Raw genomic sequence first — 72,089 nt, 5'->3', positions numbered from 1 at the left:
AAAAAAATTTATTTGTTTTAATTAGTTACACATGACAGTACAATGACCTTGACATATCATACTTTTGAATCAGATGGGATATGATTTATCATTTTTCTGAGTGTACAGGTTGCAGAATCACATTGGTCATGCAGTCACGTATATACACACAGCAATAATAATGTCTATTTCATTCTACTATTCTTCCTTTCCCCCATCCCCTCCCCTCCCCTCCTATCACTTCTCTCTACCCAATCTAAGGTGACATTTCTGCCCTCGTGTATTATGTGAAGAAAAGTGAAGAGAGAAGTAGATCAAGCAGGTCAAATGCTAAGTTTACTAGCTCCACACATGACTTCCATTGAAACCTAATCCCCCTGATAACTAATCCAAGGCTAAAACAGACAATGATCAAATGAATTTATTTAGATCTACCTGAGATCATTACCACTAGAGATAAACTTCTATTTTCTCTGGCATGTTGATAATTCTTGTTTTTTTAATGTCTTATGGATTTTACTCTGATACCTCCATGTTGTGTGTATGTGTGTATGTGTCTGTATGTGTGTATTTGTGTGCATATGTATTGAACACTTTGTAGGCTGTTTTCCATCAAGAAATAGAGTAGCATGTTGAAGTGATAAGCACACTTCATTTAATAGATGGAAAATATCATGATCATCTTGAATTCATTTTTACCTGGTTTCCATGTATGTGAGATTATAATATTCAATGTAGAACAGATTTACAACTGTTTCTGATAGAAAAGTATATATAACATGTCTTACACATAATTGTAGGAGGTTTTGCAGAAAAAAAATTTAATCCTCTAGATCACTCTAACCCGAAATAGGAGTCTCATGAAAAATATGCTGGCAGAGATAAGTCTTCTCTTTCTTCTCACAACTAGAAATAATTGATAATTACTAATAAGTATACTTAATATAAAGTTGCACTTAATCATAAGATGTAAAGTACTCAGAATCAGTATCTCAGAAGCCAGTTTAGTAACCATGAGCTTACACATCCGTAAGTCATGCGGTATTCAAATATAGCCAAAGGTCTAAGTAATTGACCATAATGTTCTATTGCCTATGGTGGGAAATATGCCAGGATTTAGAGTTATTCAAGATGGAAGAGCTGATATTTTACTTATTTAAAATAATTTATAAAAATGTTAAGAGGTGTATATCCATAAACATGATAATTATTTTACACATGCTAGTACTTGGCTATTTTAAACAGTGAAAATAATACTGATCACTTAAAACAGTAAATATAATGTTTAATTATTCTTAAATATATGGACAAATAAAATAATTGTCTATAATGTGGTTTTAAGAAATGGGTATAGAGTTCTTAAAAAGTTTGTTATATGTGGGAATAGGTTAAAGATATGTACTAATATTAGACTTTTAAAAATTAACATTATAACCCATACTGTCCAGGAATAAAACCAAACAAGAAGGTAATAAGATCTAACTTCTGATTAGAAGATAAATTAAAGTGTTTTAAGATTATTTAAACATTTTAGAGAAGGCAAAGAAAAAATAATTGAATACAGAGGTGAAAACTAGTGAATAACATAATTAAATTAAAATGTATCAATAATTTTATCACATGAAAAATGACTAATTTCCACCCTTAACACACAACTGTTTCAAGACTAGATAGAAAAAGCCTGATTATATGCTGCGTCAAATGTACAGGTAAAGATAAAAAAAAATCTTAGTTTTATAAAAAGTATTAAAAATGTTTGAACATCAATAAAAGTCCTAAAAAATATGCAGCACAATTTTTTTAAGAACTGGAAAATTAAACAGCCCATAAGCACAGTTGAAGAAAAAATTAGTAAACTGGAAGTTGTATTTGAAGAAATCACTCCATACACAGAATAAATGTTAAATAAATAGAAAATACAGAATGTTTAGAAATAAATGTATGTTCTTTCTAAATTTCCTAGTGTATGGTATTCTTTCATGGCAGCACAAATGGATTAAGACAGACTTGATGAGACTAAACAGATATTCAAGTCTTAAGAAACATAAATAAAAATGAATAAGCACTCATGAACATTAGAGTGAAACCAAAATATCAAAGAAGTATATACAAATAAGTATATATAATTCAGTATTCTGACTAATGTGAAGTTAAGGGCTTTAGAGTCTTGCTCACACTTGACAGCTTCTGGAGAGCAGATATCCAATATGGTTCCATCTTTAGTCTTTTGGTGTGTAGTAGTGTCTCACATTTAAGTACCATCTGACCTTGAAGAGCTTATGAGATAGAACAAAATTCATCCTGTGACAGGTGCACAAGGAAAGTGAGGTGAGAAGACAGAGGAAGAAAGAATTTTTGACTACATGATGAAGACATAATCAAGGAGATAGTATGTGAAACAAGAGTGAAGTATTAACTCAGGTGGCAATAACTATAAGAAAATGACATGAGCAAAATATGGAGATGAATACCACATTTGGGGAATATCGTATAACTATACTTAGCTAGATAAAAGAGAAAAGATACAGTGATACACATGAGGAACATGGACTTCCCTGCAGTAACATTGCAACACCGTGCATGGGATGAGATTGAGCAGCTATAGAGTTGAATTCTAATGTAATGGATTTTGGAATTTTCCTGAAAACAAAGAAGCTCCATCAAGTTGGTTTGTTTAAATAAGAATAGTACTTATCAGCCTATGATTTGTAAAGCTAGTCTTTCTAAAAATAGAATATATGGGATATATTTAAAGAAGAGGTTGCGGCAGGCATGGAGACTACTTAGAAGGTCAATTAAAGAGCTTGAATAAAGAAAACATAATCATTTGTTCTTTTGATGTTTTGATTAAATCTAACTCTGTGTGTGTGTGTGTGTGTGTGTGTGTAGAAAAGAGGAAAAGAAGTGGGAATGAGAAAAAGAATAATTCTAGTGTGAATAATTCTGTAAATTTAGCCAGTTGCATATATGTTTTCCTCTTTCCCAATTACACACACACATACACACACATGTTCAATTTGAAAAACCCTGTATTGACATTTTTGCCTATGTAATCAAAGGTGAGTTATTTTAAACATCAAATAACTAGATATCAACATTCTCATCTTACCTGATCAACTTTTAAAATGAATGCTGGGAGAATTAAATTAATCATTAAATAGAAGTGCATATATAAAAACTAATTGCTGTGCTTAGCACATGTGGACACTTAATAAGTGTTTCCTAATACAATGAAAGGCTACAATGACATACATATATTTCCATTTGATATAAACCTTCTCAGAGGACTTTTGCTGCTTGGTAATGGCAGTTTATCCTCTTAATCATGGTTCTAAGTTGAGCATGCTAAACATAATTTATATAAGTTATAGGCTTAATCTTCTGCATAGTGTTTTCTTTTTAATTATTTTCATCATGAGCTTTCAAAGATTTTCTATCTTCTAGTAGTACAGAGTTAATCATGCTATATACATTTTGCATGATATTGTTACCAAAGCTGCCATCAGTTTTAAAAACACTCTAACCTCTTAATTAATAATAAGCCTAATTTGAAAGAACAATGAATTTCAACCATCAAGCTGCATAAATAGAAGAAAAGCATCCAGAGCACAAGATCAGTGAATCCTACTTTAATTGAAAACTGGGAGTACCTTCGTGTTGAGCTTCAATGTCTTACATTTTCTGCACAGTGATCTTAAAGAAAATTAGATATTTTTAATATGGTTAAATGACTTGAACTAGGAGCACCAACTGAGTTGATAAAAGGAGACACTTTGATATTAACATTACATGGAATTTTCTAGTGACTAAAGCCATCAGACAATAGAATGGGCTTTGTTAGCATCTAATAATTTCTCTGCCAGTGGACTCAGTTCAAGCATAATTTGGCCTGCTCTTTAGAAGAGTACAGGAGTAAATATCAACAAACTCTAGGATCACTGCTTTTTTTAGACTGTGACATTCAACAATGCCCTCCTCATGTTTAGTTATATAGTTTTGAATATTTTAAACTGAAAATAATTTCATGCTGATTAGACTCTAATGGAATGAACATTATTTAGTTGATTATTACATACCTGTTGTCATTTCAGATTTTAAATTTATCTATATAATACTTCTAGCAATCCTGAAAGGTATTATTTTCAAATGTTCATAATTTTCCAATTATAATAGCATAACATGTTAGATAAAAAATGCAAAATATTATGTATAATGTGTTCCAATTGTTGAAAACAGTTGTTTTCTGCTTCTAGTCATCTGCATTGCACAACATGCATATTCAAATACACCACCCACACGTGAATGATCAGAACAAACCACATTAAATTGACTATTGTGGCTATCTCTAATTTTGGATCATGATAGCTTCTTAATTTTTTATTGGACTCTTTTGATTTTTAAAATTATATACAGATAAGCATTTCTCTCACTCAGAGAACAACTACTGTGTTAAGATTTATGTCGCTAATTAGAAAAATGCATACTCAGACTGACATGAAGAATAAATGGCAGAATCAGGCAATGTTACTTAATATAGAAGTTGAGGGAAGGGAGTTCACTTCTACCTAAGCTCAGGATTTTGAGTTATTCTTTGCCCATTTTTTTTCCAGTTAAGTTTTACTGCCATTGATTAGAGGGCAGGAGGAAAAAGAATGGCCCATTCGTTTAATGATGACAAATGGCAGCTTTGGTCCTCTCCTGGGAGGCTACAGTAACCTGGGCCTGCCTTTTGTGTATGCCCAGGGGTGGCAAGCAGCAATTCAGTGTAGTAGCTGGACCCTGGCAGGGCTCCAGTTTGGCGTGTGTCTAACATTGTCTGGGGAACACTTTGTACCCGCTGAGGCACACTCCTCTCCCAGGGACTAGAACTAAGAAAATAAAAGCGTCTGGTGCCAAGGCCATCAGCCTTATCTGCAAATCACTTCTTCTTTCTTGTGTCTTCAAGGGTAATTTGACCCTAGCTCAGAGCTTGAGCAGGCACAACTCATCAATTTTTCACTGACAACTTCAAAGATCAAATGGATTTGGCTTTTCTGATTGCTGAAACTGTGTCAGATTTTATAGATAAGCATCTTTTTAACCTGTGAATGACCAGTACCTCCAAGAACTTGTGAGTGTGTGTGTTTGTGGGGGGTGGGGGGTATTTTAGAGTGTGCATAGTGACATCTATTAATGTATTTTAGCTATATGTGCATGATCATTAATGTAAAATACATGAGAAATAATTTTACTTCTATTCATTTAGAAATTGTAATTTCAATATTATCTGATCTATACCTGTTTATTTATATATCTGCATAGTGGGGTAAAAATGTCAACATAAAGAGAAAGGGGGATAATAGCACTTGGTTTCTAATTTTTAGTGTTAGTGGAGAGAGCCGTTCATGATTCTCCATCTCTGCTGGTTTTTATGAAGTTTCAAATGAAGACTAAGGAATATGAGAATCTCTTGAGGGCAGAATGTTAGTTTACTGCAAAAAAAGCCTGAAATCTTAATCTCCTTATTTCATTTCAGTACTCTACACCAAATGCTTCAGGGTTGGTTATCTTGGTATACATTAAGTCCTTAGGATATGTTTTAAATAATTATTATTAGAGTAATAAAATTTACATAACTATAAATGTTAACAGGGGTTATCTATTGTGGTGGCATGACATCAATGTTGATATTATTATCTTTGCTATTATCTGAATTTTCTAAGATTTCTACTTAAGTATTTGTTACCATAACAACAATATGTATTTTAGCATGTATATTGGCCATCAATTACTGTGTGTTCTTCTAGTCACTTTACAGGAATCGGTTTTGTATTTAATTTTCATAGTTTCTGTCAATAATATGCTGCTAAATATGTGTTGAGTATAATAGAGTTCAAAGGTCACAGAGTTCAGTGAGGGGTTATTTTTAAAAGATCCCTTTTAACTTGTAGAATTTTTCTTGGGATATCTGCTTGACTTCAAGTGCAATATTATCTTAGTAACAGTGGACAATTCCAGATAGGGCTCAAATTTTAATGCTTCCTTAAAAAGCCATATAACAATTTGAAGAGGAAAGTGTCTACTCTGGCCAGGTGCAGTGGCACATGCCTGTAATCCCAGTGGCTCAGGAAGTTGAGGCAAGAGGACCACAAGATCAAAGCCAGCCTCAGCAACAGGGAGATGCTAAGCAACTCAGTGCAACCCTGTCTCTAAATAAAATATATATATATATATATATATATATATATATATATATATATATATATGGAATAGGGATGTGGCTCATTGGTTGAATGCCTCTGAGTTGAAACCCTGGTTACCCCACTCCCGCAAAAGTGTCTTTTCTGAATGAGTCTAGCCTGCGTCCAGATCACTAACCAAGAACATTCACCCTACAGGGCCAAGAGAGAGGAACCACAGTGGTAAACTTAAAAAATTTGTACAAATAAAGACTTAAAATGATCACTAATATAAATGATATTAAATGCTATACATAAAAGACAAAATGACTAGTTCAAGTACAGGAATTTTGTGGTATGATTCAGACCTCCTTTTATTTACTCAGATGTACCCCACCTGCCTTGGCTTGCAGTGTGACACAGGTCCCAAGGTTGTATTTTAAAAAACAGTAAAAATCTACTGTGCTTTGAGTACCCCACTCGTGCAGCCAGCTTTAATAACTAACTATGCAGACAGCATTGCTCATAAAGACGCTGATAAGTAACTGCCTCAGTTTTGTCTAGGACAGGAAAGGGCAGGGCTGTGGGGCCTTCCTGTGTGTGTCCTTCAGTGAGTCTGTCTGCCTTACTTGTTTTTCTTAAAATCCAAATACACCTTTTGAATGCCTTTCTGGAGCTAAATGAGATTTTAAAAAAAAAAGACTAGCAGAAATGAGGCTTCTTTTCCAGAATTTGCAGCTCTGGACTTCAGGATACTTTACACTGAATGATCATGTAAGTGATCAACTTGTCTCTTGGCCAGTTGATTGTCTCCCGTGGCCCTCAGGTCTAGAAACAGATACACATTTGGTCATTAAGAAATCAAAAGTGAGGCTACCCAAAGTCATAAGTTTCTAAGTGCTACACTCTCATCATATGTTTCCTTGAGTTGGGTCCATCTCAGTGAGTTTTGTCCTGGGTCCTCTGATAAAAAGGTCAGAGTTAGCCAGAGTCAGGAATTCTGCTGGTCATCACTAGAGTCTTTTCTGTGTCTGCTCCCTATGGAGGACAGGTTCCCTCCAGATCTTGAGTAGCTTTCCAAACTCAACAAGATTCCAACTAAGCCCCAAATAGGTAAAGGGCAATGTTAGAGTCAGCAGCCATTATTATGATCACTGGCTAGAAGTCAGAGCCTCTGAGAGCTCTTCCTGGTTCAGAATTAGACCGAGGGATCCAGGCTGTCAGGTGTAGCCTAGAGAAAGTTAAGAGAAGACTCCTCATCTCTGATAACTACCCCAAATAAATCCCCAGGCTTTTACTGAGGAGGGTAGCATGACTCTGGTATTTCTGCCTTGCAGTTAGGAGAGTCCCATTTTCTACCTGAGCACACCTCTGATCACTACTTCATCATCACCTGGGTTATCTCCTCTTTGACTAAAAAAAAAAAAAAAAAAAAAATTTCCACGACACTAAACCTGGCAGTACACAGTCTCTGGATCCTATTTGCAGAACCAATGTCTTCTCCAGTACATCTAGCTTGTTCATGATGTTGATATTCTATATCAGAAACATTTTTTGAAGTATAGATCAAGGAGAAAACACAAAACCATGATAGTAGCACTCAGTACTGTAGAAACAAAATGAAAGATATAGTTGGGGTTCAGTATATTGGGGTACCTGCTATCACTGTTATAGTAGGAGTAAATATTTTTGTTTCTGTGTGGTCAACAGTTTTATCATCACTGAAAGGAGACCATTAGACTCACAGTTCTCTAGAGCTTTTCTACACACAAGCTGTCTAAAAACTCTTCTTTAAAAAGACAAATTGCATTAACAGGTAACCTTAAATGAATGACAGGCATCAAAGCAACGTGTGTAATTGTAGCCTAGAGAATGGATAAAGAGCTGCCCTCAGTCCTATGAGTCTCATTTGTTTGATCATCAGGCAAGGACAGAAGATAAAACTGCATTGTCCGTATCTGTGGCCCCTCAAGTACACCATTCTGTGGTTAACTCATCTCATGCCAGGTTGGATAGGTTCTTCTGTGTGCTCAGCTCCTGTCGAGTGTGGAACTTAGAGGAATGAGAAGGTCATCCTTGGAATGGGGGATTGTGTGTTTTGCCCACAGGATCATAAGAAGATTTGTGAACAGTCCTTAAATTCAATTTTTCAACCCAACAAGACAAGATCATTGTAATGTCTGCCTGGAATGGTATCAGAGCACATATTTAATTGTGTCTGTCCTGAAAAGTGGCAATTTCAGTAGCTATCTGGGACTTCAAGTGTCACTTGTGTATCTTTAGTCTTTCACTGATATTTTGCACCCACTATCTCACTTTACTTTTAGGATGGCACCCTGAGGTATGTTGGAGAAACATTATCATTCAACCGAGGAGGAACCTGAGACTCACAAAAGCAAAGGCACATTCCCAGATTCTTACAATTAAAATCCAGATTTTCTGACCCTTGATGAGTCCTTTATATTCATAATTTCAAATATGAAGATATTTTATGCTATTCACACATTATGCATCAAAAGTATGCAATATTTATTGATCACATATCACAAGTCCACATATTCTATTCCATTATGTGATTCTAGTGGTGCCCTACAGTAAGGATGTAAATCTGGCCCCCTCTATAATACTAAGTCATGCAGGTCCATCTCTGGTAAAAGGGTGGCTTTTGATAGAGTTTTCTAATACCATTATGTCAGCAAAAGCCTATCTATAAACCATCATTCTGCGTCCACTGCTGCCATGTAAAAAAAAAAAAAAAAAAAGTCTTGACATTGTCTTCTGACTATGCCCACCTTGTAGAAGAGGAAACTGTAGATGCTGCCAATTTCAGTTTCTCCAAGAAAAAATAAAAATGAATGGAAATCTGACAATCTGGGTGGAGGAGTTTAACCACTGAAAGTAGCAAAAGCAAGATTCTTGTAACTTCTGAGATGTCTTTTTCTAAGAGCCATTTGAAATATCTCACCAAAAATATTTAAAGAGGAATCATCTGCATGATTGGCTGTGTATAACTGCTAGCAGCATTTACTAATCACCTTATTTCCAAACTAGCCGGTATGCAAAAAAGGAGGAAGACGAAGGTAAATACTAACTTATATGGAATATTTTGTATAAGTTTCTGAATAAATCTTGGAACAAGTAAACAAACATAATCTGTCTATGGCAAAGGCCAAACATCCTCCCTAGGAAACAAGCTTCAATCTTTTGGGCAATTCCACTGTCAATTTCAAGTATCACCAGCAGATGGTGCTGTGCATTAGCAAACATCCTTCTTGGGACAGCTCCGGACTCCAGGGAAAGTGTCACCAGGGAAAGTAAATGAGACAAGTAAATTATATAGGGGGAAAATGCTAAGCAACCAATGCAAGAAAAAGCACACAGTTGTACTTTAGAAAGTGGACACAAAATTGTAAATTTTCAAATAATACGTGTGAAATAATTCCTATTTAACTATTATTGCATAGTAGAGTTATCAGAAGAGAAATAAAATAGAAATTCTACTAAACCCCGTGGCCAGTGAGCACTAACAAAGGGAAATATTTTCACCATGTTGACATGAATCTAGGTATGAAAATGTCAGGTGATTGTTCAGTTGTTTTCCAGGCTTACATCTTCTTTCTCCTCTGTTCCCTATAGTCTATTCTCAGACTCTGTTCTTCATGATTAGAAGGCTGTCTTATAAAACTTGCACTTCTGCGAATTATAGGTATTATTGGAAAACCAAAATATGTCATAGTTTTTTTAAAATCCCTTTAGAGTGGGATCACAAAAAGGATGGTTTGCTCTATCTCAACATTTCTTGCACATGGCTACATGTTCAATAAGTGCTTATTGAATGCTAAATAATTGATTTGTGAATCACGCTATGGCCTAATGTTACTGAGTTTTATGTACACCCAATCAAAAAGTATTTGTTGAGAAAGTGTTCTGTGCTTGGACACAGAACTTATGATCTAGAAGAGGGAATAAAAGGTGATTAAATAATTTAAACACACTGCGTTAGGCATGTGAGGTTGAGGGATCAAGTGCCAGAAAGGACAGAAAACAGTTCCTGACTCCAGGTGGGCCTTAGGGTTAGAAGAGATTTCTTAAAAAGAGTGAAGTCTAGTTTTGTAATCAAATGGTGAGCAAGGGCTGGCTATCTACTAAGAATGCTCTAGGAAGAGAGGACAACTTTTGAAAACATCAGAAGAAAGAAAAAAAGCCCCACAGTATATGTGAATAACTTAAAGAAGATAAAGGGTGATGAGGGAGTGTCAGAAGACCAGATGGAGAATATATTTCCTATGGAGTTATGAAAAAAAATTCCTATGAAAAAGAGAAAGTCAATATAATGACTCACACATGGGAGTGATATGATCAGATTTGCAGTTTTCAAAGATCATTCCAACTAAATTGCAGAAATTGACTTGTGTTTGTAGTGGAGTTGGCCGGAGAAAACAGAAATGCTGGAAACCAGGTAGGAAGCTATTGCAAAACTCCAGGGCTGAAATGGTATGTCTGTAGCTACAATAGTGGAAGCACCTGGATGCAGAGGTGGGCCTGCAAGACAGATTTTGGGGGGATGCCAAACTACAGGTGTAAATAAAATATCACAAGAGTGATAAAACATTACAGGATACTTAAGAAGAGAATGGAGAGATCCACAATTATCAAAGCTCCTCCCTGGTAGAACACAGTTTATTTTTGAAAGAAATACTTTCACCAGCTTAGGGTGATGATAGAGATCCTAAGCAGCAATCTCAAGTTACCATGGATGGAAAGCAACATGCTGTTTTACGAGGATAAGTTTTGTTATTTTCAAGTTCAGAGACAAAAATGAAGTTTAAGAAAATAAAAATCAAAGGAGCACATTAGTTGCAGTGGTCATCCTTTTCCACCCTTCTCTTTTCAAAATAAACAATAACAAATATATAAAGAATGCACATTTTTATTTGTATGATAGTTTTATTTGTATGTGGGACAGTAGAGTGCATTTTGACATACCATACATAAATGGAGTTTAAGGTCTCATTCTTCTGGTTGTACAGGATGTAGAATCACACCTGTCCTGTAGTAATATATGCACATAGGGTAATAATGTCAGATTCATTCTCCTTCCTCTCCACCACTCCTACCTTCACTCCCTTCTGCCTAATCCAAAGTACCTCTATTCTTTCCTATTGCCCTTCTTTACTGTGAATTAGCTTTTGGTTTTGGGGGATTGGCTTATTTCACTTAGCCTAATATTCTCCAGCTCCATCAATTTACCAGCAAATGCATAATTCCATTCTTATTTAAGGCTGAGTAATATTCCATTGTGTATACATATCACATTTTCTTTATCCATTCATCTATTGAAGGACACCTAGTTTGTTTCCATAGTTTAGCTATTGTGAATTGAGCTGCTATAAACATTGATGTGGCTTTGTCACTGTGGTATGTTGATTTTAAGTCTTTTGGGTATAAACCAAGGAGTGGGATTGCTGGGTCAAATGGTGGTTCCATTCCAAGTTTTCTGAGAAACCTCCATAATGCTTTCCATAGTGGTTGCACCAATTTGCAGTCCTACCAGCAATGGCATCATCTAGTCTCCCAGGACTGAATGGTGGACATCATTATCATTGATTTTTGTTTCTCTATTATTCTTATATTCAAGTAATTTAAGACAACTGTCATTTTCTTCTATACACCTATACTGATGTCATCTTCTTCCATTTAATTCTTCTATCACTAATGAGTCTTAATTGAACACATTGAGAAGGCTATTTGGAATACTTTTTCCCCACAGCCTCACCAACATTTTTTGTTTGTTGCTTATATTTTTGATAATTGCCATTCTGACTGGGGTAAGGTGAAATCTTAGAGTAGTTTTGATTTGCATTTCTCTAATTGCTAGAGATGCTGAACATTTTTTTCATATATTTGTTGATTGATTGTATTTACGAAACTCAATTCAAAGTGCATCAAAGACTTAGGCACTAGAAGTAAAATCACAAATCAATAAATGGCATGGATTCAAACTAAAAAAGCTTTTTCTCAGCAAAGGAAACAATAAATCAAAGAGAGAGCCCACATAATGGGAGAAAATCTTTACCACATACACCTCAGACAGAGCATTAATCTCCAAGATATATAAAGAACTCAAAAAACTTAACACCAAAAAAACAAATAACCCAATCAATAAATGGGTTAAAGAGCTGAAGAGAAATACAGAAGAGAAATACAATTGATCAACAAACATAAGAATGCATATTTAAGGTATACCAAATAGCCTCCTCAAAGTGTTCAATTGAGACTCATTAGTGATACAGGGATTAAATGGAAGGAGATGACATCTGTATAGGTGTATAGGAAAAAAATGACAGTTGTCTTAAATTACTTGAATATAGGGATAATAGAGAAACAAGATAACAATGTCCACCATTTAGTCCTGGGGGACTGAATGATGCCATTCTCTATGAAAATGAAGAAAAAGAGCACTTTTAGGTGAAAATAGAAAAGAATAGAGGAGGATATAAGGTATGAATTTTTTAAACTTGAATCAGGTGTGGCATTCAAGTGGAGAGGTCAACTAAATAAATGAGTCCAAATATCAAGAAAGGGATGTGGGTTGAAGATACATATTTGATAACTAAAAATATGGGAGTGGATTATATTCTGAGGGAGAATGTCTAGAATGACACATAACAAAGGGTTTAGGGACAAGGACATAGAAAAATGCAATTGTAAACATTGAATTAGATTCATCATGTTTTACACCTTAAAACCATAGGATGTGTGTGGGAAGGGCTGTATAGTAGTCACAAGACACACTTTAAGACATTACATGTCGGGGATCAGATTCGCTCTCCTGTGAAATAAAACTGATTGAGGTGAGTTCAGAACTCTTGTCCTCAAAGTCCTCATGACCAAACACAACAACACTTCAAGATCTCAAAACTGAAACACTGGGAGAAATTGAGACCTTGAGATTTCTAGAATTTGAGTCAGTGAAACTTCAATCCTGTAATAAGACTATGAGACTACAGTCTGTGACATTTGAAAAAGTAGGAGAACACAGGACCGTGGGATCACCAGGCTTCAAGACCACAAAATTTTGCAACTGCAGGACTGAAAGATTGCAAAACCTCATTCCACTCTCTAGGATCAATGCTAGTTTTTACTGATTTGCCTGATATTGTACATAAGCTAATAGCTTGATAAAGAGGGTTCTATTTGATTTGGAGGTGATTTCTGATTTGATTCTGGCATGCCCAAGCAGAGGACAATCAAAAGCTGGGCTGATTTCTTGATCTGGAAAGACCTTGATTTTCTGACAGATTCTTGCCCAAACTGCTTGCTCTATTCCGATCTCAGGCACAAAACCAACTTTCATCTCCAGTGCTATCCTTTTTACCGTTGTTTTTATATTTTTAAAACATTATAGATCCATACAGTTTCCATGAGTTTAAAGGTAAGTTTCTTATTGATAGATCTGGAAGTTGCTCAGTGTTTCCATAAGCATGAGTGGTTCTCACGTACAGCAGGCTTACAGTTCTTGTAGTCTGGCACTCACCATAGTTTCATGAAGGTTTTGTAGCCTGCAGATCTTGTGATGGTGTAGTTTCATAGTTTCAAATAGAAAACACAAATGTGATTTATTTGACTCATGATTCTGGAGGCTAGGAAGTCTGAGGGCATGGTGTTGGCATCTGGCCAAGGACTTCTGGATGCTTCATGACATGGCAGATGGAAAAGTAAGCACATGCAAGACAAAAGAAACCAGGCTGATGTTCAGTTTTTTCATCAGGAACTCACTTCCTCAATAACCAACACTCTCTTGCAATAAAGGCATAAATCCATCACCAAATCACCTCTCAATGATCCCACTTCTTAATACTGGTACAACAGCAATTACATCCAACATGTGGTTTGGAAGGGTCATTCGAACTTTGGTATTCCACCTCTAAGCCCCCAAACTTATGGCCTTCTCACATACAAATATATTTATTCTATCTGAACAATTCCAAAGTGTTAACTTCTTCCAGAGTCAACTCAAAAGTTTAAAAGTCTAGAGTCTCATCTGAATCAGACACCGGTGAGTCTCAAGGCATAAATTCATACCATAGCAAATTATATCTGGCTCCAGCTTGTGAAATCAGAACAAGTTATATAATGTGCTTTCATAATATAATGGTAGGAGAGGCATAGGATAGACATTCCTGTTCCAAAAGGGGCAAATAATCTTTCACTTCATGTGCTATCTCCTGAACATACGGCAGATGTGAGTCCCCTATGCCTAGCCCCACTCTTACGGCAGAAAGAAGACCAGAAAGAAGTTCTCACAAGTTAGAGTCTGGTGCCTGTAGTTCTTCCAGGCTAGCATTGCACACTGGTAGCTCTACCATTTGGGAATCAAAGGTGTGACCCTGTCCCTGCAGCTCCATGAGGCATCTCCCTTGTGAAGGCTTTCTGTGAGGGCTCCATGCCTGCAATAAATTTCTGCCTGGGTTCTCACATTGTCTGCAATATCATTTGAATTGTAAGTGCAGATGGCCACACCCCCACAGATCTTGCATTCTGCGGGCTGCCGACAGCACCATATGAACCCTCAAGGTTTCCACCTGTACCTTCTGGAGCAACATGTGAAGCCAAACCTGGGCCTACTTGAATCGTGATTGAAGCAGCCAAGGAGTGCTGCCCTGGAATGTGAGGAGCAAAGTCTTAGGGCAGCCCTGGGTAGCAAGTCCAAGGAGGGTGTCCAGCACCCATCCACCAAAACCACTCTGCCTTCCTTGAGCTCTGGGTCTATGAGTGGCGGGGAAGCCTTGAAGAGCTCTGAAATGTCTTTAGGGTCTTCATTTCCTTGGCTTAATGATTAACACCTGGCTACCTCCTATTGGTACTAAACTCTTAAGCACATAATAGCTTGGCAATAATCTTTGTGTTCTCTTCCAAACGTGTTTTATCTAGCCAGTCTACAAAATGTCCAAATCTTTCCATTCTTCTTCTTTTAAAATTATAAATTTCATCTTTCTCTCTTTTTTCTTTCCATTTCACTGTTAATGGATAAAAGTAATAAAGAGTCACACAGCGGCTTGAACACTTTATGCTTATATATTTCTTCTGCCAAATATTAGAGGTCAACACTCTTATGTTCTGCATTCTTTAAAATCCTGGGATATGAACAGAAATTCATCAAGTTCATTGCAAATGTATATCAGGTATGGCCTTTATTCCTGTTTCTAATAGCTTGTTGCTCATTTCTTTCTAAGAACTCATCAGAATGGGCTTTCCTATCCATTTTTATTAACATTCTGGTTATGACCACTTACGCCATCTCTATGAACATTCAGATTTCCCCTATAGTTCTTTCTTCTTCACCCTCACCATAATCACCCTTAAAGTTTCATTCATAGAAATCTAGACTTTCCCTAGCCTACTCTTTCAAAGTCTTTCAGTTTCTACCAATTGCCCACTTCAAAAGCCACTTATAGGCATTTGTTGCTACAGCTCTAATTCTTAGTATTAGTTTTTATTTTTGTCCATATTCTGCTGCTACAACAGAATATAGCATTCTCAATAAGTAAAAATAATAGAAATTTATACGGCTCACTGTTCTGGAGCAAAAGCTTTTGTGCCATATCACAATTTGGTGGAAGGACAGGTGAGCATACACATGACTGAGAGGTAATCTGCTGGACAGATCCTTTTCTAACAAGAACCCATCCCTGCGATAACTCACTCACTTCAGCAATAATGGCAAAAATCCCAATCACCTCTTAAAGGTCCCATCTTTTAATAGTTACAATAGCAGTTGAATTTCAACATGAGTCTTGGAGAGGACATTTAATTCATAGCAAACTATTGCTGTCACAGGAGAGCAGGGAGCTGAAGCTTCAAACTTCAGTTCTTATGACAAAAGAAAATTTAAAATCAGACACTGAAAGTCATGCAAAAGGATTTTGTAATAAGTGAAGGTAAAGTGGAATCAAAGTGAGAATAAGGTAAGGCTCAAGCAGAGAGCACTCTCAGGGGAGAGAGTGGGTCGTCTATAATTAGAGAATGACAAAGGAAGCAGTGCTGCTTCCAGATTGATTGCTGTTTGATGGTTCCCTTGAGAACTGGGGACACCTGCATTCTTTACCAATCAGGTAATCAACTCCTCCTTCACGTTGGGCAGTAGAGTTTTTGACCCTAATTGATCTTTTCTGAAACTGCCACGGCAGCCATCCTATTGAGGGGGGGCTTCAGTTATAAGTCAATCCTATGTCAATGTGGATACTGGGTTCGGCAGCTATCAGAGGTTACCTTATTGCATCTGCATCACTGAAGAATTCCCCCCATTCTGAGATAGGAGACCATGGAGGCCATGACTCCTAGTTTTATCTTGACCTTTATGGGTACTGTCAAGAGTTAGTCTTATAAATCCTTCTTTCTTGAGGTATTGCCTCCCATTATCTCCGTTTACTCTCTACTCAAAGTTTGTGTATGGATATTTTTCCACAGATTATCTACTGCAAATTGTTTACTCATCTGTCTTGATAGTAACTTAAAGAAAAGTTTAAAAATAACTGAAAGTAAACCTGTAATCTTGCTAGGCACTCCACTGTTTGATGGTTCCCTTGGGAACTGGGGACACCTGCACTCTTTACCAATCAGGTAATCAACTCCTCCTTCACGTCAATTACTTACTGCTCATTACTTACTGCTAACATTACCAGAGGTAAGGAAGGACATTTTATGATAGTAAAGGGCTCAATTTATTAAGAGAACAGATGGGTAGAATTAAAGAGAAAAATAAAACAAATTAATAATCATAATTGAAGATTATGGACACACTTATTAGTAATTGAAAAATAGAAAAGCAAAAGAACAAACAAAACACTAGTAATCAATTTAGTTCCACCAAAATGTATACCACACTCTACCAAACAATAATACAATATACATTAATTTTATAATTGACTTGTTTAAAAAATCAATGTTTGTAAAGTTCAATAGACAGATTAGTGGTCCTAATGATGCATACATCCCAGTTATCCTTGAACCTGTGAATATGTTACCCAGTAAAGAGAAAGTGAAATTGCTGATCTCATAGTGGAGAGATTTTCCTGGATTTTAGGCTTGGTCCAACATAATCACAATGGTCTTTGCAAGTTAAAAAGGAAGCCAACCTATTAGCTTTGGAAAAGGACGTGTGACAGTGTAAGGAAGGTCAGATCTACACAGAATGAGGACTCCAACAGTTTCTAGCTTTGAAAATAAGGGGGAGATATGAACATCTCATGAGGCTGACAACAAGGTGTGGCTAGCCTGGGTGCTCACCCGAGGCCCGGGGACCTCTTCTAATTTGATGGAGGCCCTGATGTACTATGGATCTTCCAGTCATTTCTACCACATAATCATCTCTCTAACATGTAAGTTTTTATTTTTGAAATCAACAGGAGATTCTCTCCCTTCAGGAGGAGCCCAACCTTTCTTTTAAACACTGTTCCATAATACTCTCCCCTTTGATTACCTCCAAGGCAGCCACTTGACTACCTAACCTCAACAGTGAAACCCATACATATTCACACTTCTGACCCAGACTCAAGAAGAGGAGAGTGTACAGGCATGTGCAGTAAGGGAAGGAATCACAAAGGCTATTTTAGAATTTCATCTAGAATATTAAGCAAGAAAATTATCAAGTTCAAATGCTCCTATATGTTTTAAGTATGTTATATTGGTAATTTTAAGGAATTCCACCAAGGAAATTCCTAGTGGCTTCACTGGTTATCATACCCAACATTTAAGGAAGAATAAAATGCATAAGCTTTTTCAGAAAAAAAAGGAAGATGAAATATGTCCAGTCTCACTTTATAAAGACAGAAGAGTGTATTTTACAAGAACAAAAGTTAAAGGCTGATATTCCTCAGGAACATAAACACAGAAATCTTCAACAAATTAGTAGCAAAACCAAGTTAATATTATGTGAAAAAGACAACACATTATGACCAAGTAAATGTTATCCAAAAGGAAAGATTGATTTAACATTAAGTCTTCTGATAATATAACTCATCAAGAATAAAAAAGAAAATGAATATACTCATTCCAATAGATACAAAAAAGGCACTGACAAATTTCAACACTTGTTCTTAAGAATTTATAAGAAATAAGAAATAGAAACGAATTTTCTCAAACTAATGAATATGACAGAATAGATAACCCTGAAAAAGCAATAGTACTTATAAAAATACAACATATTAAAAAGGAACAACAAACCACTGAATAAATTCTGGATATCAGAAAAAACTTTCACATATCAACAGAGTAATATTTACTTTTTACATATTTGATTTGCATACAATATATTCAAATATACTATTAATTATTTTATATAAATAAGCCTATGATGTCTTTCTAGATAAAGTTGAGATTTCACATCTAGTAAATTTTAGAACATCTGGAATGGTGGTACTGTTGAGAAAAAAAATGAGCTTGATTATTTGGAAGAAACACAAAAATCACATTTTTAAGCTGTTTTCAAGAATGAGGTCTTCAAGTCCTCAATATTTGCAAGAAATTGCATATTTTATATGTAATACACTATACTCATAAAGAACTTTATATCTTTTACTATATGTAAATTTCTAAGTATTTTTCAATATCACGTTTTTGTTCATTCTGTGAACACTGGTGTGCAGTGACCTAGTTAAATATGCATGTAAATGACAGCTTTTTCAATGGAGTAGTTTTAAGATAAGCAGTAAATGTTTAGATTCATTTAAAGTATTGTTTCAAAAAAGGCAGCACTGATTCACAAAAACTGGAAGACCAAGTTAGAAGCTTTCCTTTATTACTCTGCATGGGAAATAATTATAATTTCACCTTCTAATTCATTTGAAATGCTACAGGGTTTATAGAAGACATCCAAGATACTATGAATATACTATAATTATACAATATAGTCATTTTTTTGTATCAAAAGTTAGGCTTCTTCGTCTAGGCACAATGATTTTAGAGTATGAAGTACATTGTTAGATTACCCAACAAGCAAGATATTAGTGGTTAGGTTAGTTATGCTGTCTAATAATTACTAGTCCTATGTTTGGGATAAATGTTAAAATATGTTTAATAGCTGCAAGTAATCTGAATTAGCTGACCATTTTGAAATTAAAAGTTATTTTACAATCAGGTATTAACTATCAGAAAAAAAATTCACTTTAATTATATGGTGCCAAAAGCCAATTGGTCACTTCTTATATATATTGTTTGTTAATCTAATTTGCTGAGCATATTCACAGATTTTTTTTCATTCAACTTCATTACAGATGCCTATTTAGATAGACTAAATTATTTAAAATTGTCAATATTATACTACATTTGTCCTATAGAAATGGAAATTTCAAATGATTCAAATTAGTAGATGGTCATCTTTATAGGAGCAATCTTAAGTCTTCCAGGCTCTGCATGCCTTTCATGAAAACACTTTCCTTTAATTGAATCAGTTAAAATAAAATTAAAGAGGTTTGAAATGTATTCTTCCCTTTCTTCACTTAATCAAATTATTGTTCCTACATTTTCAAGTGTCCTAATAAAATTATTATAAGAATGATACTTCCAACTAAAATATGCAATAAGAACATTTTAGAGGGAGAATTATAGGGAGAAAAGAATACCTATTTCCTCAACATATAGGGATGGATAAAGGTATAGAAGTTGGTGCCTCGTGTAATTATGTGTAATCAATACAACACCAACTGGTGAAAGACAATAACATTAAAGTATAGTATTTTGACCATTATTAATAGTAGCATGAACTCTTAACACTCTGATAGTAAAATAAATAAATAAATAAGCTTTGAATTTTTCAGAATAGATTACTGATGAGCAGTACCTGCTTTAGTATTTATATTTTTTTATATCAGGTCACAATTTACTTTCCTTATTTTATATTTAAAAATCATGTTGACATTGGCAATGTTTCTATCTCTGAAATAATCAGTTTTCTCCTATGACTTTATTATGGTGGTGCTCTAACTTGGACTAAGTATGTTAGGTCCCAAAGAGTTCTAGTTTTGGATTAGCAATTTATCTGTCTTCTTTCACTTACCTTATTTTTGTCAGAACTATTTCATCTTAACCCAAATTTGATATAATGGATAACAGTCATGAAATGAAATGTAAGTCAGTGGACCTGTGCTAGATAAGGTGATCCATGACCAGATTGTTCTGACCTTTCAGAGTACTGTCTGCAAACCTCCTTGACAAGTTGAATTCACTCTTCTCATTCAAGCATAACTGGGATCATTTAAACATTAAAGGACTAGAACTTCTCTCACTCTCATCCTTTGACCTAGTTTAAACCTGCTGCTACTCCCTGGTACAGCATGTGAGAGAGTGTGTAGGTAAATATTTTAATTTGAACTTATATGTGTATACATGTGCATACCCAAAGTTGGGTGCTCTGGAAGAGGTGATCTATTTTTGGAATGGTACCAGATTTTGTGTTTCATGTTTCACATGCAAATGAGTAACATCAAGTTAACCTATAATGCCAATAGATCCACATGTCTTAACAGATAGCTATCATTTATGAATCTTCTTCCTATGTCTTAAATTTCTTACCTCTTCTCTTAAAATTTGCATTGGGATGTTTTGAAAACACAGGGTGAAATGGATTGTAAAATATTGGGTCAAAGGATTGATAAAGATAAGTTATTCAAGCCTTTAAAATATCGTGAAAGTTGGTATTGATACACTGTTAAAATATCTGTTGAAAACTACAAACACATTCTGTATTACACCAAAAGGAACAGAAATACTAAGGCATAAGATACAGGGAGGATTATGGAAATAGCCAGACTTTAATGGATATATACTTGAAGAAAGAAAATGCAACAGCTGATTCCATTGTAAAACAGGACCCCACAACTCTGTTAACCAGAGTGATTATCAATATATTGAGGAGAGAAGAACCATCATGCTTGAACAGCACAGGGATAAACATCTTCTCTATTCCAGGATAGTTGGTAGGTGTATTAATTAGCTTTGTGTTGTTATGACAAAACACCTGAGATAATTTAGCAATAAGAAAGGTTTATTTTGGCTAGTAATTTTGGAAAGTTTAGTCCATCAATTGTTGACGTTATTTTTAGCCTGCAGTGTGATGGGAGCATGTGGCATAGAAAGCAGTTCAGATCATGGCAACTAGGAATTGAAGAGAGAAAGAGGAGGGACCAGGGTTCCAATATATCCTGCAGTGTTGGGCCCACATATGACTGGAAGACTTATAGCTAGACCCTACTTCTTGAAGGCTCCACAGCCTTCCAGTAGTAAGACAGGTTGGGGAAGCCTTTACCACACATTCCAACCAGAGCAGAACTAGATAGTTGATAGAGCTTACTGAGAACAATGGGAGCTTTAAAAATCCAAAAAGTAAAAGAGACCAGATAAAAGCAAATGCAGTCATTTGATAATAGCACTAATGCCTGTTTTTAGTTCAGGAACTAAATAAATGGTTCCAAGGACACAAAATTCCTTAGGAAAAGAGAGGATCCTCCAACAAGGATATGAGCAGCCATCTGAATAAAATACCCCAACCCTACACCCAGATTCTAGATCTGAACCAATTTTCAATCCCTATACTTATTGAAAAGTATTGAAGAGGTGGGGTCTTCACGTGGAATGACTTTATAACACCATAACATATAGTCAGTTATGATTCTCCCAGTCTCTCAAAGAACTTAGGACTGTTTAATAAGGTAAACAGGCACTGTCAAAATGTGAATACCCTGATATTTGGAGAACTGTTGAACATGGAGCTTAAATTGTTATCAATACCTGAGGGTCTCAATCATTGCCAGTCTTGCTATTAAAACAGATATACATAAGCTCCTGATAACAGACTAAGTTCTTTCCCAAACCAAGCTGAACTCAATTGCATTATATTATGAACATCTCAGAAGTTACTTCTCTGTTCCTTTGATTTATACCTAGAATGGGAATACTTGTCTTTGTAAGTAACCCATGTCAGAGTCTTGGACTATGGATTCAAAGCTATTGAAGTGGGGATAGTGGAGTAGAAACCTCTATCTTTATAATCAACTCATACTTCTTCAAGATGATAAATGAAAAATTCTCTGTGGGATTAGACATGAACTGTGAAGTACTTCTTATTCCAGGTTAACATCTGGCAGAGGACTCTACCATGGGAGACAATTGGCAGTGCAGTGGACCACAGTGGACTCAAAAATGGAGTAGCTTTAATGATGGAAATGGAAGTTATATTTGCATAGACCCACCAACATGGGCTTCAACTACCTAAATTTTTGAAGTTTGCCCAATATCCTCAGAGATTAAACAGAGAGTCCCTACCCAATCCTTCAAGGAGAAAAATCAGAGCAATCAATTTTATTTCAAGAAGTTACATTGAGCAGGGCACTGTCCCACACATCTGTAATCCCAGTGAATTGGGAGGCTGAGGTAGAACTATTGCAAGTTTCAGGCCAGCCTGGGCAACATAGTGAGACCCTGTCTCAAAAATTTAAAAGGACTGGTGGTATAGCTCAGTGATACAGTGTCCCTGGATTCAATCTTCAGCACCTGTTCTCAAAATACTAAAGGTTTCAGAAGGGAGAGTCATTAATTTTGACTGAGCTAGATCTTTATTTAAAGTATAGATCTTGGCTTAAGTGTTTATAGCATTTCATTGCCTAAAAAACTGTATAACACCTCAGAAAAAGGAAAATTCCCTTCAAAATGTATGAAAATAGGCTTCATGATCCATCATCATACACCGTCCCACCCAGAATATAACAACTTTAGAGCAGATGCATATTAGGCACCAACATGTAGATGCTAAATATTAAGCTATTCCCTAAATCAATGCATTGGGTTGTAGGCCCTAATATGATAGAATATTCTATTCCCAAATCAAAGATGGGAGATATCAGTGACCCCATTTACCCTTACCCTAAATTCTCACTTGGGGGAACTTGTGCTTTAGTCTCTAGTTGTCCTATTCCAGAGAAGATCCACCCCCACCAGAAAAATAGAAAGAGTCCTACAGAATTTTGAGCCATGGTTACCACAAATTCATTTAGGCTCCTTATGACAAGAGACCAGCAGATAAGGAAAATGTTCACTATGTGTGTGAATAGTTAATCCCCAGCAGCATGAGGAGAATGAGCTATTATTACACAACAGTGATAAGGAGGAAATGATCAGCATCTGTTTGATCTACTGATGTAATTCCTAGTACTCTCTTGCCTAGTTGAATGATAAATAGACATTAACCACAGCATGAAAAGACCATGGTGGCTGGGGTCTCAGTCTGCATCAGGGTTACTACCTGGGTCACTACTATGTCAGCTACCTACATAGCAGAGGTGCTTTAGAAGCACATCTGGAAAGAATGATAGAAAAGAGACAAACTTAGTATTGGTTGTAGGCTCAAGATGAAATGCAGTTGGAAAATCATAGTTTGTCACATTAAAATTTTTCTTGTACCAAAGGAATAAAGACCAAACATCAGCTAGAATTCTGTAGGAGCTCTCCAAGGATGGGATGGATATACTAGTGAAGCAAGTGAATCTAAGGATTGCAAGGAGTACATTGTTGGAGATATTTTGAGTCTTGCACCACTCAGAACCTCTTTCAGAATAAATTTCAAATATTAATTCTCTCTGATATGACTATTATAGGATGCTGAGTTTCTTTCAAGAAATTGAGTTCAGTTGAAGGAAAATATACCACTCAAGGTTAACCTCACTTTCAAGGCCAAGGTCTAAATACTGTTCAGTTGCCTCAGTTCCAAAGAGCTGTCTCAATTTCAAAGCTCCCCAGGTGAATGGGTCTTAAGGGCCTTATTTGGACCCTATCATCATTCAAATAAAAGTGCAGTGGTTGTTTCAAAGATCACAGAAGGAATGAAAATGCAGGTGAAAATACCAGAAGTTCACCCTGCCAAGTTACTCAGTTGTATACTGCTTCAGTCCTTTTACATATAGCACCGTGCTTACTTTTTAAAACTGCCCTTTGTCAGAGATTAAAAAGAATAAAGATGTTGTGTCCACCAAAAACTAACTAAAAAATAAATATTAAATATCTCTCTCTCTCTCTCTCTCTCTCTCTCTTTAAAAAAAAGAATTTGACAATCTTAGGGACCTTCTGAATTGAAGACACTTGTTGACAGGTTCCTCCATTGTCACAAAACCCATTAAATGTGAACTGTTCTTTGTTATTTATTTGACCATTGAAGAAGATAGACACATTTTTTGTAAAAAAAGCATGTATCTCCCTTTTGCTAATGTTTCAAAACTGTCCCACTAGTTTTTAAAATTTTTTTATCGACTACATACAATTCATGTTCCTTTTGGATCTGAAAAATCAAGAACTTATTGGTTCCTTTATGTATTAAGGACTGGGCAAAAGTGAAGTGTTTTTTTAAAAGACTTATTTGAAGATTTGGTGTGCTTTGCTGAAGAAAATGGGTTTCAGTCGAGTTCTCATAATGACAGATTTGGAATTAGGTATGAACAAGTCTTCTAAAAGAAAATTTCAAGGTGTTACCAATAAAATTTGTTTTTTCGATTCAGCTCAATGCACATGTGAGAATATTCAAATGAGTGTGTTGGTCATGAGATACAGCAAGGATGAAAACTTCCAGGATTTTCTAATGGATTGAAACCATATTTGCCTGAAGAGGCCAACAAAGTCACTGATTTGAAAATAATTATGTGCACGTAGGAAAAGAAGATAATGCAAGGATGGCTGGGTGCAGTGGTGCATGACTATAAATCCAGCTATTCCGGAGTCTGAGGCAAGAGGATAACAAGTTCAAGGCCTGCCTCTGCAATTTAGTGAGGCCCTGTCTCAAATTAAAACATAAAAAAGGCTGGGGCTGTAGCTCAGTGGTAGAGCAGCTGTGGGTTCAATCTCCAGTACTATAAAAGTGGGGAAAAAAGATATGCAATGATGTTGCCATTTTATCAGTATTTTTCTGCCAAACTTGTGGTCTATATATGAAGACATGCAAAATGGATTTCTATGCACCCAAAACAACATATAAGCATGATGCAGAAAATGGGATATTTTAATGCTTATTTTGCTCTATATTGAATCATAGAAAATTTTCAAAAAGAGAAGCATCACTAGAAAATGAGTGTGGATGTATTCTTCAAGGAGAACATGTCTTAAGAAAAAACAGCTATTTATCTCAATGCAAGGCTTCAAAACATTGTTAATGATCTTGGAAGTTGGTCAACACTTATAGACTACTGCTGTGTAATTGCCCATAATCTCTCCTTGTAATGTACTTTTTTGATGTTGAATGTTCAGGTTTTTACCACAATTTTTGTCAGCATTATTTCTTATAATTTGCTGTTATGTATTTCATCTTCATATTACTTTCCATACTGGAATTATAAATAGTGTAAATACTTCTAGGTGAATTATAATTTGTTTTATGCTTTTCTGCTCAAATTTGATTCTGCAAAAGTACATTATTACAATGTTGACTTAGTGTGGAAGTATTGTGACTTTACATTTAAAAAATTGAAAATTCTTTTGTAAATTAAGAAATGTCCTTTCTGTATCTACTTTGGTGACAGATAAAAATTTCTCAATCTCCAATCTTTGAGCAATTGGTTGTGTGATGTTGACCTATCATGTTTTTTGATGTCTCCTCAAAAAATGTAGGGTGTCTTTCACTGAATTTGATGATGGCATTTATTAAGCTAGGTGCACAACATTACTTCTCTTTGTGATTTTATATTTATCACTTTGTGACCTATTTTTGCCTTTTTTCTTTATTCTCTCTGGTACTGGGGCTGGAACCCAGGGGTGCTCTACCACTGAGCATCATTCCCAGCCCTTTTTATGCTTTATTTTGAGACAAGATTTCCCAGTTGCTGAGTCTGGCCTCAAACTTGTTATCATCCTACATAACCTCCCAAGTATCTGGGATTACAGGTGTGCTCCACTATACCTGGCTTGATCTATTTCTTTATGGATATGGTTTGTCTGCTCATAACTGTTATGCTTTTGCATCTGTTGTTAGAGTACCTCAGTGTGTGCTTGAAAAACAATATGTTGCATATTTTATTGTGAAAGGTAGTCAATGAAGCATTTTGTCATGTTTCTCAAATTTTCTTTTAAACATACAAAATATCTTTTAAAAAACATAAATGAACAACTGTTATGGTGACACACACCTGTAATACCAGAGACTTGGGAGGTTGAGGCAGTAGGATTGCAAGTTCAAGGCCAGCCTCAGCAATTTAGTGAGACCCTAAGTAACTTAGTAAGACCCCATCTCAAAATAAAAAATGAAAAGGGAAGGGGATATAGCTTAGTGGTAAAGTTTCCTGGATTCAACTGCCAGTGCCAAATACTACCACTATTACTATTAATAATAATAATAATAAATAAAGGAATTTCATTTTAAAACTTGGGTCCCATTCCCAGATATTTCACTTACTTATATGCATATATTCCTAAATTTAAAAATGAAATGTTAAATACTTCTGGTTTTAACCATTTTGGATAAGGACTATTAAACCTGTAATACAAAGAAAAATGTTAAAATTTAGATTTAACATTAAAATAATATTTCAGAAAGATGATAAAATAGTCACACCTCAGAAAAAAATTATATCCTAGGTAGGACTGTAGGACTTGATCATAGACACACTAGAAGAAAAAGAGAAAGCAGATGGTTATATATTTTTTATACTTTCTCTATTCTGGTTGAAATCTTGGAGAACAGAGCACATTAAAAAGATTAAGGTAAAAATCAATGACATAAAGAACAAAAAGATTACTTCCCAGCTTTCTCTGAGTTTCTGGAAAGAAATTGTGTATCAGGTTCTTTCTGATTTAGCAAAGTGAGCTTGGTGAATCCTTTCCAAAAGTTGAGTTTCATTTTACATTTTGCATCCACATAAAACTATAGAATGTTTATAAAACACAATGACTAAAACACGTGGGTTTTAGTCATTGTGTTTTATAAACATTGGCTGATTTTTGCTGTAAGTTTTATTGCATTTCCTATAACAATTTATAAAATTTATTTACATTTCTTGAAAACTTTTATCTACATTCCTGTATGTTTTCACTTTCGATTTTTGCCAACCCAGAAAGTAGTATTTAAATTTCATTAAATGAAAAATTGAAATTAATTTACTTGTGAAATATTTTAACAATTAGGAATCCATACTTGGGTATGGACTATTAGAATGACATAAGCAAATAAAGATCTGAAATTCTTATCACTAAAATCGTCATTCCATAAAGAAAGAAAATGTCTCAAGTATTTGTTGCTTAAATATCTAACTCAGTCACATAACTTTTTTCTTTTTCTTGTATGTATTTGATGATTCATTGATTTAGTAGGATGAAAATCCATCACTTGTTTGTGACCATGACTTCTGGTCATTACTTTTGTTTTTTATCTCTTTAGGTTTTCTGTGATTTTTTTTTTTTTGGTTTGGACAGTAACATAAATATACATGAAAATAAAATATCATGCAAAATTCTCCTCTCACTGCTCCCCACTTAAAACGTTTCTATTGTTTCTATAAGTTTTAGTTTTTTAGAAGTAATTTGTTTCATAAAATAAAGATGAGGTTAATTTTTTCATTTTATAACTTAATATTACTGATTTTCTTTTCCATGTGAAGAGTAAAATATGAAGTACATCAAATACACATACACACAATCACATACAATATGATATTAGGGACTCTCTTATAAAACTAATTTGTAGATGATTCATAGAACTTCCTTTCATAAGTTTCCTGTAAAATGTGGCCCATGAAAAAATGAGCATGGGCTGCATCTATAATGAGAAAATAATGTGGATTATTTATGAAATTAAACACTCAGAACTCAAAATTCAAGACTCTTATCAATTGACAGAATTAGCAAAAGAGTTAAGTGGTATCTGAGAATTTTTAGCAAAAGTAGTTAAATATGAGTTCTGTTGATTACAGTAATTATATTTGCTATTCTTCAATTAGAAAGTGAAATTTTCCATGTCCATCAAAATTTTCCTGAGTTTTTTTTTTTATTTCAGTGTATGAAAGACATGCCAAAAGCAAATTCACAGGTGTTTTAATATTTGATGCAAGATTTTGCATGATAAAGCAAAAAATTCATCAGGGGTTTCATTCTGAAACATTCTAATTCTTAAAAATTAGAAGTTAATTAAAATTTAGATGGAGAGTTTTCTGTTCACTGTTATTTCTACATACAATTTTTTTTTTATTTTTATGTAAATAGATCACTGAGAATTATAAGGCTTAGGGCATTTTTTCATTTTGCTATTTATGCACAAACTTTTAAAAGTTTAAATACTGTTTCACAAAGCAACTACAGTTCCAGGCATAAACTTTGGAAAATACATGTGTGTTTCCACAGTTTCATTATGTATAATAAGGAAAATTGAAAACAGCATTCATATATGAGAAATATTAGTTAAATATCTTACAGCATATTCACACAATTAACCAAACCACAACTAGTGAAAATCATATTGTGAAAAACAATTAACCTGAAAAAAGTTACAGAATTTCAAGAAAAAAAATTTTAAAAATATTTCATATCTATAACATTTTATTACTTATTTTCTAATATAAAATGTATAAATGCATATCAAATAGGTTAATTTGTGGCAATTTATTTCTTTTCTGACCATTAAGAGTGATACTTTAGTGATTCAAATTTGTTTTACTTATATTTTTATTACCAGCTGCAAATGAGCCTTGGTTCATCTCAAAAAGCCCACTCTAGTTCTCTCTTCAACTCATTTTTCACTCTCTACACCACTTGTCAGTGGTATATTGGCTTGACTAATTGTGATTTATATTATTTGGAATGAACTATCTATTTCTCCCTTTGTCTGAGTTCAACTTTACTGAATTACATTTCCACTTCAAGAGAAATATTAAGTCACTTTAGTCCATGAATCAGAGGCCAGGTAAGTTTTAAAATGCTAAGTGAAGTTAGCTAATCCCCAAAAGACAAATGCCAAATGTTTTCTCTGATATAAGGAGACTGATTCATAGTGCGATAGGAATAAGGAGCATGGGAGGAATAGACAAACTCTAGATAGGGGAGAGGGGTTGGAGGGGAAGGGAGGGGGCACGGGGTTATAAATGATGGTGGAATGTGATGATCATTATTATCCAAAGTACATGTATGAAGACACAAATTGTTGTGAATATACTTTGTATATAACCAGAGATATGAAAAAATGTGCTCTATATGAGTAAGAAGAATTGTAATGCATTCCAGTAAATAACATGGCTATTTATTTAATAAATAAATAAAATATAATATTTTAACTGATTAATTTGGTAATCTTATAACTTATTCCCCTCCCTCAGTGTGGGCTAAACTTGTGGTTCAAGGCACATTAGAATGGAGGAAGGTCCACTTTTGACAAATCTGCTTCCTTCTTTTAAGATGATGCACATCTACATAACCAGATGAAGTTTAATCTCTTCTTATTCACAGTTGTGGTCTCCCTAGGTGAAATGACTGGTTGCTGGTGTCCTTCCTCTCTGTAACAGGCATTCAGATGCTGTGTTTTCTTTATATTGTGGAAATATGTCCTGGTTAATTGCAGTAATTTATGATTTTATCTATTGTTCCAGCATTCCTTCCAGTTTACTATTTGTCATGTTTTGGGCAATAAATTAGATAATTATACTTTTGTGAGATGCCTTTATGACATCATTTTAGGACCCAAGAACTTCCACATAGCTTTGGCTTGACCACATCAATCTGCTCCTCTTCTCCCCACCTTCAGCTCACACTGCCAGATGTCGATTCTGGAGCTTCTTGTTACTTACGCCCATTACTTTAGAGATGGGTGAGACCAGGTACACTTGGGATGTTTTAAAACCCAGAAATGAGAAATTCTATAATGTTTGTTCTGCCCTAGGAATCCCTGTCTTAAAGAACTCAGAGGATCCAGGTTACTCTGCTGCCTCATCTTTGTTGCCCTGCATTGCATATTGTGCTTCTGCATCAGTGTCTAGTTAAGGAAAAAACCATTCATATACCCTTCCTTTCTTGCTGTCACTCCTACTCTTCACAGGATTCTCTTGAATGTCTTCACCTACATTCCCACCCTCCCTCCTGTAGTGAGAAAGGGATTTGGATAGGTACTCTTCCATTAATATTCCAAAAAGATGATGCCCCCTGCCATGTAATCTCCTTAGTCCTCATGCTGTATGTGCAGTACATATTAGATTTTCAAAAAAAGTACAACATCAGTTTGTTTTAAAAAGAACTTAGGGATTTGAAAACATCTCATAGTTTGTCTATGAAGGTTTCATTTTAGTCTGAAGAAATTCAGAGCACTGTTAAAGAAAATCTATAAAAGTTGAAGGTTTTTTTTCCCTTTTTATTAATTACTGTACTAGAACCAGTATAAATAATAAAATATGAAAGATTTATATGATATGAAGAGAAACCAGACTCTAATGGAAACTGTATAAATAAGCATGAGAGATGATGCTTTATTTCAAGGATAAAACTAACATGTGTAAGTTTTTGTTCTTGCCCTTTTGGGCTCAGTATATGTTACCTCCATTTGTATTTACAGAACATCCAAAGAAGCAGAAGTGTGTCTCATTATACAGAAACTTCTGCTGAATCCCCAGAATACATGCTTTATTTTATAAAACGCTACCCTGCAGCCACCTGGGCTAGTTTTCATTTCCCCAATAGGCCCTATACCTTTTCTTCTATTTTTCCTTTTACCTCTATCTGTATTTGTTGCCAGTATAATTTGATGAATGTCTCTAACATCACGCCATCAATGAATCCTTTCCTAGTTTCTCTCTACTTATCAGCCTTTAGACATGGACTACAGTCCCTAAAATATAAGATCACATTTTGAACACAAAAGGAAAACATTGAATATTCATTTAACTGAGTCAGTAGAAATAGCTGTAAATTATTTTGGAATGCTATATTTTATGAAGTATGAAGTTTTTCATTTGAGAATTTAAAATGTATATTTTACCCTGTATGAAGGATATATGACAGAATCTGAATTCATTCTGTATTGTTTCAAAAGAAGGAGTATGTTAATTAAAATGATTGTCTAAATTTGGAGTGAGGACGATAGGATGGATTTGGTGGGACTAGTGGTAGTCCTTAAAAGAAAAGGAAGAAAAGGCTAAGTCTCTGGCAATATGTGCTCTAATTCTCAATGGAGGCTAGGATGACTGAGCTATACTCCCAGCTCTGCCAGGTAGGTGGGGCCATGGGCGGTTCTGTACAGATGTCACTTTCAGATTGCATCTGGAATGATCTCCCCTGTGAGCCAGGGATGGAGGGAGGATGACATTGTGGCTTCTGTGAAGTGGCAAATCTCAGGAGACAAAAATGAAAGGAGGACATGTTTGGATCTTTTGCCTCATTGTGTCCAGGTGTTCTGGTTTCTCACAGCACATTCATTAAAGAGCTTCTCTTATTCTCAGATTCACTGCAACTGGAGGGCTCTGGGGGAACATTACCTTCAGAAAATTCCTGAGAGAGCTGGAACTTATCCCAGGGGGACTATCCTTTTGGTTTTAAAGACTCTTTTGAAATGAGAAATTACCTTGAAATACTTTCTCTGCCTTTTTATAAACCTTGAATAGAGATGAGAGGGAAAATCTGCTGTGTTCCTGAAAGTTACCATTTAACTCCTGATTTCCAAAAAGAGAAGATAGAATGTCCATGGTGTGTCTGAACCAGTGGGTTCAGCATTGTAAATATCATGATTTTACTTTCCCCTGGTGTTAAACCTAAAAGGATTGACTGGGAAGGGAATAATGCCATCACCTGAAGAAGTATATAAAGTCTATTTCCTATGACAAGAGGAAGAGAAGCTTCATAAGGATTGCTTATACATAGCTACTCTAGGCATGAATATTAGCAGTAGTAATTGGGAAAGAATTTCTCTTTTTGCCTTTAAGAAGCATATTAGTACTTTTGACCATGATGCCTTTTCATGCTTTGCCACTCCACTCTAGTCATACCAATTTTTGAAATGGGCTTCAAATTACACACTACTTTACTTCAAAATGATGGAAGGTGAATTAGGTCTCTTGTGAACAATGTCTGTTAGCAATGATGGAATTTTTAAGCTATGAAATAGACCTCCAATGACAGTAAAATAAAGATTTAAGAACCCCTCTATACTTGCGGGGCCTCTGTATCTGAAGCCTGTAATACACTGTAATAGCCAGTGGCCTATAAGTATGTTTATTGGTCCCCAAAATGATTATTATGTCTTATAGTAGAAAGAGCATTAGATCTAAAGTCAATGCCAGAGCATTTCTTAGGCTTCACCTATTTATTATTTTATTACCTGCACAACACTTCAGACCAGGTTTTTTATCTTTCAAATGAAATTCACACTATCTAATTCATCCTGATGATCTGTGTTTAATAATCTGTATTGACTACATTCATATTCAAAAGTTATTTAGAGCAAACAAGTGTTTAAGCACTATTCTCTAAGGAAAAAAAAATCAAACAGCCCTGTTTAAAAAAAAAAAAAAAAAACAACTAAATAAAATCAGTGTTATCCATCAATGATACCAAAAGAATGTCCAAATAGAAAGGGTTAATGGCCTGATATGCAAATCCCAAACATTTTCTCTTGATATTATTCTCCCCTTTACTGTTACATAGTCTAGATAATGGCCTTAAGGAAATCCTGCTCACAATTCTCACATGCAGATAATCCAGTATGTTCACAACTATCCATGGCATAAGTGAGACCAGTCTGGAACCTTTAACTCAAGTTTTACTCATTTAACAGGATTATAAATTGGAAGAATAAGGAGAATGTCCAAAAATAGAAAATATTTTATGAGATGTAGCTTCCTTTTCAAACTCACAGAGCTGGTTTCTTTATTACTTTTGTGTGCTTTTATTTTTATCACCATTCAAGAATCCATCCCCAAATACCACCTCCCTTGAAATCCCAAACCAGATTCTTGACAGTACGCTTTGGGTATATAGAATCAACCATAATTCCATACTTGCAATGTGGATGTTTTCATTATGAGAGCCTTTACACCCTTGCTTTAATCAATCATGTTGAAGTTATGTTTCTCTCATTTATACATAAGTTAATTTTAATACATATACCCTTTTATATAACATCATCTTTATATCTTCAGCAGAGCTTGACACCAGCTATATCTATTGAATAATTGCCTCAGTTATTAATCATACTACTATTTCACACATTTGTAAATTGAAATACATATTTTTATGACATAGGATTTATAGGAGAAACAAAACCTTTTTCTTAGTTCATTGCTCCATTCACTGAAAACATGTTTCCAAATTAAGGGCTGAACATAAAATTAAATGACTTGTCATTTATTTATTAGTCATAAGTTCATCACAAAATTGACTTCCATAATTTAAAAAAGTTCAAATCAAAAAGAAACATAGCATCTAAGTGCTTATTCTTAAGTGTTGAATTATATTTTACATTTGCAGAATATCCAATATAAGGATTAAAATTGAATGTTTATGTTCATGTAACAAAAAGATAGATAAAAATATGAAAAGATTGTTAAGAAATATAATCATACCATAAACTTCTAACATGAAAACCAAATATATGTGGTTTTATTTAAAAAAATTAAAATTAGGCATTTACTATTTAACAATATGTGAATCTTTTGGTAAATTGAAACAAATATCTAATTGCATACCTGAACTTTACAGGCAAAAAATTATACATTTAAAAAGTTATCAGTGGATGGCCAAGTGCCAGGTGCATACTTGTAATTCCAGTGGCACCCGAGGCTGAGGCAGTTTAAAGCCAGCATCAGCAAATTAGCCAGGCTCTAAGCAACTCAGCATGATCCTGTCTTTAAACAAAATATTTTAAAAAGGCTAAGGATGGGGCTTAGTGGACAAGCATGCCTGGATTCAATCCCTAGTACAAAATAAAAGTAGTTATCAGTAAATGTACTAACTATATTTTCTGCTATACCTGTGGTACTTCAATTTATTGTTGAATTCATTTGTCATATTTAAAAACATATTCTGCTTTCTTCAATTACATCAAGTACATTAAAGTCTTTTTATTTATTCACATTCTTTAATCTTTTCAAAATTATAGTTTAACATCACTGCAATTTTAAGTAACCCTACTTATTAAACATCACCTATAGAACTGAGACTTTCCAATTGTCCATATTTTCCAGATACTAGTAAGACACAGGATTGTTTTCAGAGTATCAGAGGACATTGGAAGTGTCATCAAATTTAAAAAAATTGAATTCTAATTTTTCTGTGAGATTAAGTAAGAGAGTGCTGTACTCCTAAGGCATTTTTCTCTTCAGGCCACCTAACATGGGAAAAATCATTAATGTATCCTAGAGGAGAGAAGGAACCATTAAATTCTGAGGATATTAATCTGGCCATATCATATGTCATACAAAAGAGAGTCAAATATACAGGATTGTGGTCACAAAAATCCAGGAGAAAAAAGTCCATTATTAAAAATGTTATGTACAATATAAAATTATTCATCATAATCACAAAGGTATTTAGTTTCATTTCCCACTTTATCTTAATAAAATATTAACTGGTTTACTGGAAATGCATGATAAAACTATAAAAGTTAGAACATATACTTGAGTGAAACGAATTTCCAATTTCTCAAACATTAACAAAATAATTTTGTATACATTATTCAAATGAATATCAAATGTTTATAAATATAATTGCAAACATATGTGGTAATTTTCTTCCATACTATCATTCATGATATGAGTTAGAAGAAGATATCATAATTTGCCACATAAATGTCCTATAGTTTCTTTAACCAGGCTGAAACCAAGTTTCATTTAAAAGCTTTCAAAAGCTTTGATATTTTTGGTGACTTTTTTATGCACCAAATGCACTGTGAGAAGCCTGGGTGTTTCCTCATGGTAATTAACATATAACATGGCACATGGATATTGCAAAATAAATATGTGTTAACTGGTAAATTTTGTTTTACAGCTTGATTATAAGAGTTTTTAAATAGTTCCATTGCTTACTCAATTCCTTGTGTAGTAAAGTATAATCAATTCTAATTATAAATTTATTATTCTAGAGATAAATTTCACCCACAAGAGGCATAGATACCAGAATGTAAAAGGTACTTTTTGTGTTTTGGGGGGTTTGGGGGGGGGAGTAGAACATATGCTATCTCTTCCTTAGTTTTAAAATATTCCCGAGAATAATATTAATTACTAATTTGTATTCACCTTCATGAATTATAAAGAAAACTAATGGGTAACAAAGCTTTATAAAATAGATATTTGCTCACACAACATAAATAAAGCAATGATCAAACACAAAAGAAATGTCTTGGTTACAAAGAATTCCAAATGGCACACACAAAGAAGTTGATTGTGCATAGTGAAGTATTGAGAGGAGAATAGAAAGAGAAAGATGGAGATGGCTTTCAACCTGGTGAATTTAATCATGTTGTCCAAAAAAGCATAGGTGCCCGACATTGATGCATAGTTTATTCTGGGAACAATAGGGAGCTTGAAGGATGGAAAGGAAGGAAACAGTCAAGAGCACCAAAAATATTCTTAAAAAATTTAGGAAAGAAGAGATCTTTGATATCATGCTTGCATTCGCTCTATTCACATTTACTTACAAATTAAAATGTATCTTTTTTTAGATAGAGGTTACTCTCACACAGACTGAATCAACCTGCAAAGTGGGCTCATACTGGAAAAAAGAATCCTGTGATCAGAGAAATGATTTCTAATGCTGATTACAAATGACTCATATTTATTTTTCTATTTTTTCCATTGCAGATAAAGTTCACCCTACCTAGTATATGCAGTACCTTTCTAAGAGAAAAATGGCCTTGAATGACCAAATAGAAATAAATCTGATGGGATCCAGACTTCATTCATAGAATGTTAGAAGTTATCTAATCAAGTTCTGTATTCCACAGCTGGGAAAATTGAATTTTCATACCAGGAAATAGCTTTCTCAGGGATGACAGCAGATGAATGGCTCTAGGTCTCATGAGTGTGGGCACAGGGCCCAAACTGCTCACATTTTATCACCATCCTGAATTACAATGCCTGTTACACAGTGAGCATGAGGTATTCTATAGATATTTTAGGTGAATTGCATGAATACATGACTGACAGAAGAAATGAGTGTGACATTGTCAGAGCTGGGCTAGTGATGAGTTTGCCAGCATCTGTGCAGTTTAAGATGATGATTTGTTGTGTAACAGTTCCTCAAAAATATCATTTTTGAGCCATGTCAGTTAAAGAAACAATGGCCAGGTGCCAATGGAAGCAGGTATTGGGACATTTTGAAGTAACTTTAATTCTTTTTAACTTTTGTCATTTTTCAGTGGTATTGCTTATCAGTGGAGTCACAGCCGTCTTAGAGATGTTTTGCCAAAGCCACCCTGCAACACTTGACTCTTTGAGCTGCCCTGGACATACTGTTACTCATATCCACAATACTTCTTCAGCAGTGGTGATGGGCAGACACTTGCTTTTACCCTACCTCTAACAATTTAAACAACCAGGAGGAAGTACTTGAAACAAAAATAGGGCTCATTCTAAAGGCAGTTTTCAGAAATAAAGAAATGTAGAAGAGGGAGAGAAATAAAGACCATACATATTTAAACTACTTGACAAGAGAACAAAAGGTGTTAAACAGGTCATGATAAGCAAAGTATATCTAGGTCTTGAAGAAATCTACAGAAGATTGGAAAACACCTTTTCAAGTACAGGGCAAAGAGAAGAAGTTGATAGCAGACCTTGATGTGCAAACTAGTCAAGTTCAGGTGGAGGAAGAGCATATGCCTCTCATATGGATTCTTGGAAGCTATTCCCTACAAATTTAAGTGGTAGTTGAGAGTAACATTTAAAGTGGCTAAAGATTGTCTGGGCAATAGCTTCTGTGCTCCACATAGTCAGGTTGCAGTGTAAGAGAGGTCTTTGTAAACAGAGTTCCTGGCAGTGCTCTGTGATACAAGAGGGGTCACTAAGGCTGTTTAGGGACCCAGGCAAACTTCCAGCCTCCTTCTTCATCTCTACACACAAAGGCTTGTCCCTGGTGGAAGGAATGAGTTTTGACATTACAGTGAGGACTCAGGGATGTGGAAAATGCCATCTCTGTCTTGTTGGGTGACACATCAGCTGGATGATAAGGAAGTGTTTGCACCTCTGTTGGGGGATTTGAAAGTTGAGAAAAGTAGTGGAAGTCTTCCCCATGGCTGGCAGTGCTGTGCAAGGGGGTTGTTCTTTCACCTCCATAGTTGATTGGCACATCCTCTCTGGGGACATTTTCATAATCAATGGCATCACTCGGAAAATGAGAGTATGTGCTAGTCACTCTTCTGGGATGAGAGGAGAGGGCACTGTAGTTAGCTGATGAGGTGTCATCAATGGTGTTGAGGTCTTTCAATCCAAGTGTTTGAAGCACCCAGGGATCAACATGGGGCCCAGGTGGTTTTTCACAGTTAGCAAACTCACTAGAGAGGTTTCTCTTGACATTTTTGGAATGGGGGATCTCAGCAGGAGAGTATCCCTGCTCTTTGTGTTTCCTCTTCCCCTTTCTGAATTTTCCACACACTTTGGAGAACTCATCTGATGACAACAATTTCTGAAGAAGTGACATTTGAAAATTATACTTCCTTTAAGTATCTACTAGTTACCCTCATTCTTTAGAAAAATGGTTAAATTTCTAATATTTTTTCACATACAAGTAAAATGGATTAGATTAGTGTCTGTTACTAAAGTAAAATCCATGATAACATCTTATTTTTTAGGAACCTGAATTCATTTCTTACTCTTAGTTTGAAACTTGAAAAAAGCAGATAATGTCTTGAAGATTTCAAATCAGGGAAGTAATATTTTTTTCAATGATGACAATAAAAGCAATTGTTTATTGAATTATCACTGATAAAGTAAACAAATTATCATCTGTTATAATTTATGAATAATTGATCACATGCTCTATTTCTTTGGATATAGATACTCTTAAAATCTCCATTAATGAGGAAACTAAGGCACAGACATATTTGTGACTTGCTAAGTATCCCTTAGCCTAGAATTAAACCTAAGTTATCTGAATATAGACAGAACTCTTGTTTAAACACTATACAACATTCCTTATGTTATTTCATTAACTTTCAAAGCAATCCCTTGAAAAAAGTTATTATATTAAACCTTGGAGAACTGAGGTCAAGAAAGGTAAAGCTAATTAATGTCATTTAATAATTTAATAAAGTCTTTTTCAAGGAATGGTGGCTAGAGTTAGAAGCCAAGGCTAGTCCTTTTTTTATGAAAGCTTACTATACAGTAAAGTAGTCAAATCGAATATCTTTTCTTCTCTGAACTGTTAGATTCAGTAAAAGCAGCAGACACATAATCAATTTAGATTACATAATATCAAATAATAGTTTGTCTAAGAGTAAAGTAAAAATTGGTCATAGAAGCAAACACATACTACGAAAAACACAAAACTAAAGAAAAAAGGAACACACAGAGACTATAGGCAAGCTATCTTTGAGTTAGAAATAGCTCATTTAAAAGTGTAAGAAAAATGTGAATAAAAGATAATGTAACTGTATATACTGAATTGCTGCTCAAGATACTAGGCTCCAGTTATCATCACAGCATCTTAGATTGAGAGAGATTTTTCACGGATTTTTAGTTCTTGTAGCTACAGGTAACCAAATTCCTAATTGAGAATGATTTTCCTAAAGCCAGAAGATAATTAAAACAACTGAGTTTTTAAATCTATGATTTCCACCTAACTCTCCTTTTGATCAACCTGTTTCCTCAGCAATCCCTAGCTTTTGATATATAAGAAACTCCTTTTGTAATAATGTCTGGATAGAATCTGCAATCTAGATACTTCTAATAAATGATACATAAAAGTTCTAGTGAAAGTCATGTACTTCCTTAAGAAATGTTATCCATTCTATTCACATATCCTATGACATGTTGTTGAGTACACTTCTTGCTTTTAATTAAGAAATTTTACATTAATGGTTTCCTTTCTTAAATCACTGCCCTGATCTTATAAAAAAGATTATTACACACCTTGGCCTTTTCTTCAAGACATTTAACCAAAGTAGAATTCAGGTATTGTCTGAGGTGATTATTCTCTTCATGTAGCCTAGCAAGTTCTTCTTCCTTCTGAACCAGAGTATCTTGGAGCTGCAAAAAGCAGACAATGGTGAAGGTTGCTCCACGGTATTGACTTTGTAACATTATAATAATGCCACTGTGCCTCAGCCTTCTTAAACTTGATTATTCTTCTGTTTGTTTTATGAACACAATTTCAGGGAGTTCTCGTCCTCCGAGACTGAAATCAACAACCCCCAACCACCTGATTGTTCAGTTTTGTGCTCTGAATTTTTCATTCATTACAAAGTATTTGAGGGTATTATATGACTTTTAAAATTTTAACCACAAGGGAGTCAGGTAGGTGTAAAGGAAAATGAGCAGCATTCAACTGTTTAAATATAGAAAAAGGTGTTTAGAAAGGTTTACCATTTCTCCTTCCTTACACATTAAAAGAAAGAAAGAAAGAAAGAAAGAAAGAAAGAAAGAAAGAAAGAAAGAAAGAAAAGATGGTTGACTTGTGCCACACTCAGATTGATCTGCCTGTATGTTCAGTAGATCATATTACTTTGGGGGAACAAATAAGAACAAAATATGGAAAATGAAACAATATCTGGAAAAAAAAAAAAAAACCTTTGTCATCATCATTAATTCTCCAGGCAATTATCCATGTTTATCATTTTAAAATACTGACATGATTCCATTTGGTCTTTCCATTAGCCCTCTGAGATATGCCGCATAAATATTCCAATTTCACAGATGAAGAAAAGGTGGACGTGATAGGTCACACAGCTAAAATGTGATATAGTCAGAGCCTGACTGCATGTCTTCCTCAAGTGTTATTTGTGTATATGAGTGTGTCTGTGTGTATTGGGGGGGTTGAGACAGAAAGAGAGAGAGAGAGAGAGAGAGAGAGAGAGAGAGAGAGAGAGAGAGAGAGAGGAAAATAAAGAAGGAGGGAGGGAAGAGAGATTGTTCATCTAACTCCTCTCTCTCTCTCTCTCTCTCTCTCTCTCTCTCTCTCAACACATGCTCATTTTAGTTCTAAAGTGAGTTAATGTGAATTTTAAAAGGAAAAAGGAGCAGCATGAACTTAAGGGAGGATGCAAGTGGAGAATGGACTGCAGGATGCATGGCCAGTCTCAATGTTCTGACTATCCACACATACCTGTTTATTTCTGTAGAGCTGTGAGGAAAGCTGAGCTTCTTCCCAGGAACATGAGTCCAGAATAGGAAAACTCGAATTAGAAGATGACTCTATGAGAAAATACAAAATGGGTAGCATAGAAAACACACTTTTGACTTATGTGCAATGAACTCACTAAACCATCCCCAAAGTGCAATAGGTTCAATTACCTTTCTAAAAATAGCTGTTGCTTCCTCACAATAGAACAAAATATTTAAAGCTTTCAGAAGAAGGAAGCAAGCTGTGACAGACAAATATTTATACAATCTATGCCAAAGTGGTTAAAGAGGTGGGATTTTTTTTTTCTTTTTGGAACTAAGTGGTCACATTCTTCCCTTTATATGTATATTCTTGTTGGTTAAATTAATAAAGACTCTCTCAGCTGCATCATTAATTCATTCAAATGTTTATTAACCATTCCCTCCCACTAGGCATAATATTGCAATCCCACTATCTTTTTATAATTTTTGTTTTATTTTCTAAGCTTCAGCACTTAATAATATAGTGTTTGGCTTGATAATCTAATAACATTTTAATGCTATTATTTCCCTTTCTGTCACCTACCTGTTAAATCTAATGGATAGAATTCAGAATTTGATGTAGTAGCAATTTCTACTTTTAAATAATTTGTACCTTGTTTCTCTGAAGACCATGATAAAAATTGCAAAATTCTACCTTCTATGTTTCAACTGTTTTCATCTGTATATTTTTTTATGCTTTTACAAAATGTTTTTTCATATTTGACAGCAAGCTATGCCTGTTAATCAAAAGCATTTGGGCATGCTTAATTGGTTTTTTACTTTATTCCCCCTCATTAATACCATTCTCTTTCCCTGTTCTACTTAAACTGCTGTTACTGAAGTATTTTTTATTAAAATAGAGTAATGAGTAAGAAAACAGTAATCCAATTTTATAAACAGTTTGGGTTCAGATTTTGGGCATTTTTGTCTTTGCTGTTGCTTATAATGAAAAAGTAAAATTGAAAAACTTTATCCATAATATGTAAGTGTGCTTCAACATTTTTAGGTTTTCATTTTTTGTGTGCCTTTCCTTAACCCCTGTGTCCACCAAAGGAGCATATGGCAAACAATAGTATAGGTATTTAATTCTAAGATATCTAAAACTTTTTAGAAAAACTTGACTATTTATACAGAAATTCATTTAATTTTATAAAAATGCTCACTAACCTTCAAGTCAAGATTAATACCATCCATAATTTTCCATCAATGTTATACTTCCCTCCCACTTTGAAATCCTGTGTGTGTGTGTGTGTGTGTGTGTGTGTGTGAAACAGAATAATTGTTTCTACTTATAAGGCATTGTCTATAGAATCTCCTCTATGAAATAAAAGAGGAAGTTATTCATTCTTGTTTCTTTATCATACTTGGGAAACTTTCCTGAGTTTCAAAAGAAATGTTGTAACTAGTATCTTGACTCCAAAAACATTCTACTAGGATGTTGTTTATAAAATATGACCCAGAAAGGTTCTTTTAGTGAGTTGGGAATCTCCAAGTACTATAAAGTAGAGGGAGAAACACGTGTTGTCCAGCAAGAAAGAGGAAGAATCTCATTTTCACTATTTGGCAAGTACAAAATAGCAGAAGTTAAGGTTGTAAAATTCAAGACTCTTTGGAATAACTTAAATTTTTTATAACATCCCGTTTTCCAGAGTCCCAGACCATGATGCTTTGCAGCCACATTGCTTGAAAAGGGCCCCAGGTCTACCACTAAAGCAGAAGAGCAGAACTTACCCTGTGCCTGTGGTGCTTGTTGGGGCTCACTGTTGTCCAGGAGACCAGCAGCCCAGAAAGAGACCCAAGTCTCCGTGGAAACGTCAACACTAGTTTCTGACGGTGTAGTGGAATACGGGCAATTATAACTCTGGTCTCCTGCAAAATACTGGTCTTGGCAAGGCAGAATGGTGTTCTGTGAAATTCAGTATAAGGAGTTGGGGTGGAGGGGGGTGTCCCAGGAGATTGGGCGATGGAGATGTGGAGGGAGAGAAGGGTGGGAGAAACACACAGAAATTACATGCAGTTAATCAAGAAACAGTGAAGGTGTTAAATTTAGATCCAGATTAAATTTTGAGTGGTTTAATTATAATAACTAAAAAGGAATCGGCTCCTATGACTTTCCTAACATTTCCACAGGTCTCTTGAACAAAGAATAGACTACTATTGGATGAATCATATTTATATTTTCCTTTGTAATGCCTAGCTCACCTAATAAGCCAGTCAGAACTATCTTAATTATATTTCTATTTCTAATCACCTTGGAAGACAAAGAACCAATTAAAAATGATGAAAAAGTAGAATGTGGCATCTTATAGACTAACTTCTGAATCAATAATTGTCTTATGCTTCCCTTCCTCTTCTCCTCCAAACTAACCTTCTGTTGGATTTTTTGGGAATCTGAATAGAGATACATACAAACACATGCTGTGTATAAAGTATATGCATATATATATATATATATATATATAATGTATATATGTGCATATGCATATATATATATATACATACACATACATACAGTTATGTACATACATATACATACTTGTATAATATACATACATATAGACATATGCATATATAGACATAAGTGCATATGTATATATATGTTCTATCTCTGTTCTATAGATAATTAAATAAACTTTGTTCCTTGTAGGTACTTAAATAAACTTTGCCCCAGCTCCAGTCAGAGGAGCGTAACATCACTCCAAGTAAACATCTAAAAGCTGAAAGAAATAAGCAAAGACTGCAAGCTCTAGATCTCTCCATCACTAGGGCTCAATGTCCTTGCAAAGTTATCCTGCCACCACTAACTGCCTGGCGTGTGTTCTCACTGTGTTCTGATTCAGGGAGTACCTTCCTGCCTGCCACTTCTCAAACCTCAAACATACACTCTTTCCAAATCTCCAAACAAGGACAAGTATGCAGCCTTCCTGGGTTAATTTGTACAACAGTCCATTCCTAATTATTTGTCAATGTTTAATCAGGTAAAAGCCATTTATTCCAGCAGAGCCTAGGTTTAGATAAACTCTGTTTGACTGCTACGAATCTTTTGTTGGCTTGAGTACTTTCTTGGTCATAACATAAACAGAAGGGGGGAAAATGAGTCAATTAAGTCACACTTTGTTAATGTTCCCAGTGAGTTAAGTCTTGGAAAAGAAAAAAAAAAACAGTTCAGAAGCAAGTGCAGCTTGGGGAGTGCAGACCAAAGAAGTTAAGCCAAAAGTTTATCAAGAGCTATTTTTCTTGTTTTCATTTTAAAAGCATGTTTGCAGACTCCTTCCTTGAGATTATTATTGGAATCCGAGCTAAACTATTAAGCAATTGACACCTGAGAAGAAAACAAACCCCAAATACTCTTACAGTAGTTCAACTCCAAGTGTTTGCAAATATGTGCATAATCTGGAAGAAGAGGAGGAATGAATAGTAAGTGCAGGTGAATAGGTGAAATTTTGGGGAAATATGAAGAATAAAAATAACAGGGAGAAAGGCAGTGGGAAAGGAAGGGAGAAAGAGAGAGAAGACAGATGATAATAAAAAGGAGACAGGAGAGGATCTATTTTAATTGGTAGATAGCAAAGAAAGCTTGCTCCAAAAATGGAATAAATTCTCAGTGCAAAGTTTATTCGCTTTCAGAGCCCCAGGTTTTGCCAGAGGACTAGCAAACGCCGGTTCCTCACTTACCATATTGCAGTGGAAGAAAGCGCTGAAGAAACTGAGCTCACACTTAACTTTTTCTTAAAGCCAGTGGGAGCTTTAAATGGAATGAAGGGAGGAACTATGAGAGGCGAGTTCTAATCTGCGGGAGCCGGTGACGCTAGGGGCTCCTGGCGAGCGCTGCCCTCTGATTTGGTGGGAGGCTGTCAAACAGGTGACGTGAGCTTGCAGACACCAGCTGAAGCCAGAGTCACTCGCACTCCCGGCGACCACGACAGCAGGATCTGGGACCTGCGGGTTGAGCTCCCGGCCTGCTCTTGGCTACCGGGTATGCTGCGCCTCTTCAAAACCCGCGCGCCTATGCGCGCTGGCTGCGCACCTGGCGCGGACGTCAGAGGCTGGTGGTGGCAGCGCAGCCCTGAGGGACCCTAAGGCCAGCGCTTCCTCCTGTGCCACACGCGCAGCCGGGCAGGGCAGGGCGGGGCGGAAAGTCTGCCTGGGCTATGGTGAGGGATGGCAGGTCTCAAACCTGTATTTCAGGGATGGGGCGGCACTTGTGGAAGCCAGTCCTACAGCCCCAGAGCTAGTATTATGCCTATCTATCTTTTGACCACATGATAACAATTTAATGCCAACTTGTATTATGTTGTAAATTTATTTTAATTAATTTATTTTCCCTATTTGATGGACCTTATTTTGCCCAATTCCGGAAGTGGAGGTGACATATTTCAATTCTAGAATATAAATTCCCCAAGAATAGCCATTTCTGCTCACTGCTGTCTCCAAAATGCCTGGCACAATTTCTGACACATAATAAATGCTCAGTAAAGATTTGTTTAAAAGAATGAATTAAGCTACACATTTCTGAAATCTAAAGCATCTTTCTCTGTGTAGGTCTAGCCTCACAACTATATTTATATAAAATAAATTCATTAAGAAAAAATAGTGTAAGCATTTAATTTCCTCTGTCTTTTCTCTTACATTTGATTCTCACAATTCCTAAAATACTATGCCTACCATAGAAAGAAGAGTAACAACATCTTTGAAACTATTTATCTACAACTAATAGTAGCTTCTCATTTCAATTTACCTTCTAATTAGATATAAAATACTTGATGATAGCCATAGGAGAAAGGATACTTATTGTCCTTGTTACATCCACTAAGGAAGGAAGCACTAAGGTTAAGAAAACTCACCAATGTTAACACAATTGGGAAGTGGCAGGCTTTGGATTTGAACCTCTGACTAACTACTATGCCTATGGCATTTGACTTTAACTTCTCTCTATTGCATGTTATTGCTGTTGATCAATGGGCATTGTTATGGACTAGGTTGTGTTCCCCATAAGTCATATGTTGAAGCCCTATACCCAATGTTACTGTATTTCAAGACAGGTGTAGGAACTGAAAATAACGTCGGATTCTGGCTTGCACATCTACTCGGGCTTTGACCTTTCTTCATTGTTCTTTGTACTCTACTCATGACCCTTAGCACTCAGCAAAATGACTAGGACAGAATGGATGTTAATTAAGTACTATATATCCAAAATTAAGAAAGGAAAGGAGGAGGAAGCTGCTTCTCTTGGTGCAGTCCTTTTTTCCTGCTTCAATGACATTTGTTTGAAAAACACTTTCAGATTAATAGTAGTAGGTTTGGGGATCCCTGCCTGGAATGTGGATGAACTGGATCAGTCAACACTGACTCATTTCAGTTTGTGACATGAAGGACTGGTCCATCTCTGCTCTAACTATAACAAGAAAAAAAGATGTAATGGCTGTAAGGCCCTGAGATGATGGGTAAGGAGAACATATCAAAATGCATTTAATTTGTAAGAATCAGTGATCTTTTTCAATGCAAAGAACTGTTCATGCTTTTAGTCCTGCCAACAACACAATCTGTTTGGCAAAACCCTCATTCATTTTGTGATGAGCAGCAGGGACAGAAAAAGGAGGATGGAGTTGTGTTTTTGGAAACATTGACAAATGACACAGGAGCCTCTGCAAGATAGATTTTCTTTTGGCTCCAAAAATGATACAAAGTAGGTAATTGACTAAACATGGTATGCAAAAAAGGACTATAAGCTTTGCATCAAAATATACCCAGATTTCAGCTTCGGGTATGCTATGATTGAGTCACTTGGGGTTATCTTAAGCCTCTTATCTTATTTGGGAAATTAGCATAGCAATACATATATTAGAAGTTACTTGAAAAACCAGCCATTTTTATTAATGCTTAATTATTTCCTAATTTGTTGACTAAATAATGGAGAGTATCTCTTTTTACTATTAGGGGTGAGGGACTCTGCCTTTGAACACACATATGCTCCTGGTCTTGTTTATTAAAGTAACTGAAAAAGAATGCTACATTTATAAAACAGGGTTTTTCTTTTCTGAGGGTAAGACATAATTTTAAGAGGTTTTTGATTGGTTTTAAGCACAACAATATTTGGCAAATCATTAATACTTTAGCTTGGTAGGTTGGGAGTATACATGATGGTGGAGAACCCCTAAACAGCAAAGAGTTATTGACAATTAAACATAAATCAGATCATAAATCTATTCTCAAATCAAAAACTAAGGGAAAAAAACCTAATTATTAAGATTTGATTTATGCATGACATCTTACTTAACATCCACTACTAAGGTATAAACTTAATTATTACTATTATGATGATGACTAGTATTTTGAAACCTGCATCCCGTAAACCATAATGGGAAACCCTTTGGCACTTATTTTCCACATTTATGAAAGAAGGAGGTTCACATTTCTTAGTGATGTCAATGTAACCCACATAGATGGTTTTTCTTCTGCGAATAATAAGATTAGTTAAAACTGCCTTTTGTGTTGTCCCTAAAGCAATGGCGTTAAAGGGAATGTGGCTCCAAACAGCCCAATTGTTGAATCAGGGTACCACCTCCTGTCTGGGCAAAGATATAACAAAATAAGAGGTAATTTGACCTCTTATTTTGCACAAAAAAAAACAAGTCTGCAGACAGAGAAGGTTAGAGCGTGACCAGAGTTTGGTCAGGAGATAAATAGGTTGGCATATGGAATATTCTTTTGTTTAACTCCATGATTATCCCATTAGTGGATTCGATAGTAAATGTAATAAACAATTTCTAATTTTTTTCTATAAATACAGCTTTTCCCATTGATTCAATGGCTGAATCTCCAGGTAATAATAAAGATAATATTTCTTATTTCACCTGTTTGTAAAGAAAATTATTACATTTAGATAAAGTATATTTAGAGAAGATGTTTTACATTGGAAAATTTAACATTTGAATTTTTAGCATGTCTGAAGAACCTGACATATTTCATTTGTTGAAGCATAGTTTTGAATTTCACCCCTCCAGAATAATATGCAGAAATCAATAATTTTAATATAGATAGAGACTTACTACTTGCCATGTCTGCATAGGAGCCAGTATATATGCAGTAACCTATTCAGTGATAAAAACTATTTCTACATGAACAAAAGGCATGAAAAATAGAGTCAATTGTTAATCCTGGTAACAAAAATGTAAAAAATAATAAATTTGAAAAAACTTCTAGCAGTTTACTAGATAGAAAAGAGAAAGGCCTTGGATGCATTCAGGAATGAAATATTCAGTTTGGAACTGAGTCAGATCAGCTCTGTATGGAAACGTGTATGCACATGTGCATGTGTGTGTGTGTGTGTGTGATTTGTGATATTGTTTTATTGGAAGTTTCAGTCAGAATTTACTTTAATATCTTTATAACTACCTTTAGCTCTTTATTTATTTTTTCAAGGCAAATCACATACTATAGTAATCCTCACAAGTTTAAAATATTTTCAGCCTAAGGGCATATCTTTCAAATGGCAACTATTCACTTCATCTTTGAGAGATAACTAGGAAATACATGCCAATCTGTATTCATTGCAAAGTGAGACAAACCTATTCTGTACTTGCTAGTTTTGCTTTCTGGCTTTTCTCATAATATAGCACTTCAAAATAACATTTGTGGCAAATTAGAATAAATTGTTAAGGCTTCTCCTGGCTGTTGATAGTTATGGGAGTTCTCATTTCCCCCAGGCCTCACCAGGGCACCCTGAGAACAGAGGATATCATTATCTCACAGGCCTATGACCTATTATGCATGGGTACAACAGTTGGGAAGGTCTGCTCCATGTAACCTTTCTGGCTCAAATGGAATGAAATAATATCAATACCACTATGAAAATATGTTCAAAACATTGAAATGAAAACCTTGTATTGTGACCAAGGTTAGAGATGTGGAACTTCAAACAAAACAAGACAGATACATCTCAACCCCAACACTTTACTCAACCGTAGTAGAAAACGATTAAAACAGGTATTAGGATTAATATACATCAGAGTTATACTAGTGCAGCTGTTACTTAAAATACAATAAATCTCTGCTTCATGAGCACCAGTATCTTCACAAACTGAGCTTCTGTGCCTTCATTGCTCAAGTGATTCCTCCCAAGGATTTCTGACGCAGAGGTTTTTGGATAGCTTGCTGATCAGGCAGTAAAGGCCCGAAAGGTGAATCGGCAGTGACTGTGACATCTAAGTGTGTCTAGAAGATGCTGAAAAAGGAAATCAGGTCTGCTTTTTTTCAAAAAGCTTAAGACTTCAATACCAAAATAGGACAACTGGGACCTGGTTCCTTCTAGCCTTGGAATTATTAGCGAACCTGAAATAAGTTGACTTCTTTCATGAAAATAAGACAAATAAATGTATTTAAATACAAATGTTCAGCTATAAGAAAGGTATAATTCTGTATTTTTGTAATCTATAAAATCTGTGAAGTTACTTCTCAATGACCTATTAATTTTTGACAAATTCATCTTATTTACAATCAAATCAAAGAAACTTACTTGATATTGGTATTAATACAATTTGGATGTTTCTAGTCAACTTCTGTTTGCCATATTTCTTTTTTAGAAAATGAAAGCATAATGTCAATCTATAGCTGGTGGAATCATTTATATATTCTAAAGCAATTTTTGAAAAATATAGAGAATTTTTATTGTTATGAAACTAATACTGCTTACTATAATTAGAATGAATTAAAGTATTATAAGATGAAGAAAGTACCCTATCAACAATAAAGTAAAATTCCAATATCCTCTATGACATTAGATAAATGATGTTTTGGTGACAGTAGTACATATAATTTTTATTTTTTCTTTATCTAACCAGAAGCCTCCCAGCTGCCACTTCTGGGTAGTATCAGCATTGCATGACTGAATCACAGCTGATGATTTTACACAAACCAATACATTTTAATAGCTTCCTTTGGGGGAAGGAAGCACTGAAAGACAAGCAAAGAAAAAAAAAGTGTTTTTTGTTCATGAGTACAACTGAGAAGAACTCAAATTGCATAATGTGCATCTTTTAAAAACTTTTATTTATAATTGCTTTTATGAATTATTTGGCATTTATTAATATATCTTGATTGTATGTGCCTACTTATGTTTTTACATATATACAAATTTCAGGCATCTGGAGCCATCAGTGATACCCAAGGCTTTAAAACACTTACACCTGGAAATGTTCAGATGTTGACAAATAAAGAGTTATTCTCCAATCTTATATTTTTTTATAAAGCTACAATAATTCACATAAATGCAAATTTCTTTGATTGGTGAAGGAAAGGAACATTTGGTCCCACACTAATGTCAGTGTCTATGTGACAGGCTGTCTGCTTCTCTTGTGGAAGGTTTCAAGTAGCTCTGTGCCAGTTGGAGTTGTGTCGTACCCCCAGCATCACTCACAATAAATTAAATCTATATTAATAAGAAATACATATTAGGAAGCCTATTTAAAAGTATACATGCAAGTAAAGCTTCACCATAAAGTTTTGTGTTTTAATGCTAAAGGTAACATATTTATATACAAAACAATCAAATACTTTGTCATAAAAAAGTAAAAGTAACCAAGAGAAAAATGGTAATATATTTGACATTCAGTTTTATGCAAACATATGTATTGACCCAGGGGTACTGGGTATTGACCCAGGGGCACTTAACCACTGAGCTACATCCCCAGCCCTTTTTATATTTTATTTAGAGACAGGGTATTGCTAAGTTGCTGAGGCTGGCTTTGAACCTTACCTCAGCCTCCTGAGCCACTGGGATTACAGATATTTTAAGAACTTTAAAACATCCATCCTTTTAAGCCAGCAAGCACAAAAGAAATTAATTCATGAAGTGAACAAATTTAAGCACGATATACAACTGAGGACATCACATCAATATAAGGGACATTTGTAAACATTAAGAAAATGTTCAAGAATATTTTTATTTTGCTGCATATGGATTTCCAGTTCTCCCAGCACCATTTGTTGAAGAGGTTATCTTTTTTCCACTGTTTATTTTTGGTGCCTTTGTCTAGTATGAAATAACTATATTTATCTGGGTTTGTCTCTGTGTTTTCTATTCTGTACCATTGGTCTACATGTTTATTTTTGGTGCCAATACCATGCCATTTTCATTACTATAGCTTTGTATTACAGTTTAGGTCTGGTATGGTGATGTCTCCTGCCTCACTCTTCTTGCTAAGGATTGCTTTAGCTATTCTGGGTCTCATATTTTTTCAAATGAATTTCATGATTGCTTTTTTTTTATTTCTATATGGAATGACGTTGGAATTTTAACTGGAATCGAATAAAATCTGTATAGTGCTTTGGGTAGTATGGCCAATAAGAGATTGTTTTGACAATAAGAGATTGTTTCAGTAAATTAGAGCATGTCTATAGTATGGATTGTGTATTCATTGAAAATATTTTTAAACTAAAACCTAGAAAAATACCATGATGTTAACTATATTGAAATGTATATCAGTGTATTAAAACAAATTTTTAAAATAGGCATAAACATAATGACAATTAAATAATGTTTCTTGTTTCATAAGAGAAGTGTGATTATGATTCTATTCTTCACAATCCTGTACATTGCTGAAACTTTATATGAATGATGTTTTGCTTTTAAAGTCATAAAAAAATGAAATACATATATGAAATCACAGAATTGATTAGAAGTAATATATTTTTGTGGAGTAAAAACATGGTTAAAGCTGAGTGCCTTGAAGAGTAATGACAGATTATGTTTTGTATGTTCCTCTTGTTGTTGGATTTGCATGGTGAGGGGTGATTGTGGTAGAAGGTAAATGTTCTATTTCATTCTTACCCAAAAGCTCAAAAATGTTTTTAAAAATTATGCAAATCTGTATAAAAGTGGAAAAGAACATTATATATAAGATTTTGTGGGGCTTTGACATCAAGGTGCAAAAAAAAATATAAGAAGGATTTGCTTAGATGTAGAAGAAGAAAATTAGAGTGTGATTATAATCTTCAAATTAATAAAAAATTGTTGAAGAGAGTAAATAGACCTAATCCTATTAGTTAGCACTAACCAACTGTAAAATTTTAGTGTAAAATAAATAAGAGTATTTATAATGCTCAGTAATGTGTAAAGATAGAATGTGCTATCCCATAAGAAGTGAACTCTTGGTTTCTAGACAAGTTCACAGAGTGGATGGATTACTGAGACTACCAAGATGTTTTATTGCTTGTTCATACACTGCTACTACCAGTAAAACACAGTCCTTAAAATTATTTATATATATATGTACAGCATTCAAGTTAATTACAAAGACTTCTAATCTCATAATTACATTGAATTGTGATAGTTTTGTGTGTGTGTGTGTGTGTGTGTGTGTATATATATATATATATATATATTTATATATGATAGTTTTGCTGAAATTTAGTAGAATAACAGTGATCAAGTAAACAGGACAAGGCAGCCGTGTGTGAGGAGGCTAGTGGCAGGGCTAAGTGACTGTCAATCCTCATTCCTATGGAGTCTTTTTTCATTTTCTGAGTCACTGGAACCATAGCACTATTCATGAAAAGATGGGAGCAGCATAATAAAAGAGACAATATATAGCATCCACCCCAGATATTAAGGGCTCAAACTTTAGAGGCAAACAATGAAGATTTGGGAGTGCAAGACCTTCATAGATCATGTTACACTGGGTGGTAACTCTTTAGAATCCAAGAAAAAGTTAAAAGTCACCAAGTTCAGCCTTATTTCTATACTGGTGCTCTGTTTATGCCTGTGGGGATTGCAGAGTGTGAGCACAGCCATATTTCCAGAAAATCAAAAAATAACATAATGAATAGTGGATGTCAATATCTCAGTCATATGTTAAATGCCATAAATACGTAAAATCCAAATATACAAGGAGAAGATGGGCTAAAAGGTAAGCAGTCAGAAGAGAAGGAAAATGTGAAGGCTACTTCAATGAAGTCTTTCTTTTATTGAGACTAAGGAACCACAATGAAATAGTTTACTTTTACTCTGTGTGAAACGCCTCTGCCTTAATCCTTTCCTCCCACTTATCTAGCTCTTTAGCTTTTTCTTTGCAAGCATCAGCATATAATATCCCTCTTGTCACTGTGGAAAGTGACTCTGATCTTTCGAAAATGAATGTATTCAACAAGAAAAGTCTCATATGATCCTCAAGACCCTCAAGAATCACTTATTTGTTATGTAAAATTGGAAACCAAAGAACCAAAATTAGAAGGACACAGATTTATGGCCAAAAATTGAAGGCATTTTTAATGGAATTGTTAAAAAAAAATGACTTTCCTTCAGGAATAGTAGGATGTCCACCCCTGGAAGTGTTCCATCAAAAGTGATAAAGTGACCAAAAAATAGAAAAACACATTTATTCCAAGAGCAACAGACTCTCCTCTTCCATTTTATACTATGCTATATAAGTACTGGAGATAAAGCACTGAACAAAACAAACGTGATTCCTGCCTTAATGGTGTTTATATATTTTGGAGGAAATATTGCACACTTAATTGTGTCAATGGAGACTTTGATAAGTGAAATGGAAGGAGAATTTAGAACACTGTGGGCTTCTGCATCTATATTGCTACCCTCTTTGACCTGTGTTTAAACTGTTAAGGCTATATTGCTTGAGGAAATGACATTTTAGCCAAGACTTGAAGAAAGAGAGTTCTATAGGTGAAGAGTAAAGGGAAGTATGCATCAGGAATGAAAAAGAGCACATGCATAGGCCCTGGTACACATGTGAGAAACAGATAACATGATAAGGCTGGAGAGACAGACTGAGTTGAGATCATTTAGGCATTTATGCTAAGAGGAATTCAAAGGCATGAAAGGGTCTTAATGAGGTAAGTGAAGTCAGATTTATTTTCAAATCATCAATTACTGAATGACATAATGACTTTCCAAATGCTCTAGTTTACAAAGTTGAGTAAGGTAATTTCTCTAATAAATTGTACCTTGGGCAATAATACAGGTCCCCATGACTTTGTGCAGAACTACACTATTTTATTTTTCATTGATCCTGTATTATTTCCAAGGGTTTTAGATCTATTGATTCATCTGATTCCCCTTACCTCCTGAATCCTCCCAAGACAGTTTTGTGTTTGGGTTTTTGTTTTTTTTTTTTTTTTTTTTTGCCTCTGAGCTTATGTTTGAATTGTTATTTGTTACCCTGTAGTCAATTTTACTGATCATTTCTTCTTTGGTTTGAAATATTCTATGATTCTATGAAATCTATTCTTTGACATTTTCAATTCAGATCTTATATATTTTTTTCCTTCCTCTCTCCCCCGCCCCCTCCACCTCTTCCTCCTCCTGCTTCTTTTTTTTCCCCACTTATTTTTGGTACTTGTAACTGAATCCAGGGTCTTCCTTATGCTAACTGTATGCTCTACCACTGAGCAACATCTGTAGCCCCACAATCTCATATTTTTCCTCTTTCAGAATTTCCATCTGGATTTCCTTGATATTTTTCCACCAATATTTCTCATCTCTTTACTCATCACACCCACCTTTAAGTCATTAAGCATCTGTATCTTGTCTGTGTAACAGTGTTTTTAAATTCTCTCCAATTTTAACATTTCCAACACTTCTGTATTTGTCTTTTCCCACATTTTTTTGTTGGTGTATTACAGTTGTATATAATGATGGGATTTGTTGTTACATATTTATACATGAACACAGTATAACAATGTAAGTTGGCCAAAATCACTCCCCAGCACTTCCTCCCTCCCTCCCTCCTCCCACACCTTAGTCACTTTCCTCCATTGATTTCCCTTTGACTTTTAGGAGATCCACACCAAGGCTGTTAATTGTTTAGCAAAAAGCTAGAACTATTAACTGGAACATTGAACTCCTGTCCAAACTTGTTATTAATCAATGTTATTCTTTAATGGATGATTAGAAATTTTAATAACTCTAGTAAACACTATTAGTCTCATTTTAAATAGGAAGTCAGTTTTTTCAAAACTGGCTACAGCAAGTAGAATAAAGCAAGTGGTTCAGTGGAAGGAGTGGGTGGGGAACTGGAAGGTACTGATGAATGAGATGGATCAAATAAATATGTGTATATATGAATGTAACATAATTAATCCCACAATCATATGTGGTTATAATATGCCAGTAAGAAATTTTAAAAAGACATACAAAATGGCTATAGCAGTATTTCTGTTCTCACATTTCCACAATCTTGCTATGCCCATTGACAGGTGGGGTCTATTTCCCTTCCTCTTGAACTACACAAAGCTTTGTGACTAACCCAATCAAGAAGAATCTGGTAGACCCATGTGAATTTCTGCAGCTCATTCTTAAAGGTCACATGGCTTGTCTCTTTTTCTCTTTTGAAATCTCAACCTTGGAGTCTAGCTACATCCTTAAGACAAAAATAAGACCACAAGGAGAAGGTAGCTGTGGATTGTTCCAGTTGACAGGCCCAGGTCTCATTTGCAACTAGTATTAAACTCCAACAGAGAGGCCTCACATGATTTCAGGTAAGCCCTCTATCCTGACACTGAGTAGAGGAGAGTGGGGCTCTCTTACCCAACCCTGTCCTGCCCAAATTTTAGCTCTGTATTTTATTTAATAAACACTGTCATTTCTTTAAGAGTTTCTTCACATTGCCCTAGTGACATTTTGAACAGGACAATTCTTTGTTGTAAAAGGTTAGTCTTACATTGTAGGATGCTTAACAATACCCTAGATCTAGAGTGTGGGTACTTGATACTCCTCATCAACCACCACTCTAAACTGGATACATCTCAGAAATTGGAGAGAAAATATTTACTTTTTTCATCTCACTAAGAATTGAAACAGAGTTCCCTAAAGAAGTGTGCCATCCCTTGTAGACCCATCCAATGTTCCTTTAATTAAGGCAACAAGACCCCTCTCCAGGCCCTGTTCCATTCAAACCCTTTTTATATTAGAATAGATGACAAATGATCAAAATATAGTTTTTATTGTCTCAGACCAAGTCTTTAATGAGGAAGACTATTGGTATATAGGTGGAGAAAGAGAAAGAGGAAGTAGCAAATTTTAGCCCTTTACTAAAAAATCTGTTGACTTGTGGGCTATAGATGGCAGTCTTCTTAAGTCTTGATTTATTATGGAGCTCAGTTACCATATTGTTGTCATGTTCCGTCTCAATCCTCATTGTGTATTTTATTGACTTGACAAGTACTGTATGGACAAGACAAGCAGAATGTCTGGGTTGTGGTACTAATTTGATATACTAACTTGTGTCAGACATATACTTTGATAATCAAAAATTTTCCTCAAGAAGCAAATTCATTCATATAAGAACCATTTCTTTAAGCCACCAGGTTTTGATGTCAGTTGTGATGCAGCACATGATAATTTGTTCCTCTCTTTCCTGTAGGACTTTTTTATAACAACATTTTACAAAGGAATAGAAAGGTACTCTATAAATTGTCTATGTAGTTTTTAGATTGTTCAAATTTTAAAAAGAAGCATATTAAAAGTTCTCATTGTAAATATATTTTCATCAAATTTCCAAGGTACTAATAAGAAAACTGGAACAACTTCAAAGCATTCTATTTTTGTTGATTGTAACACAACACATTGTCTAAAATATTATATTGATTACATATATTACATACTATAGTCAACAATTCATCTCCTAATGAATGCTTAGATTATTTACATAGTTTTTATTTCCATAAATATTATATAGCAAAATATTTCTTCGTATATATCCATAATGGTTATTTATTTAGTATAAGATTTTCAGGAGAATACTGAGTTAATTAAAGGTTTTATAATATTAACAGATGTTGACAGACTTTATTTAAATTGGCTGCAATTTTAACCAGCACTATACAACTTCTTTCATTTATTTAGAACATTTTTATGGCCTTATAAGATTTTTCACATATACTTTATATAATGTATTATACAAATGATTATTTACATTGGTATATTTATATATGCATATTTTTTATTTATATAATCAATTTCACTTTCCTAGTTTCTAAGTATTTTCTCTTGTGTGTTTACACCCTATGAATGAGGGTCTAAAGTTTTTTTCATTTAAAGGTGACTGCGAGATAAAGAGAAAAATACTGATTTTTGAATGTGTGTCTTGTATCTAGATTTTTTTCCCATATTAACTTTGATAGATTTTTCTAGAATCTCCTCAGTTGTACAAAATTATATTAAGAGAAGAAAGAAATGAAATTCTGTCTTCCAATACGAACGCTAATTTGATCTTTACCCTACTGCTTTCAGGGCACCTCCAGCCAATCTTGAAATCTAATCTTAAAAGCAGTCTTTCCTGTCCAATTTTTGACCTTAAAATGACATGGCTTTCAGCCTTTGCTATTTATCATTAATTATTTAAACATTTGCTATTTATAGCAATAATACTTATTGCGTGATTTGAAAATACCCAAGTATTAAATTTAAGTAGTTTCTTTTCAGTCTGGTTTTTATTTAGTGTTATTGTTAGGAATGCTTATTTGATATCTCTATAGGTTTTTTTGGTAGTGAATACTACTTTCTTGCCTTAATGCAGCTGAAGTATCTTTTTTTAGATATTGGATACCTGTGAATCTGTTTCTTCAAATTTTTCAAAGTGTTCATTTAAAAATTTCCAATTGTTTATTTTTACTCTTTTGTGGTATTTATTATTTCTCTTCCTTCCCCCAGAAAACATACATTTCTTTTGATTTACAAATGTGTTCTATAAAATTTTGTACCACAACATTTATTTTTCTATTAATATCCTCTGTGGTTAAGTTTTATCTACTCTAATCTTGTGTATTTTACTCCCTTTCTTTTGACTTATGAGGAAATCATCATTTCCAATGGAACTTCTAAAACAAAAATCTGTTATTTATTTATCATTTGTTCTTTTCCTCAGTTGCAAACACATCTTATAATCATGTCCACTTTACAGGGTTATTAGGGTGAAGATTGAGTTAATTTTCATGAAGTACTTAGACTACTCAAATTTGAAAAGAAACATTAAAAGTTTTCATTTAATTACATTCTCATCAAGTTGACAATGTACTAATTGGTAGTTCTTACGTTTAATGTTTAGCTACTGTATAGTTTGTCATACAGAAGTTGACAATTGCATAACTCCTTCACAAATGTGTCTTTTATCAATACATGGATCCCTACTTTGCATTCATGTAGGTCTTTCAACCCTATAGTCAGCCTTCCGATACTAATGTTGTTACTCCTCTCTTTCTCTTTTGCACCTATTTTCAGATTTCATAGTTTCTTTTTTTTTAAAGAGAGAGAGAGAGAGAGAGAGAGAGAGAGAGAGAGAGAGAGAGAGAGAGAGAGAATTTTAATATTTATTTATTTATTTTAGTTTTCAGCGGATACAACATCTTTGTTTGTATGTGGTGCTGCGGATACAACCGGGGCTGCACGCATGCCAGGCGAGCGCGCAACCGCTTGAGCCACATCCTCAGCCTCCATAGTTTTTTTTAAAAAAATTTAATTGATGTATGACAGCATACATGTTGTATTTCCTTTCTCAGTACCTCCCCTTTCTCTCCTCTACTCCCTCCTCACCTCCTTTCTCCATTCTACCACTCTCTCTTCTGTTTCCAAGCGGTTTCTTTTTCTTTCCTATTTTTCTTCACAGCTTCTGCATATAAGAGGAAATATATGACCTTGACTTCTTGAGACTGGTGAAAGTCTGATTCTTATAAATAGTATAGAGCTGTCATTTTCCAAACTAGTTTAAGAACATAGATCTTTTTATGGATTATAGTTCACCCCCAATTTCTGTCATGATTGATAAACTATTTTATATCTTCATTTATGTTTTTACTTATTTGATTTATTTTTTGTTTTTAACATTTTTTGCATCTCGATCAACAATGAATCTTTCCAGGATCAAAAAAAAAAAAAAAAAATCAGAAGAATTACTCTGTATTTTCACTCAACGACTTATTTTTTCTGTAAAGTTAGCCATTTTTTCATAAGGCATAAACAATATTTTCCTTTGATATCTTCTTGAGATTATAATGACAAAAAAATCTACATACATTTGAATTGTTTAAAATTCATAAGGTCTTAATAATACCTTAAGGAAATATTAATTTCAAAATGATTAACTTATTAAAAGCTAATATAAATTTATTATATTTCATAGTTGACAAAAATACATTGTAAATAGTGTCTCTCATGTAGCAGAGATTTGTACAGATTTTTTTAAACTTAATATACTACTTTTTGAGCACTTTTAACTTTACAGAAAAGTTGAGTGGAAAACACAGAATTTCTACAAGCTTACTTTACCCATCCCCAATTTTTCCCCATTATTAGAATCTTTAATTAGGCAGCATTTGTTAAAATTGATAAGCCAAAATTGATATATTGCTATTGAGTTCTATGATGTGCTGTAACCTGTGAGTTTTGGTCAATGCATGATGGCATATATCCACCTTTAGAGTATCACTCAGAATAATTTCACTGCTCAAAAATCCCCTTGTTTTGCATTTTTTCTTTCATTAACTATTTTTATATATCTGGCTTAGTTTTAACTTTACTATATCTTTTCCCCTTTCAATTCTTATTCTGTGAGTTTGATACAGTTGGAATATGTTCCATATTATTACCTTGTTAATTTGGAAATCATACTATAGTTTTTCATTACTTAATGAATTTTTCCTCCTGGTGCTCATACTTAGACATGTGTCTCTCTATTGATAATTGACTAAAAGAAAATAATGTTAATAATATTTATGGAGTATATATTATGTACCTGTCAAGTGTTAATAATAATCTATAGTATCTAATTAAGTCCTCACAACATTTTTCTAAAGTGAGCATAATCTGTCCAGAGAAATTAAGGCATTTACCCAGTGTTACGCAAATAGTAAGAAATGGATTCAGTATTTTCGAGTCGAACCAAAGTTTCAAAACTCCATTTTTATATATTACCTTATAGACTCAATTATTTATCTTGGAAAAGTATTCTATTTTTTTATTGTTTCCTTCCATTTAGATAAGATAATATTTTAAAATTATTTTCACCTCCCTTCTCTCATTTGCTTCTCCCAGGAGATCTTTGAAATGATTTTGTACTCTTATTTCAACACCGCTTATTCCAAGATTTTTCAGATATAATTTATAATTTTGAGTTCTGGACTATTTTTCCCAACCAATGCTTTATCATATCAAAAATTAAACTGAAGTATCATTTTTTCTAGTATTAAATAAAATTATGAGTATAATTGCATGTTGTCAAAGCTATCTATAGTCACACAGCATAAATGAGTATATGTCTGTAAAGAATTTGGTGACAGATATAAGGAATAGTTACATGTTAGTACCTAAATAGGTATTAACTATTCATTATGCTAGGAGAACATGTTACAAGGAAACATTAAAAATTAATATATAAATTTAAGCAAAAATATTTATCATAGCATTAATCTATAAAAAACATTTAGTATATCTAAAGTTGAATCATGAGCTAAATGGTGAGGGGGCATGGGGCAGAAAAGATTGTGGAATGAGATGGGCATCGTTACCCTATGTACATGTGTGACTGCACATATGGTGTGATGATACATTATATACAACCAGAGAAATGAAAAGTTGTGCTGCAATTGTGTACAATGAATCAAAATGCATTCTGCTGTCATATATTCCTGGTTAAAATAAATAAATAAATAAATTTTTAAAAAATAACTGAATGGTTAGTTAACATATATAAATAACTATGAAGAAATTTTATCCATCCATTAAAAATAGTATACAAATTACACAATCTAGAAAAATCTTAAATGACATAAAGAATATAAGAATACAAAACTAATCTGATAGAAGTTATATGTATATATATTTATGAATATATGTGTATGTGTATATACACACACACACACACACATACACAGACATCAGAATGATTCTGTCTGACCTTAGGGATAATGGATAATTTAAAATTTACTTTTATTTCATTAATTTCTAAAAATTTTATGATTCTTATTTATTAATTTACAATCAGAAGTCTTCTACCCTACTCTTTTATTATCTTTCAATCTATATCTCTATATCTCACATTTTCATATCACTGTTTCATTTTGTATTCATTTATTTGACTAGAGTTATATTCTTTACTATGAAATAGGATTTCTTCTGAAACAGCTAGAACCATACTGCCCTCTGTGGGACTTTGGTTGATTGACAACTTTCTTTTCTTTTTATTCTTCCTTTTTAAAAAAGAGTGGAGCAGAGGTTGCACAATGTATTTAGTTACATAAAAGAAACATGGGGGCTGGGGATGTGGCTCAGGCAGTAATGCGCTTGCCTGGAATGCGCGGGGCACTGGGTTGGATCCTCAGCACCACATACAAACAAAGATGTTGTGTCTGCCGAAAACTAAAAAATAAATATTAAATCTCTCTCTTCTCTCTCTCACTCTGTCTTAAAAAAAAAAGAAACATATGGGTAAGGTGCATATGTAAAAGGAATATATGCTGAAATGGCCAACAGAGTCACGTGGAGCACTGAATTAGTGCTACTGGTCTAGTAATATTCAACCCACTTGAATTTGATTTATAACACACATACCTGGTAGAAATGAAACCTGAAGTTCACAGAAAATGAAAAAGAAGGGTTTTGTGATTTAAATAAGTTCAGCTCTTTAAAGCATTGACTGCAGTGTAGCTAATCAATATTTTGGAAAATAAACAGAAAAAAATCATTAGCTGTAGATAAATATAGTGTCAGTTAAATGCTAACAGTTATTTAGTATCAGCTATTTTGCAAAGGCTGAGTATTCTTGGGCTCAATAGGTGGCTCTCCTGTAGATACACAGGAAGATTTGTTTAATATCAGAGGTGGAAGAAACATTTCAGACCCTTGGATTACTTCTCTCAGAGAGCAACTGAGTAGAAGAGAAATTCTGGAACTCCTCCAGGCTCACACTTGAGAATTTAACAGAGTTCTTTCTTGAACGAATTCTACAAATTTCTGGACCAGCGGGGTCTTTCCATTTCACAGAATTAACTTTTCTCTGCCTTGGGGTAACCTGATGTCTACCTGTTCATTTCCATGACTCCTTACTCAGACTTCTGCTGAGTCCTCTTTTCTTCTTTTCCATCAGAGGTCTCCTTTCCTCTTCTGCTTCCTCTTCAGTGTTGCCTATAGCTTGCTTAGCTACTAGATTAGTCAAATTCAGGAACCCACTGAAAGGTTCTGGGATTTAAAGATGATACTTAGATCTTTCTATCCAAATTTACAATGAACTATAAATACTGAGTAGATCACATAAAATATGTTTGCCTGTAGGTACTGACTTAAAAAAATCTAGACAGAATGTAGAGAGAATTTGGATTTTAGAGAAGTTTCTGGCTTAAATTGTAGTTCTCTCTCCCATTAGAAGTGAGTATGAGTAAATTGCTAAATCTTTCTGGGCACTGATTTCTTTATCTGTAAATATTACTACATACTTTGCACAGTTGTGGTAAAGAATAGATTAAATAATATATGTAAATAGACCACTACATAGTTCCTGGTGTTTTGTAGTCACTTGAAACATAGTTCCAAAAATAATCAAATATTTATTAAGAACCAAGAACTTATCTATCATACATTTAACTTATTGAAAGCTTATCAAGTACTGACTTCATAATTAACAAAAATAGTTTGCCTTGTACTTTTATAGGTATCTTCTGGTGTCCTAAAATTCTAAATTTGAATAGTTCAATTAACCAATATTTCCTTCATGATTAATTCTTTATGTGATTTCTATTCTAGAAATCTTTGGTTACTCTAAGAAAGATAGTAACCTGCTTTTTCTTCTGAAGTTTGTTTTGTTTTACTTTGTGCATTAATGTCTGTGGTTTATCTAGGTATGAGTTTTATATTGTTTGGGGTATATGTTAACTTTCATCTTTCTATGCATCTTTTCCCTTATAGAGGATTCTTAATGAAATAGATATTCATTTTCTCTACTGCTTGACAGTGTCACCATTGTTATAAGGCAGGTGATCATATATTTGATTCTACTTTGTGCATCCTATTCTGTTCTGTTCATTTCATTTGATAGTTTTCTCCAATACCATGCAGTCATACTCAGTATGGTTTTATATTAAGTATTAAAATCTTATCATTTTCTTGACCATCATTTTCAGTTTTAGCCTGTCCATTTTCACGAAAGCCTTCTGGGTTTTAATTGGAATTATAGTACATTTATATATCATTTTTGGAAGAATTAATATCTCAAACATTGAGTTTTATAACCATGAGTTTAATTATTCCAAATGCAAAAAATTTTAATAAATAGATAACCTACCCTCAGAGACCAAAGTATAAAAGATTCAACATCAAGACAAGGAATAAAGATCATACACTACAGAAAGAGAGACTAAGTGATGATAAGAAGGTGTGGAAGGTTTTCTGTGACACATCTTTTGGTAAAGAACTGAGGAAATATTCACTTGATAATTTCCATTTTTCTCCACAAAGTAGAAGGCAATAGATCCATGGAGAGAAAAAGGTAGAGCTTGTAGACTGCTATGAAGTTTGAGGAAAGAAAAAGAGAGAATGGACCATCAGTTCCAACAGTTCAGATGAAGAGAAAGCCTGTGGATGTAGTAACTGAATTATATGATCAGAACCATAGAGGTAAAGAGAGCAAAGAAGATGATCTGGGTTGACCTATATTTTAGGATCTGCTGAGATGTTTTAAAGGAACTTCAATGAAGAGAAAGATTTGAAGGCTTTTGTAAAGGAGTAGTAGAATGCTGGGTAAAAAAGGAAAGAAATTTCAAAAGGGTTGAAAGGATCAGGGGAAATGAAATAGTCAAGTGGGCAAATTACTGGATGGTGGCTTGTTGCCAGATAGTGAGACAAGGTAGACTTGCGAAAGTTCCTAAGGTATCTTTAGATCCCTTCCTCTTGGATACAGTGTAGGATTCACTTTAGCTATTCTTTTGGACTCCTTATTTATAGAGCAAAATACTAGATGGGCCCTCTTAGGAGTGGTGGAATACTCCTGGGTAGTATGTTGAATGGAGAAAGAAAAAGGGAATGTGGCCAACTGTAAAGACTAGCAACTCTACTTTGTATAATTAGAGCTTTTATAGAATGCCTTGGAGAACAGCTCTAATACATACAGAGGATCACAAGTGGAACTTAGATCTTCTTTTGTGTCCAGTTTTCTATCACTACCATGGTTCACCCAGTTTACATCCGTGTATTCACTATTAAGTATCTAATTTCTTGAATCAAACAGTTTCAGGCTCATTGGTTGGAAAATATTTACAACACTTAGAACGTTGCCAACATTTAAAGTTTAACAGCATCTCCATTAGTTTTATAACACTTTTCTAAGTATAGCACTTTGAGGATCAATAAAATGTCTCAAAAAAAATAAATAAATAAAAAGAATCAGGCTGGGAGTGTAGCTCAGTGATAGAGCACCTGCGTAGCATGCACCAGGCCCTGAGTTTGATTCTCAACACTTTAAATGAAATAAAATTCAAAGAGCAATGAAACATATAACATCATTTATACTCTTTTAAATATAAAAATGTCTTGAAGGAAATGATGATGAAATTTTATGAGAATGCTGTAATGCTTTGGCCATTTCCCAGGCTGGTGGCCCAACAGGAATGCCCCAGGGATGAAGGTGTCTTGTAAAAATTCAATGAGATGATGCTTGTAAAAACACTAAGAATAGTGCATTGCGAAAATTTGGTTCTCAATCTATTTTAGTTTATTAGGTATTTGAACCTTCATTTATGATGAAAGTCATGAAAAATTGATGAGAAAGAGTATTCGATTTCTGTGAAGTCTTCTCACTTTTAAAAAGTGACCTCACAGAAATTTATTTCCAAATTCCTTACCATTCCTGTCTGGCACAGAACTGTTCAATTAATGACTGAACAAGTCAGTCTTGAGGAGTTTTGTGATTCCTTCCTTTAAACAACAGAAATGCAGGAATTCTCATCCACTTACTTATCATTCCCCAGCATTCTCAGCACCTTCTTAATTCAATGTTCACACTGTATTATTCCACAGGGAGTTTCTTGTCTAAAGCTTTTTTGTCTGTCTGATCTCCTACACTGGTATTGAGAATGAAGAGTTGTTCAGGTATCAGGTATCCTTAATGCCTGGCAGCATGTACTTTTGTACCATATCTCCACAGCCCTTCAGCACCACATTCCACAATCGAAAACATGACCAAAGGCTGATAATCGAAAGGTGACTCAAATAATATGTCCCCTCTTTCCTTTCTACTTTTGGGTTTTCCCCATCAGACTATGAACTCTTCAATGCATGTCTTATCTGTATGGCGAATTCCCACATTCAATACTTGTGAAAAAGAAATAGCTGAACATTCTTCACAAACTATTTCTTAACAATGCTATGCAAATAAAAGTCACACACTTAAATTAACTAGGCTGTTTGCATTTGTGTCTTTTGAGAGAGATAGTACTTAAAGCTTTTTCCAGAGAGTATTGCTTTTTATGCATTCTGGGGGAAGGAAGGGAGACAGAAATTTATGCACTGCATTTAAGGACAATATATCATGATGTTTTAACCAACATCTCCAGTGCTACTCTGTTACCATGAACTAGAGTTGGGTGAGAAATCAAGGTTTATTGCTCTGTAATGAAAACTTCATATTCTGCATTGCTGGTAATGTAATTTCTTTTGACACAGATAAAAGAATAAGGGTATAAGAGTTAAGTAACAGATTTTAATAAGTGGGGAATTTATAGCTAAACTTCATTAATCACCTTCAAAACTACAAATAAAATACATACTTTTATACATGCTCATTTTATGAGTATGTTTCTGATCTATCAGTATCCTCTCAAGTATCACAAATCCAATCAATCCTTTAATTACCCTGTCTCTGAGTTCCTATTATTAAATAAGGAACTGTGGACCCCTAACATTTTCCCCTTTCTGTTTCCTCCTTTATCTCAATACTCTTCCCTTATATCTATAATTCTTCTTTCATTTAAAAAACCCTCATATACTCCAAATTCCCTGTTTTTATTATATTTTGGACCTGTTAGCCCGAAATCCAAGTCCACAGAGCACAGTGGAATGTTCTGTTAACTAGTAGTAGGGGAAATCAAGTCCTACTGCTTGACCTACCACTAACCTACTTCAAACCTTAGAAAAAAGCCTTCTTGCTGGACCTTCAGTCTTGCCATTTTCTGGATGGAATAGGTGTTGGAGTTGAAGATCTCTATAGACTTATTTTAGCAGGACAAAGAATTCTTGTCTTTTTCTTTTGAGCAAATCCTTTGTTGAGGAGCTATTGCATCCTTCAAACACTAGAGGGGGCTCCTGAAGGCTTTTCTAGAATTTCACAGAATAAAGAAAAGGTTGAATCTCTCTTGATGACAGTATACATTTTTAAACACAAATTCTAATTAAGAAGTGTGATTTCACTTTTTTCATTTAATGTAAATTTAAAAAACCTATCATTTATATTATTTATGACTTGTAGTATGGGGCTAATTTAATTTAATGCCAACCAATCCTAGAATTTTTCCATCCTCTGTTTACATTTATGAAAACGTGGGGAAGCACTTTTAGAGATTGATGGAAGAGAAGTCTATTTATGAGATTAGTATTCTGAAGGTGATTTTTCTCAACTGAAAACTCATTGCTTAATAATATGGTTAAAGGAGAGTTGTGGTGGTCCTTTGTGAGGAATCTCTTTCAGAAAAGGAAACAAATACAATTTGATGAAGACCCATTTAACAATAAACTTATGAATTCATCTCTTAAATCCATGGCAATCAGGTTCAGGAAGTTTTTGTAAAGAATACACAAAGATTTTTTTCATCATCCTCAGAGTTATGCAGGTTGAGATGAATGATTAGTTTGCATTCTTAAATTATTACATAGTCCAACATATTTCTAATGAAGAAGGGGTTCAAGTTACTTGGATTCCTTGCTTCTTTTTGCACTATTTGATTATTCATTTTGGAATCTATTACTTACTATCATTGATAGTCTTACATTTAAGTATATTTTTGGTGTTGAAGTTTTTTTTTTTTCTCTCGTAGGCTTGAAGCCCTAGAAAGCTTTTAATCAGGTATCATATTATTCTTTTCTTTAATTATTTATTTACATTCTCTTTCATTTATGGCATTTTACCACACATTGTTAGCAAACCTCCATTTCTTTATTTAGCTCCATGCATTCCATTAATCACTCAATCTTTTCAGTTTATTTTAATTTCATGCTGAATATTTTTTCAACCAGATTAGCAAATTGATTTTTTTTTTTTTTGGTACTAGGGGTTGAACCCAGAGACACTCAACCACTGAGCCACATTCCCAGCCCAATACTGGGTCGTGATAAATTGCTTAAGCTGGCCTTCAACCTGTAATCCTCCTGCCTCAGTCTCCTGAGTTGCTAAGATTACAGGCATGCGCCACCACACCTGGCTCCTGATCTGTCTTCTTGTATTCTAGTGTTTTCCTTTATATAGGATAATATTTAACTCCATATGTTTTAAACAGTATTTCCTCTGTTCCAATACCTCTGTTCTTTTCAGTTGACACATATTCCAATTGTTCTCTCCCAGAGTGTTCAAGCTCCTCAAAAGGCTCAAGGAATTTTACTGTGAATTCATCTTCATTCTGTGAGATCATCAGCTGCCTTTTGAGACAAGGATTACAAGGCTGGTATGATGTTATTTTGATCCACTGACAAAGTGGTACTCTGTACTTGTTCTATTTCTTGGCCTTTTTCTGATCTATCAAAATTTTATTATGGCAACATCAGCCAGAAACCCACATTTGAATAATTCCTATATAAAGATGACAAAACTAACTTAACTGATAATATTGTATTTTTTATGCAAGTGTGGAAAATATGCTTTAACATTTTCTCTCTTCTTCTGGTTCTCATTTTCAAAAACCTTTTCCTTTAGTTTGGAGCAATATTTTAATCATTTTGAATCTATATAACCCATATATTACTGGGTGTTAGTGAAGCAGATAAGCTATTTTTAAAGCAGTTAATAATGAATGTATAATAAAGTATAATCAATATTTTATGAAAGGGAAAATGCTACATACATTTAAGCTACTCAAATTTAACAAATCATAATTTCAGTGTGGCTATATGTTAGGTGAAATTACAGGTTGGGTAAAAGAATACCAAAAGAAAACTGAGAAGACCTGGATTTAAATCCTGGATCTACATCTTAATAGTTTCACCTTGGTCAAGTACCAAAGTCTTTGGACTCCCGTTTTTAATATTAATAAAATACAAATCTTAATTTATCTCTTGTTCTCTGAATTAACCTGCCAAAGGAGTATGCACACATATAAAAAGAATATGTCAATAAGGAATGTGTGTGTGTGTGTGTGTGTGTATGTGGGTGTTAAGTTGGGTGTTTATTTGAAAATCTCCATTGCAGGATTCCTCTGGTATAATATGTTGGAGTAATATACTTACCTGGTTGTTCAAATGAGATATCTTCCTTTGAATCTGGAGTGGCTAGTATTTTTGGAGCAAACTCCAAGTCCATTAACTCAATAGTTATATAAACAAATTAAATAACCCTTGCCTTGCAGCACACAGATAGGACCAAGAATGAAGTAGGGGGCTGCATGCAAGGGTGGACTCTGACAGCTATGTGGCTACGAATGCTCTGGACAGAGAAGGAAGCACCAAGAAAACTGCAGCACCTGAGTGCAAAAGTAAAATATAAATAAGTAAACAGAAAGCAGAGCATTTCCCTGCTTCATATATAAATGGAACTTCTACTAGCAAAGTACAAACCAACAGACTCCCATTCAGAACAGTCAAAAGATTATCCTGTGTTTCTGTGGGCAGAAACCTTATTGGTTAATAAGGGAATACTGAAAGAATGGTAGACAGAAATGTCTGTCCCTCTTTATGGATTAAGGCATATTTGTGAAAAGAAGATAAATTTTTTTTTCTTCTACAATAGTGATGATTGACCATGTGAAAGGTGCTGGACAAATTACAAATTGCAAACAAAACTGAATCATTTCATTGATATGTTTATTATAGGACATGTTTGTTTAAAGCATGTTGTGTTCCAGATGGAAATTACAAATTTTTCAGAGTTTATTTCCTATGAGATGCCTATCACCCTTGTTGGAGCATGGTAGGCACTCAATACATGGAAGTTTGTTATTTTGATTTCTACCAGTCTTAGTGTATTGACAGTGCCTTTCAATCTTATCAGGAGAAAATGTATACTTCATAGAACTACCTGCCATATCAAAATCCCTGTAAGTATTATTAGTAATGGTTTTAATGGGGATTACACTTTGAATATCATAGTTTAAGAATTCAATTTTCTCATCATGATTCCCTTTTCTTCAAATAGTCCAGTGTCTTGTCTTACCAGGTATCACATGCCTCTTTTTCTCCTCAGTCTTCTCCTGTGGCTTCAGAATCCCCTTTGTCAACTCTTATTCTTCCTAAAGACCATGGGAATTGCTCAAGTTTTTAGCCTTGTTCTTTTCCTTATGCTGCAGATGTTTCATGGCCAAGCGGATCCACTGTCATAATTTCAATTACTTTCTATATCTTGATGGTTTCACAATTTGTATACTTAGCCTAAACTTTTCTATTTTAAGGAAAGGTCATTATATTTATATATTCTTGTGATCCCCTTCTTTTCTCTCACAGGCAACACAGGCAAAAATTGCCTCAAACTAGTGTCATTAACAATGAACTTAAGTGGATGATTGAAAACCATATGGATTCTGAATATATTATAGAAAATCAAATTCCAAACCTATGATGATCAAAGTTAAATTGGTATAGTTGCTTATCACCCTTGTTGTATCATGACAAGCACTCAACACATGACACAATCTCTGCCTTTGTTCTCAGTCTTCATATCGGTAATGGCAATGCCACCACCCTGTGGCCATACTTCACTGCTCTCTTGCTATCACCTTCCTCACAGTCATACAGGAAGTCTTAATCTGAAAAATTTGTCCCTTGTTTTCTGATTATTTTCTTCCCCATCTTATCACTATACTCTTAGCTTTAATAAATTTTTGTCTTGGGCTATTCTTACAGGAAACATCACTTAAATTATTGCATAATTCAGAGATTAGTAAGTAGTATCTGATAATTTATTGACCTCTTAATGAAGTTTCAATCATGTAAAACAAAGTGAATACAAGTGAAAAAAATTAAAAATCAATGTTAAAATGCCTAAATAATTAACATGTTAAAGAAAACTACATTGAATGCCATAAAATGTTTAGAAATATATAAAATGAAGGTTTGTATAGAAATTCATGCAAAATAAATTTATAATGGTGATTTATAAACTTCAATAAAAATACTAGTTAACAAGAAAAGTCAAATATCAATTATTAATCCTAGAAACTAGGAGAAAAACGGGATTTAAAAATCAGTAAAAAAATGAAACAATAGTGAAAGAATGGGAATAATTGCAAATGGAACTGAAAAAAATATGTAACTAATAAATGAATTTATTTAATTACTTTTCAATGAGGCTATCAAATAGCCACACATACAAATCATTTGATTATGAGGGGAAAAAGTTTAAATATTAAAAATAAGAAGACAGTCATAATATTAATCAGTAAATAGTAAAATTTAATGAATTTAGTAATGTAGGTGATTTTGATCAATCTTACAAATGAAAAAACTCAAGATAAACTAATAAATAAAATATTATGAGAATATTTTAACAAACTGAATCATTGAAATTCTTCCTCCAAAGTAAAAACTGGGATTACATGTTTTTATAAATTAGTTTTTAATCAAACTTTCAAATAACAATCTTAATTTGTTGTTGAGAATAAGGGCACAGAAACAAAGAAACATGTCCCAATTTATTTCATAACCTTGTGGAACCTTCATATCAAAATTTGAAGAGCAGCTTTTTGAAGTTTCTGTGCTGTTTGAGTTTACTTGTATTGTTAACTATTTTTTTTACACTAAACCTCTTATCTCCACAAGATGTTTTTACTTTCTCTTGTTCTGTAAAATTTTATTATCTTGTAGATTCTCTTATCTGACTCTTTTCCTAACACTCTTCCTGTGTTCTCATCCTTGACTTCTTTCCCTGGACCCCTTTATTTTGGGAGTATAATACACTGGGCTTGACCTGTTGTTTCTGGATTCACATTCTCTGCCTCAGAAAGCCCAACATTTCCCCTGTATACACTCCTGGGCATTGCACTGATAACTCTCAAACTACTGATATTCTTTCTCTCTCTTTTCCTCCTCCTCTCTCTCTCCCTCCCTTCCTATCTCTGTCCCTCTCTCTCTGTACCAGGGATTGAACCCAGGGGTGCTTAACCACTGAGCCACATCCCCAGCCCTTTTTAATATTTAATATTGCTAAGTTGGTTAGGGCCTTGCTAAATTGCTAAGGCTGGCTTTGAAATTGTGATCCTCCTGCTTCAGCCTCTCAATCCCCTGGGATTATAGGTGTGTACCTCCATGCTGGCCTCCAAACTGATGTCCTCCCTCTGATCATCAGGGCTCTATCCTGCCAGATGGTCATTCCTATTGTGCAAATCATTCCTCAAATCCAGTTTAAAACTAGACTCATAATTTTCCAAGTCGAAAAAACTGAGCTCTGCCCTCCTTGTCTTCACATCATTTTGCCACTCTTTTTTTTTTTTTCAACAAAATTTTGGCATTATTGTCTTGTATTTCCCCTCTTTCATTATCTGCAACCTTCTGAGTCAGTCTTTAATACATCTTATGTCTGTCTCCCTATCTAGTTCCATGCACACTGCCTTGACCAGGTGCTCAGCACTAACTTGGAACCCACCTCTTCAACATGCATCTTATTTTCTTCTAATCTGCACTGCACATTGCTGCTTAGTTTTTTGTTAAGTGTTCTGCTCATCATATTAGATCACCATGATCTGTTGTTCAGTGGTTCACTATTATTTCAGTAGGCCTAAAAATTTTAAGACTCCTCAAAATCAATTTTCAATATCTAATCAACATTGCTTCCTATTTCCAATCTGCATATCTTCATATTCCTTAAGTAGAATACTTGCTGTAAGTTAAATCTCATTTTAAAAGTTAATCATATTGAAAGCTAAATAAAGACCTCCTACTATGGAATTGTAAATAAAACCCTTGGCTATGAAAATGAGACTGCATTTTTAAGTTGAATCAGGCTTTATTTTAATTAAAATGTCATATTTGAAAATTTGGAGAGATTAAACTGGACAAATAAATGTATTAATCTTTGGGCATTTTTATCAGATTGTTCTTGTTTTAAATAAGTGTTATTTGCTTAGTAACAATTAAGTTATAAAATATATGTATTTTTTTTTAGTATGACACTTGTCTGTGAAAGCAGGCATGTGGCTGTGATTGTTAACTGATTTGTCCCACAGAGGATAGGGAAGACGCTTGACATAGCTTGTCTAACATTATTGTAAAGGGAGTTATTAAGAAAATTACCTGTAACTTGTACCAATCTGTGGTTTCTGCATTTTCCCTTTGACTTACATTTTCTAATTCCCTGGTCCCAAGCCATATCAGTTACTTCTTAATTCACTTTAAGCCACATGTCATTCTGACAAGACCCCGGAGTACATTGCCAACCTCAATGGTTATTTAACATAATAGCAGAGATTATGTAATTGACAATGAAATTAGATCTCAAGCTGATAAACTCATAAGGAACAGTAACCTAGGTTTGGT

At 34.4% G+C, this 72,089-nt stretch overlaps 1 protein-coding gene across 1 annotated transcript; it reads right to left on the bottom strand.

Moving 5' to 3' along the window:
• Nucleotides 1–28,777: 28,777 nt before the first annotated feature.
• Nucleotides 28,778–44,486, bottom strand: Gmnc (geminin coiled-coil domain containing). Its single transcript, XM_046457798.2, has 5 exons — nucleotides 44,102–44,486; nucleotides 42,158–42,332; nucleotides 40,389–40,477; nucleotides 39,197–39,313; nucleotides 28,778–37,751 (listed from the first exon to the last, which is right to left on the bottom strand). Exons 1-5 carry the CDS (start codon nucleotides 44,102–44,104, stop codon nucleotides 37,131–37,133), a joined length of 1,005 nt encoding a protein of 334 aa, XP_046313754.1. The 5' UTR covers nucleotides 44,105–44,486; the 3' UTR covers nucleotides 28,778–37,130.
• Nucleotides 44,487–72,089: the final 27,603 nt, after the last annotated feature.

Source organism: Marmota monax, unplaced genomic scaffold (assembly GCF_021218885.2).
Source record: "Marmota monax isolate L192 unplaced genomic scaffold, Marmota_monax_Labrador192_F-V1.1 WCK01_AAM20220418_F8-fsc00052, whole genome shotgun sequence".
Lineage (NCBI taxonomy): Eukaryota > Metazoa > Chordata > Mammalia > Rodentia > Sciuridae > Marmota > Marmota monax.
Note: the sequence above shows the minus strand (reverse complement) of the source record. Positions and strands in the feature narration are given on the sequence as shown.

What these genes read in the sequence shown, in the direction of transcription:
- Gmnc (XM_046457798.2), bottom strand. An exon ending in ACAAGCACCACAGGCACAGG is followed by an intron (nt 40,478 to 42,157) that starts GTAAGTTCTGCT and finishes ATTTTCTCATAG; the next exon opens with AGTCATCTTCTAATTCGAGT. An exon ending in GTCTTGAAGAAAAGGCCAAG is followed by an intron (nt 37,752 to 39,196) that starts GTGTGTAATAAT and finishes TCACTTCTTCAG; the next exon opens with AAATTGTTGTCATCAGATGA.